At 37.2% G+C, this 72,089-nt stretch overlaps 1 protein-coding gene across 1 annotated transcript; it reads left to right on the forward strand.

Annotated features, from left to right (window-relative positions):
• Nucleotides 1-15,514: 15,514 nt before the first annotated feature.
• On the forward strand, nt 15,515-16,105 carry LOC149257773 (ethylene-responsive transcription factor ERF104-like). The gene has a single exon (XM_089387773.1). It carries the CDS (start codon nt 15,515-15,517, stop codon nt 16,103-16,105), a length of 591 nt encoding a protein of 196 aa, XP_089243899.1.
• The last annotated feature ends 55,984 nt before the right edge of the window (nt 16,106-72,089 follow it).

The raw sequence follows: 72,089 nt of genomic DNA on the forward strand, positions 1-72,089 counted from the left end.
TCTATTATTAGCTTGACTCATTCATGAGTTTTCCCTCTAATCACCCCAACCCTGGTTATTGTCCACAATTAACAAACCGAACCTCTGTTCCTATCGGAATGGTAAATCCATAGGATTTACACAACACATTATCGATGGCCTTTTAAAATGGGATTAATGCAATACACTATCGACGCATTTAAACATGAGAAAATTGCATTTTCATGCAAAATACAGAACCCGCGAAGATTTTGTTCTAAAGGAACAAAATACACTATCGATGCTTTTCAACACTATCGCGATTTTCAAATTGGCTTGGTGTAATTCCAAATGAATTACACTACTGGCACTTAATTTCCAAGAATTTGCATTAATAAAAAATAACACTATCAACGACGATTCTGGAATGCTGGCTGAGGAGGGTGGGAATGAGGGTTTCATAGGAAGAGAAGGTCTGAGCAGACTTTCTGTATGCAACTTTAGAGCAATTAAGGAACGCAGGGAGCTCAGTTTTACCAGCGGAAGTTCAAACCAGGGATTTGCAAACCGTAGCAAAAGAGGGAATGCATGAAGAAGAAAGCACTGAAGGGCTTAATGGAAGCAAATGCGGGGAGGGGAGAGATCCCCTCCTACAAGAGCATGGAAATGGGGGAGGCAAGGAAGGATCGAATGCGGAATGGGATGAAGTCAAATAACGGAGAGAACCCATCAAATGGAACAAACTGGCAGATGGGTCTGAGGGGTAAATGCCTCCCTAGGGCATCGAAGAAACCCAGGTTCGTAATACCAAGCAAAAAACTTGAAGAGTATAGGAGTTACATGAAAGATTATGCCTTGATATGTAAATTTGTAGGGTTTTGGCCATAAGAGAAAGATCTGTCCAAATGGATACAACAAAGATGGAAACCTAAGGGGCATGTGGAATTGACACTGGGTGTGAATGGTTTTTTTACAGTAATATTCTCTAACATAGAAGACAAAGAAAGGATTTTTGAGGGAGGCCCATACTTTATGAATAATGCAGGCCTATTTATTCAGCACTGGGAAGACTGCTACAATCCAGACAAAGAGAAAATGCTAGTAGCCCCGGTCTAGATAAGACTCTTCGGGCTTCCAATGGAGTTTTGGGACCCGAAGATTTTAGAAGGGATAGGGAATGCTATAGGGTCGTTCGTGAAAGTAGCCGAATCTACAAAAAGAGGAAGATACACGTCCTATGCCAGAATATGCACGTATATGAATATAACTGAACCTCTCCCAGATTACATTGAACTAGAATATCATGATGAGATCTGGAAACAACCAGTGGATTACGAGCATATACCGTTTCGGTGCAGACAATGTCATGAATACGGTCATATTTTTAGACAATGCCCATTAAATAGAACAGAGGAAGCAAAGGATAAGAGAGAAGAAGAGAGAGCAACAACAGAGGGACCAGGACGGGAGGAGGAGGGTTTTAAAGAAGTACAACACAAAAGGAAATCAGGGATCAGTAAACCCCAACGACAAATACCAAAGGAAAATATACCCGTGGAAACGCAGAACAAATTCAAAGTCCTCTAGGAAGAAGAGGTCGAGATGGAAAAAGAAGCTAGTGACGAAGAGACAATGGAAAATTCAAAAGAATCAGGAAAACGGGTATCAGGACAGAAGAATATAGAACACGGGGAGGCAGAAGAGAAAGGGGAACAGACAAATGAACAAACGCAAATGGAGATAGACCCACAAAAGGATAAAGGAGGAGAAGAGGAGCGAATAATGAGGAAAATGCTACAGGAATGGAGGCTATCAGATGAAAGATTCATTCTGGAGGAGCAGAAGAAAATATATAAAGAAGCATTTCAAAAATATAAGGAAAAAGCAGGGGTAACAATAGCAAATAAATTGGAACAGATAGAAACGCAGGGGAATCAGAACATGGGAATGAGCAGCTCTGGCAAAGGAGGAAGAAAAAGGGGTAGGTGCACGATGAGCGAGACAATCCAGGAGGTAGGAGAGATGCTGGTGAACTCAGGAAGAGTCAGACCTCTATTAGAGGTATTTCAATTACCCCCAAAACTATTAAAATGATTATTACAAGTTGGAGCATCAGAGGTCTTAATAGCAGAGGTAAACAGAAATATTTGAGAGACAGACTAAAAAGAGACAAACCAAGTATAATGATAGTCCAAGAAGCAAAAATTAGTATGGGAAAATTGGAAGAAATAATGAGCAGGGGTAATACTAGGTATGAGATAATGGGGTAGGACACGATAGGCAGTGCAGGAGGATTGGCAATCCTATGGAACCCGGAGGAAATACAATTTGAAAATTGGATAAGCCTCCCTCGGATCCTCTCAGGCACTTTTAAGGTGATAGGTTCATCTCAATGGGTAATCTTATCAGGAGTGTATGGACCACACTCTCCAATAGAATGAAAAGGATTCCTACAAAACCTGAAAGCAATACGAAGAATTATTCCAGAGAAGGCATGGATTATAGGTGGTGACTTTAATATGATCACGACCTTAGAAGAAAAGAGGGGGGGGGGGGTTGAGAAGGATAGATTCAGATATGGAAGCATTCATATATATGATATTAGAACAAAGAATGGGGGATATTCAAACAATAAATGGTACCCATACATGGAATAATCGTAGAGGAGGTACAAATCAAATAGCCTCAAGATTGGAAAGATTCCTTATCTCTGAACAAATCATGATGAAAGATGTGTACATAGAGGCCATGATTCTACCAGTAGTAGGCTCAGGCCACTCGCAAATAAAGTTAGAAATTGACCTCAAGCAGAGCCCCAAAAGAAGACCGTTCAGGTTTGAATCATTTTGGCTCAGAAACCAGAAGTTTCTACCGAAAGTAGAAGAATGGTGGACTTCGAGCAGAGAATGTGAGAGAAATATAATGCACACATTCCAACTAAATTGAAAGAACTTAGGGGGAAAATAAAAAAATGGAATAAAGAGGAATTTGGGGATATCTTCAAAGAGAAACAACGATTAGAACAGAGAATGAGTGAGTTGCAACAGAAGAATATACTAGAAGGAAGAACTGAAGAGAGAAGCAGAGAAGAAGGAACAATAATAGGCCAACTAGAGGAGCGAAGAAATCACGAAGAGATCTTATGGAAACAAAAGTCCCGAATTTAGTGGCTCAGAGAAGGAAAAAGGAACACGAAGTTCTTTCATAAAGCCATGATCCAGCACAGGCAGAGAAATAGGATCTTCTCAATCAAAAATACGGAAGGCCAACGCATAATTTAGCATGAGGAAATGGAACAGGAGTTGGTAGGCCACTTTAAAGGTATATTCATCGAACCCCAAAGGAGCAGAACAGAGGCCGTAGGCAGGATCAACAATGAAATCCCAAAGCTAGTAACCAGGGACCAAAATTTAGCCTTGATGAGGGCAGCAACCTTGGACGAGGTGGAGGAAATAGTGAAGGACCTGAAAAGAAACAAAGCCCCAGGTCCTGATCGTTACATAGCAGAGTTCTACCAAGCTTGTTGGTAGTTCATAGGAGAAAAAATCCTAGAGGTTGTGCAGGAAATGCGCAGACAAAAAAAGGTGTGGCCGAGTCTAAACTCTACTCTGTTAACTCTCATCCCTAAAACGGCCCATTCAGAATCAGCAGAGGGCTTCCGGTCAATTGCCCTCTGTAACGTTATCTATAAGATTATAGCCACCTTAATGGTCAAAAGACTAAAACCAATCCTCTCTAGCATAATATCTCCAGAACAAACAGGGTTCGTGGAAGGGAGGCAAATCTTAGATGGTCTTGTAGTTTCTCAAGAAGTTATACATACTTTAAAACAAAAAAAGGAACCAGGCATGATGATCAAGCTAGACTTGTCAAAAGCCTACGATCGCCTAAATTGGAAATATTTAGAATCAATTCTTTAGACCTATGGGTTTTTTAATAGATAGGTGAAATGGATGCTTAGCATGATCTCCATGCCTAACTTTTCCATACTCCTGAATGGTACACCAACAAAAACTTTTAACACTTCAAGAGGACTGTGCCAAGGAGACCCCTTGTCTCCATTCTTGTTTATAATAGCGGCTAAAGGATTGGTAATGTACATCAAAAAAGAGTTGAGGGAAAGGAAAATTAAAGGACTGGGTGCATGGGGAAACAACATCCCTGTCACACACTAACAGTTCGTAGACGATATCATGATATTCTGTAAGGTCTCACTAAGAGAGGTCAATAAGGTAAAGGAGATCCTAGAATTATTCATGGAAGCTTCAGGTATTGAAATTAATAAGGACAAATCAAACACCTTTATTTTAAATTCACCTGAAATGGTCAAATCCCATATGAAAAGAACGTTGGGGTTCAGAAAGGGAGATCTACCTACAAAATACCTGGGCACCATGCTTGATGTAAGCCCGCTAACGATAGCTAACTGGCAGCCCACCTTAGAGAAACTTAAGAACATATTAGATAACTAGTCCTTTAGGACTCGTAATATAGCAGCTAGATTGGTGCTTCTTAAATTGACTCTCCAATATTCCAATCCATCCCCTATCAGTAATGGCAGTACCGAAAGGAGTTTGTACCAAAATGATTGAAAGATTCAGGAAATTCTTATGGGGAGGGCCAAAACAACAGAATAAATGGGCCTCAATTTCATGGAACAACCTAACAAAAGCAAAGGAGGCAGGGGGGCTAGGGTTAAGAGATCCATTCATATTAAACCAAGTCCTAGCGGCGAAACTTTGGTGGCGTTGGATGAATGGAGGCAAATACTTATGGAAAGAAATATGGACACTAAAATATAGCATGCCCATTGCAACAGAGGAAATCATGAGAAAGGAAGTGATGCCAAAAGGATCTACGATATGGGAGTTGGCGTGCCAGAACAGAGACATCATAAATAGGCATGTTTTTTTGGAAATAATAAATGAAAGGACAGAAAAATTCTAGGAGGAAGCATGGAAGCATAGGGGAAGAATGGTGGAAATTCAAGATTTGCAAAACATTTATAGGGAAGCCAAGGCCAAAGGCTTGAATTATGTCAAAGACTACTAGAAGGAAGGAAGAGAAAATGAGATGTGGAGGGAATGGAAAAAACCCAAAGAATGGGATAATAACATCGATGAGGATCTAAAAGCTAGGATAATAAAAGAGATGGATTCAATAAGGATTAAAAATAGAACTGGACCAGATATCGTCAGATGGGGCGGAACTACAAAAGGCACCTTTACAATCAAAGAAGAATACACCATAAAGTCTGAGCAAGCACAGGAAGATCAGGCACAAGAATGGAAACAATTATGGAATAACAGGTGGTGGCCAAAGGTCACTATGTTTGCCTGGTTAGTCGGAAGAAGACGCATACTGACATGGGATCAAATCCAGAAAAGAGGGTTCCTAGGACCACCAAGATGTAGTTTATGTAAAAAAAATGTAGAAACTCAGGAGCATATCTTAAATTCTTGTCTGGTAGCTCAACATCAATGGGAAGAGACCAAAAGTCTCTTTGGAAAGACAAATTGAAACCCCCAGGAGAAAGTACTAACTCTATTCCAATGGGAGAAGGGGCAATTTCAAAGCTCGATAGTGAGAAGAGCATGGAACCTGGTAGTGGGATTCAATATATGGACCATCTGGAAAGAGAGAAATAGAAGGATTTTCCAAGGTAAGACCACTTCCCCGGAGGAGTTATGGAAAAGAACTCAAAACCTAATAAGAGAAACAATACTAACGGAAGCTTGGGATCAGGAAGATTGGAAAACTACGGATGAGGAGAACTGTATTTTAAGGAGGCTAAACCTGGAACAAGGGATGGTTTACCCTCAGCAGCAAAAAACACAGGGTATAAAGAACCAAAGCCCAGCTGTGTTCATTCGCCCTCAGGACGGCTTCATCAAACTTAATTTTGACGGAGCGTCAAAAGGAAATCCAGGGCCTGCTGGATATGGCGGGATCTTCAGAGACAGCCAAGGTCAAACCAGGTGGATTTATGCAGACAGAGGAGGTATAATGAGTAACAATGAAGTCGAGTTCATGGCTACCTATCAAGGAATTAGGATTGCAATAAGAAATGGATACATGAAACTAGAAATAGAAGGCGATTCAAATTTGGTAATAGAGACAATCAGAAAACTAAATCATGGCAAGTCATGGGAACAGGTGGCTAAGAGCTGGAGGACGGCGGGCCTTATCTCGGACCTAGAAGAATCAATTAAGCGTAATGAGTATAAGGTTATTCATCATGTCAGGAGAGAAGGCAACAGGCCAGCAGACTACATGGCTAATTGGGGATGCAACGAACTGGACAGAAAAGTAGATACCATATGGACAACTCAGCTGGCAGTGACAAGATGGGAGAACCTAAATCGAATCACCAGACAGGATAATAATGAAACAACACAGTTATGATCATGTTAACATACATACCTCGATCGTGGTGGAGAAAGGTGAACAACACAAGGATATGATGGGGTGCAGTAGACGACAGCATATGCCACACCTCAGAGTAATCATTTTAAGGATTGCAATGACGGCATGCAGAGGAGACAGAAAACCAAGACAAGGAACTGGGAGAATTATGGAAATGGCAGGGGAGAAGAACGACGGCGATCAGTCGGTGCAGCAAAGGATAGGTGGCGGTATATCTACAAGAGCAGGAGCAGGTAGGGAGACTGACAATCCGAAGACTGGAAAGGTGGCGAAGAGTGAAGCAGGGTGGCAGAGAGACCCTGGGTATCGTCTCAGAAGAAGGCAAGAAGTTATGGCGGAGGGAGGCAGGAAGGAAAGGCTGTCAAAGGATGGAGAGGTGAGGAACATACGAAGGGAGCAGGAGTGAAAGGAGGAAGAAGAAGGAAACTGCAGGGAAGGGGAAATGAAGACTGAGAAGGAGGAGTGCATGGTGAAGGTGACTTTCGAGGTGGGGCAAAGCAACAGAGGTAACAATAGGGGCAGAACACCCAGAAGAGGTAAATTCAGGAGGCGCAGGGGTCGTGGGAGAACGTGGCAAGCGAACCGTAATGAAACTAAGACACCGATTCCAAACCAAAAAAAAATAGGTCGACTATCCATAGAGCAGGTCGCTGAGGAAGCAGAAAGAGCATACATCAAAGGAACCAAAGAGGAGATCATAAGGACTATAGATGCCTTGGAAATTAAAGTCCTGGAGGAGGTCTTTGATCCAGAAATGGAGGAATGGAGCATTCTCATCTCGGACCCTGGGAATACAAGAGGACGCCTATCATTATATAAGCAGGCATTGCACATGTATTGGGTTGTGAAACATTTGTTAGCTAAAGCCATGGAGCAGGTCACCAAAGAGATGACAGAGATAGCTCAAGGTTTTTCGAATTTGAAAAAGGGGATGAATAATATGCAGCTCATGATCCGGAAGCAGGACAACAGAATGGAGGAAATCCGCGGAATGCTGAAGGAGATAACCAATGCGCAGCACGAGGAGGAAATCAAGAAAGAACTCATGGTTGATTGACTGTATTGCTCTACTTTCATTTTATTTCTCTTCTAGGAATAAGAGAATCAGCTTTTGTAGGCAAGTTTTTGAACTGTAATCGCTAATAGGCATATAGAAATAGCATGTAGATAGGGTGTTTCTTTGGTTTCAAACATGTTGATGCACCAACTTAGTTGGCAAGTTGATAATCTCAGACTCTGGGTGACCAACAGACTCGGTTTCCTTCCTGGGTGGGTTGAGGTCACCAACGAATGTATATTTTATTTTGGTTGTATATAATAGAAAAGATCATACCGTAGCTTACAAAATAAAGAAAATAACACTATCAACGCTTTAATAATTGGTCGTTTCAAAACCCTTTTTTCGAATGCGATAATTGACAATCGCTATTGGTGATTCCACAGTTCCAAAGGCTCAGCTCCTCCTGCTCCAACTTCGCGATGCGATAAGAAACGCGGACCCGACAACTTATCCACTCCACTTTATGGCATTTCTGTTCCAAGCTATTAGAGTTCCAACTTCTGCAATTCCAATGGTCTTCCACTCCATTTGTGGTTCTGTGACATGATATTGGTTCGGACCCAATATGGGTATGAACCAAATCTAATAAATTTTCAGGTCTGGAATTATTTCCCTGCTAAAGAAATTTCGCGATTTTTCTGTGTAAACAGAGTTTGGCCACAGAACTCTATAAAATGATTTAAGAAGCCTGCGCTCACCGATATGAAGCGAAAACTCCACAATAGGTCTAATATTAAGAGTTAATTGAAAAACAAAGGTTGAATCACCATTTATAAACTCAGAAAATAATAGAACCACACTGATATATGAATAAAATACCAATTTACATCAAACCATAAAATCAGATGAACAGAGAGAGATTTTTTTAGATGATAATGCTTTCGAGCTCTCCTCCTTGAGAGTCTTGTTGTCTCTTATTTATAGATAGTAGATAAGCCCTCTCGGTCCTTATCCACATAAAAGCATGCCTCTTACATAGAGTGATTTAAATCCATAAAGCTACTACATCTTACCATAAAGTGACTATTACAACATGGTTTTATTCTTAAGTATATCTTTATCTTAAACTAGAAAAGAATGAAAGTTGTTGGCTAAAGGACCCCACTCCCTTCCCTATAGATTTTTTTGGATTTTTAGAATATGATTGAAGATTTTTTCCCTCTAAGTCAAATGCTCGTGCATCAAAGTGACATCCAACCATGGTACTCATCCACCCATGGTATTTATCCACCAATGGAATTTACCAATGATATTGTAAGTGTTATCCACCCATGTTATTTACTCGTAGTATTGTAAGTGGTATCGACCCTTGGTATTCATTCTCCAATGGTATTTATCTAGTCATGGAATTTACGTATCGTATTGTAAGTGATATCCACCCATGGTATTTACCCACCCATGGAATTTAGCTATGGTATTGTGACCAAAAATGGTTATAAGTAACAAGTCACATTTTGTAAAAGCACAAATTGTCCACCACAATGTAGTCTTTATAGTTATTATAAGTTTTAATAATAAAAAAATTATTAGTGGTTTTGTTATATTGTATTCTCCTCTTTTCTTCTCACATTTAAATTTTTCATACCTTGGGGCGTCCCCCAAGATCTTAATCAATGGGCTTGTGTCAATGTCACTCGCTTGCTTGATGTGCTTTATGTGTTCATTCAACCATGAGAAATTATTCTAGAATGCACCTCTTTTACATCACCTTCGTCATTGCATCATGTTTCATCGATGTACATGTTCCTACAATCACTCATGACCAGATGACATCAAATCCAAAAATCTTTCAATCTACCATGATGCATTATTTTCCATTTTGTTGCACGTGACTAGGAGAGGGACAAGGCACTCAGACTGCCAGAGTACAGCGCATGCGAAGATGCAGTACTACGGAGCACTGTTAGGGAAAATTGTGCAGATGTCACTAGCAAACGTATTTTTGCAATTCAAGATAATAGTGATAGCTGTAGGGAAATACATAGTTAGGAGGCATAATTGTCTAACTTTTGGGAGGAAGCTCAGACAGGGTGTGGAGAAGCTACTCAGCCAATCTGTGCAGTTTTACAGGCGAGCACTAGGCAGGTCACCCAGCTGGGATCTGTGCAATTTATTCAGGGAGGACAGTGTAGGCAACAGGAAGCACTAGCAGAATAATCTCTGCAGTTTCCTAGAGGAGCACAAAGTCGGGCTACAGGAGTTGCTGGTCAAAACTGTACAACCCTAAGAGAGAGTCTGGGCTCGGACAGTTCTATGCAGTTTCTGAGCTGGTTGCAGAGTAGGGAATAAGGGTTGGACATAATTTGCGCAATTCCTGAGCTACTTGTAGAGCGAGGAAGAAGGGTTGCAAGGACATGCCATCTCTGCACAATTCCTAGTTTGGTTATAGAGCGGTGAAGAAGGGCACGACAAGATAGCTCTGCAAAGTTTCTGACCTAGTTGCATAGTAAGAAGGATGGGTAGGGCATGACAACTCTCTGCAATTTTGGAGCTCAGTAAAACCTAGGGTCACAACTCAAGTACTTTCTCTAGTTAAACAACGAGAGGCATGATGGAAGGTCTTGCGGGAAGTGTAAAGCGGATCGGCTTCAAGGACAACTTCTTCAATCAACTGGCTCATTTCCAAAATTATGTAGAGTAGGCTGCCTAGAGGAAACCTTCAAGCTCTATGCAGTTCTTGGCAGCAGTACAAGGTCACTGAGATCGGGTCCTGCTGATGGAAGGTTGTCGAGTCGATAGATTTTCAGGAAAAATGACTAATTGTGAAAAAAATTGTACTCGTGTAGGCACGACAATGTGATCACAAAATTAGCACGACTCGACAAAAAGACACCTCAAACCAACGAGACAACATGTGTTCAGTGAGACTGACTTGAAAGTTGAGAGTGACAAGTGCGACAATTGAAATATATCTTCGAACGACTATAACAACACTTGTGCGACCATGCTTAAAACTTAGTATGTGAGTGCAACTGATGTCGACATACCGGAACTAATAACTAAGACAAAATACATTAAAAAGAACTAACATTTTTGTCGTTAATTTAATTTTATAAATTATCATGTAAACCATACATATTTTTTTTACAAACTCAAGGTAGATTCCATACAATAGCTTTTGAAGTTAAACTTTATGGTAATATGCATCATCCCTCTCATACTTGCATCTCAAGCCAAGTTGTGTGATCCGAATAGACATACCAGGCATAATACAAGAAATATCTCGTTGATTTCAGCTTCCCAGTAGGAAAGATCGAATAATAGTTCTAATCCACTGAGATTTTCTTCTAACTTTCGAATAAATTGATGCCAGTATATCATTGACCCAATTTTTTGTTGTGAGAAAGAGAAAAATAGTCGTTTAGAATAAATTGAGGCCAATATATCATTGACCCAAATTTTTGTTGCGAGAAAGAGAAAAATAGACGGCAGAGTACAGCCAAAAAATGCATTGAAAAGTCTATCGTGACTTATACAGATAAATTTGAACAGTCTCGTCCCTCTCTTGTGAAGCTAGTACTGTAAAGAGAGGTAAGGTTCCAAGCCCTCTGCATTTTATCAAAAGGCTAATCTTTAGGTTTATATCAAAGTTTTTATGGCTTTTTATAATGATAATGATAGTGGTTAACATCTATTGAGATCAAACTTTGATCTATAAGACATAAAGAAATGAATTATTTAGTTTGATTTAAAATTTTACTTTTATGCTCAAAAAGCTCAAAGAGAAGCTTACTATAATTTTGACATCGTAATGAATTATTTAGTTTGATTTAAGATTTTATTCTTATACTCAAAAAACTTGGAGAGAAGCTTCCTTAACTGACTATAATTTTGACATCGTGAGAGGCTCAGAAAATAAGTATTACAACAAAGATTATGAAACTAAGAACTAATGTGCTTGTACCAAAAACACTCTAAAAAATGTAATTTATAATGTTATTTGAAAAAATATATATTCTATTTATTATTATTTAACAATAATAATAATGTATTTAAAAATTATAACCTATTTAGATATTTAATTGAGATAAAAATAAAATAAAAATTATATTTAAGTGCAATTCCATTAAAAAAACTATTTAATAATTTCATATTTTTCCATCAGACCATTTCTTTTTATGTCATAATTTCAAATATAAATAAAAGAACCGACCATGTTGGTATTGCATTTATATGATTGTGTCTCTTAATTGTATTATTTTATTTATCTCTGATTTCTTTTAATGTCATAATTTAAATTATATTATTTTACTTATCATGATTATGATTACCAGAGTTTGTTTGTTTGGTTATATTTGTAAAATTATATACATTATGCAATATATTTTGTATTTTCATTTTCCTGAGTTTTACATGATTTGTTAAAATAGATTATAAATCTAAAATTATTTATTAGTACTTTATATTATTAATTAATTTTAACTATTTTCCTCACACATAATAAAATTAGTCATGAAATCTATATCTTATTTCATTGATGATATTTGAAAATAGATGGGAATTAGTAAGTTTTCCCTAGAAAATACAAACAATATCATTGTTATGTGAGTTTTACATGATCTGTTAAAATAGATTATAAATCTAAAATTATTTATTAGTACTTTATATTATTAATTAATGTTAACTATTTTCCTCTCACAGAATAGAATTAGTTATGAAATCTATATCTTATTTCATTGATGATATCTGAAAACAGATGGGAATTAGTAAGCTTTCCCTACAAAATACAAACAATGATTCAGATGGGAATTAGTATGTTTTCCCTAGAAAATACAAACAATAGTAAGTTTTCCCTAGAAAATACAAACAATATCATTGTTATCTGAGTTTTACATAATCTGCTAAAATAGATTATAAATCTAAAATTGTTTATTAGTACCTTATATTATTAATTAATGTTAACTATTTTCCTCACACAGAATAGAATTAGTCATGAAATCTATATCTTATTTCATTGATGATATCTGAAAACAGATGGGAATTAGTAAGTTTTCCCTACAAAATACAAACAATATCATTGTTATTTTTGTCTTCTAAATATGTGATACATTGATTGTCGTAAGAAGCTGTAACAGAGAAGTGATTTACTCCTCAAATATATAAGGGTTCGTTAATTTTCAAATCATTTTGTTATGTGTCAAACATTTTAAAGAAATGAAAATGTATGTGTAATAGTTTGAAAAATCTTATTCAAAGAAAACCAAGGTCAAATTGAATAACATTATCAAAAAAAAATCCAATGAGAAATTTCGAGGGCACACTGGGCAGGTGTAACAATTGAATAATGTTTACTCACTTCCACGAAATTAAAATATTATTTTATTTATTTTAAATATAAATAATATATTTAATAATAATATATTTATTTATTAAATATTATATAAATTGAAATATTATATGTTTAATATATTTAATGTTGAATATTTCAATTTATATGTGATGTAATGATTTGAAATGTATGTCTAATAGTTTTATAAATTCTCAGTCAAATAAACACGAAAACATTATTCAAATAAAACTTTCCAATGTTATTTTATGAAAAGTTCTTATAGCATGTACAAGTTTATGCTTTAGGCATTATTTCGAGTACACACTCAGCAGGTGTAACAATTAAATAACGTTTACTCACTATGAAGGAAAAAAAGTTGGATTTATTTTAAAGGTAAATAATATATATTTTATAATAGATTTATTTATTAAATATTATATGAATTGAAATTATATTATCAGATTTAAATATTATAAGTTCTATATATTTAAGTGTATATTTTATTTATAAGTCTTTATTAATATTTGGGGAGATGATATTGATTTAATTTTTAAAAATATTATTAGTAGTGAAAATAAAGATTTGAGATTTATTTCAAAAAAGGTTTTGTTTTTGTTTTTTTGTTTTTTTTTTAATTTATTTATTATTTTATTATTTATATATTTATATATCTATCCATTTATATATGTGTATATTTGTTCAATTTAAGATTCTGTGATTTATATCAATATTTTTGAGAAAAGTTTTCGGTCAAAATCACATCATAATTTATTTGTCGATGCGTTCAAGTTGAAGAACCAGATCGTGGCATAATTCATTTGTCTATGAATTTCAAACCAACTAGTGTGGTTCATCGTCACAAGTTGAAGAACCACATCATGGTTGTAGAATAAATAAAGAGAACAGGTTATCTAATGGCTATATTTGACCAAGAATGAATATATTTGACCAGGAAATAACTACATTAGACTGGGTAACCATACAAGATCAAGAGATATGGAAAGTGGCCTATAATAAGTTAATAATTAATTAGTTAGTTTTAATTATTTTGTGATTAAATGAAAATGGCTTGCATTCAACTAAGAATAACTAATGGAATTTTTTATTTAAATTTTCAAAGACTTATATTAATATTATTTATAAGAAATAATAGGAAGAAATAATAAATGAGTAATAATCAAATAACATAATTAGTTAGGTAGTTCTCCGACCCAAATCTTAGTTTAATAAAAAAAATTAAATATATTGGGAACTTGTTTATCTAAGTTAATTAATTATTTACTTATTATAGCTCCCTTTCCATATCTCTTGGTCCTGTAAAGTTACCCTATCTAATGTAGTTGTTTGATGGTGAAATATAACTGTTGGATAACTTACTCTCTCTATTTATTCTGCAACCATGATCATGTTCTTCAACTTATCCTGATGATGAACAACACAGTTGGTACAACACAGTTGGTTCTAAACGCGTCCACAAATAAATTATGATGTAATTTCTATCGAAAACTCTTCTCAACAATAAATTTTTCTTATCACATTTTATATATATATATATATAACTCATATATTTATAATAATAATAATAATTTAAAATAACAATGTAATTTAATTAATTTATATATTTTTAATGCTAAAAATGTAAAATATTTTATAAAAAAATATTTTATTATTTACTATGAATTAATATCTAATAATATTATTAATAGTTTAATTTATAAAACTGTTTAATATAATAACTTCTTATAAAATCCTCATTATCATTATATCATTGATAATAAATAAAAATTCTCCGTATCGATCACATCATTGATAATCAATGAAATGTTGATGCAGCTTATTTAGTGAATAAGATTTTTTTAGAAACATTAAAGCTAGCCTTGCCCAAGATTTTTATATAACTTATTTTGTGAACAAAATTGAATGTGGACAAAATAACCATGTTGACAGTTGTCGTGTAGAAACTGGAATTTATGGCTACGGAATGTTGCTCAATGTGACTTTTCCCATTTTGTTCGTGCTTGTCATTGTTCGTGGTTGGCATTTCCTTTTCCTAGTCAAATGTGCCCCATTTCTCAACAATCTCACAAAGAAATTAGAATATGTGGTCACGATGTCTTTCATTTGATTAAACCCTAAACATCTTATTCACGATATGCACTTTATTGTCACCTTTTAGTCCCACGATGTACTTTATTGTGACGTATATCGGAACACGTCCTATTAAATTTTCATAGGCAATCACCTTGTCTTAATATAAGAAGACGCACGCATGACGACCGATGGAATGATGCAACTTCATGTAAATTATCTATGACGACTTAGTAAAATGATGTTTCAATTGATTAAACCCTAAACTTTTGCGTGACAATATGCATTTTATTGTTAAGTATATCTGGAAGGGGATTTAGACAGTTTGGTAAATTATCTATGAAGACTTAGTAAAATGATGTTTAAATTGATTAAACCCTAAACTTTTGCGTGACAATATGCACTTTATTGTTACGTATATCTGGAAGGGGATTTAGACAGTTTGGTAAAGTGAAAGGAAGTATTTAGATTGAATGGTGGATAAATATTAAACATAATATTAACTTTTTATCTTTACATAAATTTCCTCGAATATTACTTTATTTTCATTCACCGAACGAAAATAAACCGACAATAATGAGCCTTCAGGCATGGTGCTTAATATTGCCTTTGAACAGCATACATTATATTAGCACCTAGCACACCACACAACTCTGCATGCCTGCCTACAGCAGAAATCAATCTCAGTATCAGCCGATTGTTTCGAGACCGCCATGGATGTTGCAGGGGTGAGCTCGAGCATAAACATGTTGGAGTTGATTCGCCAACATTTGCTGGAAGTGGAGGACGATATTGATATTGACCATAATGGTATAAACCTTTACAACCAGCTGGCCAATGCCACCGTCCCTAGGGCCTCATGCGAAGAGAACAGCGGCAGATCAACATCCGAAATTGAAGGGAACGAAATTACGGAGCAAAACTACTCTACTTCTTCTGTATGCACAGGTAGAAGAAAGCCACAGCCAGAGGAGAGGGAGATTAGAGACATAAAGCGAAGCTGCCACAGAAACTTCAGAGGAGTCACGCAGCGCCCGTGGGGAAAGTTTGCTGCACAAATCAGAGACCCCACCAGGAAGCGCTCTCGTGTTTGGCTGGGTACTTTCAACACTGCCGAAGAGGCTGCGGTCGCATACGACCGCGCTGCGTTCAAGATCAGAGGAGCCAGGGCCCTGGTTAATTTCCCCCTGGCCCTCGCTTCCAACTCAGACAACGGATCGGTCGTAGGTCACTTGGGGCACGAGAAAAATAGAGAGACAAGAGATGCGGCAGGGAATTGGAGTGGAGGAGTCCGGGACTTCTGATCGCAGGATCTGCCAATGCATCTCACAATAAGTTATAACATGACAAGCAAAGGGGTTTCTTCTTGGCTGTTCTCTTTTACCAGGATGATGAAAAAGCGTTCGCGTGCTGGTAACGCATTGTTGTTTGGCAAACAATTGCTTTGGAAAACATGCTTAAATGAGACGATTTCACAATGGAGAGTTGTCTTGGTAAATTTTGAAAAGAATATTTATCACAGAAAACACAAATTTTTCTAGGGTTGGAGTTTATTGATGTGTAGTATAAAACCCTTTGTCTAGTGTAATACCCTTCGGCCTTTGTTCTGGTAGATTTTTTCTTTTATGTAGGAGGCAGCATCTTGGGTTGAATAACAATGAAGATATATATATATATATATATATATATGTGTTTTCTTCAATGTTTAATGGAGTCTCAGATCATTTATGATTTGAGCTAGATTCATGTTTCGACTTGGTGTCAAAGTGCTTGCGCTTTACCCTGTTCTCTTGTGTGAGAGACCATTTAGCCCAAGTTTAACGTTGAAGATCAATTTATTTTATTTCCTTCGATCTTTACAAAATTTTTATTTGCAAATTTTGATTGATATGCTTGAGTGGTTTTGATCTTCTTGAAATTGCGGGAGGGTGAGAACTTAGAAGGCCAGCGTTGCTCCTCCACATCACCTGGATTGCGCACTAGGATCGCTTAGATACTGTGTTCTTACCCTTTGACTCTATGTACCTTGTGACTGTAGACATTACAATTAGTCTGCGAGGACTGGATTCATGGTCGTACATTGCAGTCGGACCCTCGGATGGTATATGGGTTTGTATTTTTACCTGCTATTTTTATTCTTTGAATAAAGAGATCTGGTTATCATGTTTAATTAATTAAACAACTTGTATTTAAATGACTATTTTATTGCAGTTTTAAATGTTATAAATGGATGGTATATGGGTTTGTATTTTAACGTGCTATTTTTATTCTTTGAATAAAGAGATCTGGTTATCATGTTTAATTAATTAAACAACTTGTATTTAAATGACTATTTTATTGCAGTTTTAAATGTTATAAATGGTATTTGTATTTAGGAGATTTATGGTCTAATTGTTTGTTATTGTATTGCATTTTTAAATGTTATCATAATTTTTTGATGATATCTCAATTGGTCGTAAAAAAACCATTACATTCTCTTTCCAATGATCTGTTGCACACCATATTTGATGCCTTTATGAGATTGTTATGGGTTCTCTAATATAAGAGAACTTACGTATGGCTTTGTTTGGCCTCATTCATATTGATGATTGTTGTTTACGATGGATTTTATGTTTAGGTGTCTCTTTTCTTGCACATTTCCTAGTGGATTATATGTTATCGGAGCGTTATGAAGGTTTATCTTCATAATCAACCTTGTTTTGCATGACTTGGAGTTAGTTATTTTGGAGCGATTTTGGTTACTTCGAATTATTATTACCATGTTCCAAGTAGCACCTCGATACCTTTTCATCCTTGTAACATGGATTGCCAACATCTATACTTCAACATTATGGGGATTATGGGGATGGTGTGTTATATGTGTGATTAAATCAAATCAAAATTATATATAATTATATATATAGATATATATTTATTATTTTAAAATGTCAAATAAAAATTATATATATATATATATATGAATACTTTTATTTTTCTAAAATTTTATGGGAGTAAAATAATTAATGGTTTTTTAGAAACATAGTATCATAACAAAACTTATTTAAAAGCTACAAATTCTCAATGATGAAATTATGTGTTGTGTGTGAGTGACTTCAGTGTATGAATTTTCATGTGTTAAATAAATATATTATTTCCTGATTCTTTTTTCTCCTTGTCCTGTTTTCAACATAAATATGATGTACTATTGGCAAATTTTATCATTAGCTTCCTTTGCTATTCTTACTTTTAACATGGTATGCAATACTTCCTTGGGTGATTCTTTTGTGCTTCGTCATTTTATTGTATGACATCAATCATTTGTTATGATTAAGCCTCTTATCTAACATTGATTTCTATTTAATGACAACAATTATTTTTTAATATGAGCCTCCTATTGAGCATTAATTCTTATTTAAGGTTTGTAGTGCTCGAGGCCCCTTGAACACCACACTAAATTGTTATATCATTAATTTGAAATAATTCAACATTTATATAAATAGAGGTTAATTACCAGATGACTCGTACTTTTGCTAACTATAAAAAAAGATAACTAAGCTAATTTTAAACTAATAATGTACAATAGCCCCAAGGATTAGTTAAGATTCCCCCCTTAATGCGAAGGGACTTCTCACATGCCAAGTAACATTCTAAACTTTTCAAATTTTTCTAGTACTACTGCTTTGGTGAATATATATGCTATTTTTCCTGAAGTAGGACAATGTGTCAACTAAATAAATTTGTTCTCTACATAATGTCGAATCAAGTGACACTTCATGTTAATGTGTTTTCTTTGGTCATGAAACTTTGGATTCTTGGCCAAGTGAATTATAAAAGAATTATGAACAAATAAAGGAGTTCAATGTTTCTTCTTCTCATGCAAGTATTCAAATATCTTGCGAAGCCAAATGATTTATTTTGTGGGTTAAGTTATTGTAACATATTTAGCTTCAGTGGTAGAAACAACAATTACATATTGCTTGCATGACGTTCAACTAATGGTTGTTGATCCAAGATTCATCAAATAACCAGAAGTAGAGATTGAATTCTCTTTATCACCATCAAAGTCGAGATTCTAAATATCGAGTGAGATGGAAATATGCAACTTTGGATTATTTGATGCCAAATGTTTGGGTGCCCTTCAAGTATTTCAACACTCTTTTTGTCGCATTCCAATGAACTTCACGGGGTTGATGTGGGAACCTGGAAAGTATCCTAGAGCAAAGGTAATGACAAGTCTAGTAGCGGTTAAAAATATGAAACTTCCAACAATTTATTTGTACTTTGTTGGATCATCAAATGTACTTCCTCTAGTGGAAGTAAGTTTCAAATGTTGGTCAATAGGATTAGAAACAGGGTTACAATCTTGCATTCCAAATCTATTTAATAGTTGTCCCACAAACTTCTTCTGAGAAATAAAAATACATTTGGCTTGTTGATAAACCTCAATTCCTAAATAATAATGTAGCAAACCCAACTCTGTCATATGAGAAGTTCTATGTGAATCCCTTTTAATAGACGCTATATAATTATCATTGTTCCCTGTAATGATTAGATCATCAAGATAGACAACTAGATATACAACATATTTTCCAATCCTTTTGACAAATAAAGTTGCATCATCTAGGTCAAAAAATTTGTAATTCAACTTAAGGAGGTTTTAAGTTAATTGTTCATACTAAACACGAGATGCTTATTTAAGTCCATATAATGATTTGACCAATTTTCATACCTTATTTTCTTTGCCTTTTATAGCAAAACCCTCAGGTTGAAACATGTAGACATCATGTTTCAAATCTCCATTCAAAAATGTTGTTTTGACATCCATATGATGTATCTTCCATCCTTTCTGTCCTACAAGAGAAAACATAGTTCTGTTTGTGCTCCATTTTATTATAGGAGCAAAAGTATATATATAATCAACACCTTCCTTCTAAGCATAGCCTTTAGCTACAAGTATGACCTTGTATTTTTCAAGTGAACCATCTTCTTTATACTTGACTTTATAGACCTATTTACAACCAATAGATCTATCTCTATATAGTCAACACCTTCCTTCTGAGCTTAGACTTTAGCTACAATTCTAGCCTTGTATTTGTCAAGCGAACCATCTCCTTTATACTTGGATTTATATAATATAGACCAATATAAAACCAATAGGTTTGATGCTAGTAGGAGGATCCACCAACCTCCATGTGCCATTTTTATAAGAACATCATATTATTTTTTTATTGGATCCTTCCATTCATCACAGGTAGAAGCCTCTTCAAAACAACTAGGATCACTAATTGTGGAATAATTATGTTAACAATCATGAGAAAAACTACTTGTAGAAGATCTGTCTGTCTCTTATTCATCATATTTGTTTGGAGATTTGTGAATACGAGTGGATCTTATCAAATAGTGTTGAAGAGGTTATGAGGGTTTCTCATCCTGAAGTATAGGTTCTTCAGGAACAATTTCTAACTCTACAAAAGCAACATTATCGTCCAAATTTTCCTCACGTGAAACATCTTCATGAATGAAATATGGAAAAACCACAAACTGATCCAAAATAAGAACCCCCCCTTCAGTATGTGGTACTGTATTTTCATTTTCAAAATAATAAAAAAAAAAAATTTGCTGAAAATTTCTTGAAATGAGAAAGTTGCAATAAAAAATGGAGTAATCTTTTGCATATTCTAAAAAAATGACATCTCTAGAAAGAATAAATTTTATGTTTTCTTCATCATATAATCTGTACGCTTTTGATGTACTCAAATAACCCAGAAAAATAAACTTTCGACTTCTCACATTCAATTTGTTTCTTTGATGCTTAGGAATAAGTGCATAACAAGTAGATCCAAAAACTTCCAAATGTTGAATTTCTGGTAACCTGTTATACCAAAGTTCATATGGTGATTTGTTCTTGATGACAGAAGAATGACATCTATTTTTAATTTGTGTTTCACAAAGTACTGCTTCTCCCCAAACCATTAATTTGAAATTTTTGAAAAACATCATTGATCTAACTATGTTAAACAAAGTCATATTCATACTTTCTGCAACACCATATTATTGTGGATTATATGGGATAGTATTTTGGTGTTTGATGTTGCTATCCCTTAAATATTTTTCAAAGGCTTTAGAAGAATATTCACCTCCATTATCTATCGGTAATATACAAATATTCTATTGAATTTTATATTTAACCATAGCCTAAAATGTTTTAAACATATCAAAAACTTGTGAATTTAACTTCAAAAGATAAACCCAACAAATCCTCAAATAATCATCAATAAAGGTGAGTATATATTTCTTTCCATTGGTAGTTGGTACAAACATAGATCCACATAAATTTGAATGTATGAGACCCAATTTTCTAGAATATCTACAAACAAAATTATGAAATGGTTGTTTACAGTGTTTTCCCAAAATGTAAGCATCACATGGTGTGAGATTTCGTGGAATAGTTGGAAGACTTAACAAATTATCTTTCATAATTCTAATGTTGTTATAGTTGATGTGGCCAAACATTGCACACCATAATAAATTGGAAGGAAAAATATTATTCTATAGCACTAATAAAAATATATTTGTAGAAGACTATGTAGTAGATAAATTACTATTTAATTTCAACTTTGTAACTTATTCAATACTAGTCATAATTACTTAATTATCAGTTGCTCTACAGATTTTAATAATTGCATCAAAACTATGGATTGAATGTCCTTGTTTTCTGATATGAATGAGGGACATTAAGTCCCTCTAAAATTGTGATATATAAGGAACACCCTTTAAAACATAATTTTATAAATGTGGAATATTTAATCTAATTGATCTAATTCATGATGGTTTAACTTCAGACTTATGAGCAAAATATACAACACCATCAACATTATCAATGAAACTTTCAAAAATATGTTTGTACAATGTCATATGACATGTAGCACCTGAATCTAAAATCCAACTGCCCTCCTATGAAGAAAATGCAGTATTAAAAACATTATCTATATTGAAATTATAGTGAGAAACTATATAACGAGTATATTCATTTGTTTTACATTTTTGAGAAGGTGGTTGTTATATCTTGTCATTAATTCGTTGTTTATTTTCATTATTAATCTTCTCCCAAGGAATCCTACAACTAACTAAACTCTGACCAATTTTTCCACATCTATAACATCTAATATTTGGTTTAGTAGATAGAAAAATCTTCTATGTTTCTTCATTTTGTTGTCTATCACCCTGATTGTTTTTAATGTTGCCCTCATTCCTCTAAAGTTTCTTCTACCTCGACCTTTGAGATTCTTGCCATGTCTAGAAGATTCACCATGTGATTTATGTTCCTTTTGTGCATGGCACAAGGTTTCTATATTTGAATTAGAAACATACACTTTCTTCCAAAAATCCTTTTGTCTTTCTGCAATTTTATTCACTAATTTATCAAAAGTAATTTCCTTTCACTGCCCACTAGCTTGGAGAGATTCCAAGTAGTGAGAGTATGCAGGGTGTAGGGCATTGAGGAAGGCAGTTAATTGTGAGTCTACTTTAACAGCTTTGGCTTCAATATCATGGGAAATAACCTTAATTTTAGAAGTAAATCTCATTTGATCATTGTCCTTCATTTCAAATTTCAATAACTTAAATAAGAAATAAATAATCTTTAATTCTAAATGTGAAACATACAGTTCCTTCAAAATGTCTAATGTTGTGCATGCTTTGTTATAGGAATAAATGCATATGCTTACCTCTTCTGAGACTGTTGTTGTCATCATAACATAGGCTTTATTGTTCTTAACTTCCTGGATAGCACGTTATTTTTCATCTTCTGAAGCTTCTGGTCCAATTTCTTTATTGTCTTTGTGTTTCTTCCCTTGGCAAACATCTTGCCAAAAATCATTAAAAATCAATGAAATATTGAGTTTTCTTATCCATTCCAGCTAATTTTATTTCCCGCAAAGGACAATTCCAACCTTTTGTAGGGACTACAATCACCCTCCAAAATTTTGGCTCGCATGCAAATTTCGAAGCCTACCTTGGATTCTGCAATTGATCATCCTTGGTTTCTTGTTGGTAACCTAATGATTTTAAGCCCCCTTAATCTTAAGAGCTATCTGTGTTCTCATATTTATGTATCATGTGTCATATTTCAGCGTAAGGGTCGTTGTTCATCATGCAAAGTGAATTTTGTTTTTCTTCAAGGGAAAGCATGTGCGCATGGGTGGTTTTCATCACATTAACATGTTTCAAACTCACTTCATGCACATTTGTCATGAAGGTTTTTTCATCAAGAAAATCATGTCTTATGAATTCTATATGGTCTATGTTGTGTCACTAAGTGTCTGTGTGCAATCACAATTGAGTTTGATTGATGTTTACATCTATGTCACTGATCTCACACATAGTCATTTCAAAGAAAACTAGCCTCATTCAGTTTCCTAGAACTTTGCACTTTGCATCTGCAACCATCAACCAACCTCCCTTGTCTGTTGAAACCCCATAGTCCATAAATACCCCATCGAGCACTGCTCTCCAAAAATGTACAGAACACTCCAACTAAACTGCACTCAACAATTGCGCAAAGGTGTCCTCCGAGGACCCCCATCCCGCAGCAGTAACTTGTGCCTCAAAAATATGCAATGTTGTCCAAGCTTCCCTATCTGTCTTGCATGCATAAACTACATAGACGGGCCTCCCAGGGCCTCACTCTGGCAGTAGTCACTGTCCACTGAATTTGCACAAATCTACCTCTCATCAACTACAGGAAAATGTGACATGCTGAAATCGCTTCCAAGGAGTTGAGGAGAAGGACCAAGGAACCAAGTAATGGAAAAGATTAGGACCCCATGCAAACTTCATCGGATGCATGATCATCTTGAGGGTAAGTATGGTAATTAAATAACATATTTCAAAGTACACCTCTTAGTTGAGTTTGTAGGACTGCTTGTCATTGTCATGTCATCTTGTGCTCAATAACGTGCATGTGCACAAATTTGAAAAGTCATTTTATGTGTTTCTTCTACATGTCTTGCTTCCTTTTCACTTGTTTGACCAACTATCATCTTCGACATGTTGATTTCTATGTCATGTTTGCGGACTCGTTATAGTGATGTTGAAGATTTTGTTTGAGTTGTGCTCACTATGTAACATCTATCGCACTCACACACAATGTTGTAATCATTGTCGCACCAGTGTCATCATGGTTGTTCAATGCTCTATCACAACTGTCGCACTTTTCGCTTGCACCTGTCGATAAGTCACTATGATTGTATTTTTTCGTGAAGGTTTTAGGTCTTTTGTTGTCAAGTCATGTTAAGTGTGTGTTCACGAGGTCATGCATGTATGAAGTCACACATTCACACACTCAGTCTTGTTGAAACTTTATCGATCGAACCACCCTCTAGTAGTGGGACCCTTGCTGAGCTACACTGCGCAATCTTAGCTCTCATTGATCACATACTACTACCCAGAATTGTGTAAAGTGTGAGGCTATCTCCCACGCAGCCTGCATTACACAATATTGGAGTCAACCCGACTGAATTTATTTGAGAATAGCACAGAAGTTTCTTAGCAAGCCATCTCTGTTTGTGTTGCCCACAGGCAAAGGCATCACGTCTCCAGCTGGTCAGCCAGTGACCCTGGGCCTGACTCCTCCAAAAAATTGCATAGAGTCTGCCAAGAATTCCTGCCTCTGCTGATTGAAGAAATTGTACAGACATGACAGATAGACACCCATTGTCTGTCTCTACACTATCAAAATTTGTGCAGTTCAGTTAGCTAACCACCCTAACAGCCGGCCCGTTGCTCCTCCTAAAAACTGCACAGTTTTCATAGGATGCCTCCCTGGTGCCCAGTATCCTGCTTAGCCCAGAAACTACAGGGATGTCTTGGAGGCATGCCTCCTAGCTCTGCATAGTTTTGGAAAGAAGCGTCATGCAACGTGCTTCTAGCCTCCTCAAATAATTTGCTTAGTTTTCACTGCTAGTGTTCCCTTACTGCTTGCACTATTTCCCTGGAAAAATTGTGTAGATTTTCCCTCCAATCAAGCCAGATCCCAGAGACACTCACTGTTGATCCACAATGCTCATCCCAACATCCTAGTTACCTCTGCACAATTCTCATTGACAGTGCCCAAAGCTTGTATCCCAACCAGAAATGTGCTCCATGTCGTTTTAGAGCCTTTTCCTCTTTGTTGGTCACTTGCATCCGAAAATTAAAGATAATGCATCATGGTGGACTAGGAGATTTCTAGATTTTATTTCATCTCATCATGAGTGATTGCAGATATAGGTACATGGATGAGATATGGCATGGTGATAGATGGGATGAACAAGGAGCACATCCAAGGAGACATGGTCATGAATGGATGAACACATGGAGCATGCTAGTTACAAGCAAAGTAGATACATACACATGCAACATCAAGCAAACACCAAGACAATCGAGGACTCCACACACCTTGCCATGCATAGATGAAGCTATGATACCTCAAGAGCACATTCATCACTCAATAGCACTGTAGCTCAACATGGACGCCACCACTAGCATGAACATACTAGCCTTGTCTTGTCGAGTCATGTCATGAGTCATCTCGGCCACATAACTACTGTGGGCCATATTGTTGTAATAAATGTAATGTAACGTGGAAGTCCAAGAGATGCACATGTAAATTTTAATACTCATGTAAGTCAAGCAGTCATGAGGGAGTTCAAAAATTCACAAGGATCATTTTCACCCTTGGCTACATATACCCCTGATTTGTACATGCAAAAGACTTTTTCACCTTGGCTCCTCCCACATATCCTTGAGAGTATGTAATCTTTTCTTTGAGGAGCGAGCAGTGGCTCCAACACCCCACTATCGGGGTTAGTGATTTAATGGTGTACATATGTGTCTTAGAAATTTTTCTTGATTTAGAAGCCTATTAACAGAACAACACATTTTCACACATGTTTTGTATTTGTTTGTAAGACTATTCTTTGGAGACTTGTAATTCATGTTACTTTGATATTTATTAAGACAGTTAAACAATTTTAGTTGTTTTAGTACATATGCTATTGGAAATGTGTTGTACTACTTGTTAATGATGTCTTGCCCATGTGGATTATCCTGTTGGAAACTCGACAAATTCATTCATGTAAGCTTGTTATAACACCTGTTACACTCGTGTCGACTATTCTGCTCGATGTTGTACGTGTTATTTGTTCACCTTGTGGTTTTTACTACTGTATCCATGTGGACTACTCTGCCAAAATTTACGCATGTCCTGATGTGTTGTGTGTCTTTAACAGAGTTGGGACTATAGCTCTTCAACTTGAGACTCACTTCCACCCTCTCCCTCTACAGTGAAAGAATTTGACACAAGAAACATTAACCTCATTGTTTGAAGACAAAGTAAACCACTCTCATGCGCTGACAAGAAAGATCTAAGTAAAATATTTAAGATAATGGCAACCATGCCATTGTACCAGATTGGACTCCTACACCAAATGGTGTGAGGTCTAGTTAGGACGTCATATCATTTAGATCCCCTGAATGTTGGCGAGTCCAACATCATCAACATTTATGGTACTAGAAGGAGGGCCAGATGACAAGCTGAGTCATCACAATATATTTTGAATCTTCACACATCTATCATGGATTTTGTTATAGTTCACCCTCCAAAATGTCTGTCCAACATAAATATCTTTCATGCCGAGAGGGAGTTCTGGGATGACTTGTAAGAAATCATGTATGATGGTGAAGGTGAAGTGGCCTGGCCTGAGCACATTGATGACTTACACACGGTCATGGAGAATTTGGAAGGTTTTAATGAAACAGAGGTATGTTCGTTGCTTCCACACACACTTCTTGACTACCCATTGCTATGGTGTCACATACTGCCTCATAAATCGGTGCCCTCATTCAAATAGTTTAGTGATATGATAGAATATGTTTTTCAGCATTTTGATCTTGAAGCACTTGATAAAAAAACGTTACAACAACAGAAGGCCTCGTATGAATCTATAGAGTAATTTTGGGCGTGCTTCCGTCTGCTCATGTTTGAAGCTCCGAAAAGTTAGATGAAATTCCAATATCAAATGGACTTATTTGAATATTGCCTTCACAAAGCAATCTATCCCAATGAGAAGAAAAAGTTCAAACCTCTCTCAACATACTTCGATGATGGAGCTCTGTAATTACAAGCGAACGCAATCATTGTCACAAGTGACTGTCTGCCTTCCCCTCATCAAATAACTTCAACACTGCAGAGTGATGTGGGAGAAGGTGCACACACATCTATTCAACTGTCACATCATCCCACCCTCACTACTCTTAATATCTATGTAACTTTGGCTTGCAAGCCTACTGGTTGTCATGTGGACTTGTTACCTCAACCTTTGTCCCCGCATTCTACTAATGCTCTGGATTGCAATGTATTGTGTTCTTCCATTTTGTACTCCACACTTGTTGTGAACGAGGATTAAGTTGTCGATGGAGTTGGTGTTGTGCAACCAACCTGTGCTATCATTCATGATGAGTGTGTGCTGGAATCTGAACATGAACTCGCAGTAAAGGATGAACTCCTTCTGTCTGCGCCTCCTCCTCTTTTTTCTTGATACCTCTGGTGATTCTGCTATCATTCGCAAAACACACCCGATGTCAATCTATCATTTGATAAGAGAGAGGAAAAATCTTTCATTGAGAAACCCCTTGAATTTTCATCTACCTTTTCCGGAAATGTAGAGGGTAAACATTTTTCCTTCTCATCTACCCCTCTGTATGATTCATCAAATCATGAGGATGTCGAAAAACATCCTGAATTTTTTCATCTTGGTTGTCGTGATGTCTGTATTTTTTCACATGATGACGATGTTGATTCACTTATTGTTCTAAGCCACTGGTCTTCGATGATCTGTCTATTGACGAAGTGCAAACCCCACAAGCTATTGAGGCACTTCAGCCTAAGCTGTTGGTTATGTCAAGCTCTCATTTTCCTAAGGTTAGTTCCACTTCCAATCATAAAATTTGTGAAACACCCAAGGCTCCTCACCACTCTCTGCTTCGCATCGAAAATCAATCAAACATACACATTTAGCTTCCTCCACTGGAATCACACGATCCCAATGCTTATGCACTCGAGGAATCATTCACAGCAAGCACACTTGCAACGCGTAAGTTGTATCTTTTTTCTCATGTTTGTTTGTCTGTCACAGTCAAGAGAGGGCATATCCTTATCATCTGTACACAGTGTGTAAAAACACCATGCTATGTCCACAAAGTTTTTGTCTTATGCTTTCACTCTTTTCTTTTCTATAGATGTGTTTAAACTCAGAGTGTGTTGGTCTTCATTGTTATGTATTTAATGTCTCATGGTTCGCTTGACTATGATTTTCACAAACCATGCCTTCACCAACATGGGCCAACCAATGTGTCGGTGGCTACATTGGAAATATCACTTCACCTGCATAGGCCCATGCACTTTTTAGCGTAGTTGTAGGAGTAGTGTTTGCTTCTTTTCTTTGATTTACTTTCTGGTTTGCATGCTTGTTTTCTTTCTTACTTGGTTTGGTTCGCTTTCCCACACCCTTTACTTGTTTTTCTTTCTCTTTACTTCTGGTTTCTTCTTTTTTCTTTATTTTCTTGCTTGTACCCATAGGTTAGCCTCTCGTGAAAATGTGTTTGTCTCTCGCGACAAGCTAGGACAATCTAAGAGGACTTGTACAACTATCAACATATGGCTATATGTTGTCCTATCTCTTTATGAAGAACTTGTTTCCTTCAATCGATGATGCCTTTATGGAAAATACATTTTGTTTAGAGTGAGTCTTGGTGAAAACACAAAGTTATCAGTTTTAACTAGTATGACCTACTCTAATTAGTTCTTTTGGCTTAACCCTTGTTAGCTTAGTCAAGTAGAGTGAGGTGAGGTGGGAACCTTAACAAGTATGTCAGAGGTATAAATAACACACTTATGTGAAGGAACAACCTCTTGTGCTCTCAATAATTTGGGACCCCTCTTGCGCCTCTAAAATAAATAGGTGACTATGCAGATTTTTTTCAAAGATACAAAATAAGTAAATAAATAAGTAAATAAAAATGAAAAATGAAAAATGAATATGGCGAGAGAAGATAAAGGATTTTTGCATAGGGAGGTGATTCAAGTAACTCCACCAGGGTACTGACCAGGCTTGCTGGTAGCGGAGCGATGATTGTGTTCCTGCGTGACTTCGCCAGGGTACTACCTAGGCCTACTCGTAGCGGAGCAACACCATAGATGAAACTTAAACTCTAACAGCTATATTAATTGTGCATCAATATACCCCTCATCCCAAATCGAAACAACTCAGTGGAATTATCTTGGAATGTGTGCTGATCGATCAAGAGCATGGTAGGTGCTAAATCTTTCAATCAAGCTAGTGTGGAAACCACGATGATCAAAGAATCAAACAATACTTTCAGAGGATTTAGACTCACTTTTCATGAAACAAGGTCCATTCGGAGAGCTGGATTTATACTAGTTTGTCACGAGGTGTTGTAGCAGCTACAACCACCCTCGTAAATTTTGGCTCACATGCAAATTTTGGAGCATACCTTGGATCGTGCGATCAATCATCCTTAGTCAATTATTGGTAAGCTTATGATTTTAAGCCCCCTACTTGATCTTAGGAGTTTTATGTGTTATCATCTTTATGAAGAATGTGTCATCTTTGGACTTAAGGGTTATTGCTCGTCATTGAAAGTTAATGTTGTTTTTCTTCAAAGGAAAGCATGTGCACATGAGTGGTTGTCATTACATAGACATGTTTCAAACTAACTTCACGCACTCTTTTCATGAAGGTTGTTGCATCAAGAAAATTATGTCTTATGCATTATGGATGGTCTACGTTGTGTCACTAAGTGTCCATGTGTTATCACAATCTAGTCCGATCACGTTTACATTTGTGTCACTAATCTCACACTTAGCCATTTCCTCAGCAACCTAGCCTCATTCATCTTCTCAAAACATTTCACTTTGCATCTACAACCATCAACCAAAATCCCTTTCATGTTGAAACCCCACAGCCCATAGAGAGACCAACCTCCCTTGCCTACTGAAACCTTGCAGACCGAAAAGACCCCAACCAACACTACTCTGCAGAAATGAACAGAGCAGTCCATTTGCACTGCACTAAGCAATTGCGTAGAGGATTCCTCTTAGGACACCCTTCCCGCAACATTGTACTACACCTTAAAACTGCATAATGTTGTGCAAGATGCCCTGTTTGTCTTGCATGCAGAAACTATGCAGACAAGCCTCCAAAGACCTCATTCTGGCAACAGTCACTGTCCACAGAAACTGTGAAAATCTACTTCTCAGTGACTACAAAAAAAGTTAACATGTTGAAATAGTTTCCAAGGAGTTGAGGAGAAGGACAAAGGAACCAAGTAATGGAAAAGGTCAGGAACACATGCAAACTTCGTCAGATGCATGATTATCTTAAGGGTAAGTATAGTAAGTAAAGAAAACCTTTCGAAGTATACCCCTTAGTTGAGTTTGTAGGACTAGTTATCATTGTCATATTGTCATGTCCTCAGTAACATGCATGTGTGCAAACTCGAAAAGTCATTTTATGTGTTTCTTCTAGATGTCTTGCTTCCTTTTGATTGTTTGACCAATTGTCATCTTCGATATGTTAATTGTTGTGTCTTGCTTGCGATATCATTTTGGTGATGTTGAAGGCTGTGTTTGAGTTGTGCTTGCTATGTAAACATCTATTGCACTCACACACAATGTTGTAAGCGCTATTGCACAAGTTTTGACGTGGTCATTGAATGATCTATCACAAGCGTTGCGCTTTCTGCTCGCACATGTTGGTCAATCACACTAAGTGTCTGTTGTCTTCATCTTTTGAGGTGTCCTATCAGCAAGTCATGTTGAGTGTGTGTTAGCAAGGCCATGCATGTACAAAGTCACTCGTTCAAACACATAGTCATTTTGTTGAACCTTTATCGACCAGACCACCCTCCAACATATGAACCCCTGTTGAGATGCACTGCACACTCTTAGCTCCCATTGATCATGTACTGCGGCCTAGAATTACGCCAACCTTGAGGTTGCCTCCTAGGATGTCTGCATTGCACAATCCTGGAGTCGACCAAAATAACTGTCACTCAGAATAACGTAGAAGTTTCTCAGCAACCCATCTCAATCCACGTTGTTTTCAAGCAAAGACATGAAGCCTCCATCTAGTCAACCAGAGAGTTTGACAAGGTAGTGATGCCATGCCTCAAGCTTCAAAAAAATTGCACAAAAGCTGCCTAGCATGCCCGCCTCTGCTGAGTGAAGAAATTGCGCAGACATGGTGGAAAAAGGCCTGCTGCCTATCACTGCACTGTCCTCAAAGTTTACCCAGTTCTGTCAGCCAGCGACCTTGACAACCAACCTCCTATTCCCCATCAAAGCTAAATAGTTTTCATGGGCTACCTCCAAGCTTCCCAGTATCCTGCTCAACCCAGAAACTATGAGGGGATGTCCTACAGGCCTACCTCCCATTTCTGCACATTTTTGGCCCATAGCCCACTGCCATCCTCCCCGAAGAATCTACACAGTTTTCACTTCCAGTGTCCCCTTGCTGCTTGCACTGTCTCCCTAGAAAAATTGCGCAGATCTACCCTCGTGCAGACCCAGATCCTACAGATAGTCACTGTTGATCCGTACTGCTCATCCCAGCCTCGCAGTGACCTCTGCGTCATTCACAATGCCTAGAGCCACATCCCAACCTGAAATGTGCTCAGCGAGGTTTCAAAGCCTTGTCCTCTCTCCCGGTCACTTGCATCTAAAAATGAAAGATAATGCATCATGGTAGACTAGGATATTTATGGATTTGATATCATCTCATCATGAGTGATTGCAGATACAGGTACATGGATGAGACATAGCGTGACAACAAATAAGCTGAACAAGAAGCACATGCAAGGAGACATGTTCATGAACATATGAACACATGGAGCATGCCAATTACAAGTGAAGGGAGGCATGCACGTCAAACATCAAGCAAACACCAAGACCTTTGAAGACTCCCCACACCTTGCCATGCAGAGATGAAGCTATGATACACCAAGAGCACATCCGTCACTCAACAACACTATAGCTCGACATGGACACCACCAACAACATGAACATACTAGCTTTTTCATGTCAATTCATGTCATGAGTCAACTCAGCCACATCACTACTATGGGCCATACAGTTGTAATCAGTTTAATGTAATGTGGGAGTCTAAGAGACCCACATGTAAATTTGAATAGTCATGTAAGTCAAACAATCATGAGGGAAGTCAAACAGTCACAAGGGTCAGTTTCACCCTTGGCTATATATTACGCTCATTTGTACATGAAAAATACTTTTTCACCTTGGCTCCTCCCACATAGCCTTAAGAGTTTGTAATATTTTCATTGAGGAGCGAGCAGAGGATCCAATGCCCCGCTATCAGGGTTAGTGATGTAATGGTGTATGAATGTGTCTTGGAACTTTTTCTTGATTTAGAAGCCTGTTAACAAGCTAGCATGCTTTCACACATGTATTGTATTCGTTTGTAAGACTATTCTTTGGACGCTTGTAATGCATGTTACTTTGACATGTATTAAGACAGTTAAACTATTTCGGTTGTTTTAGTACATATGCTATTGGAAATGTGTCGTATTAGTTGTTAACGTTGTCTCACCTGTGTGGGCTATCCCAGCGGACACTCGATAGATTCATTCTTGTAAACTTGTTATAATGCTCGTTGCACTCATGTGGACTATTTCATTAGGTGTTTTACGTTCTATATGCTCACCTTGTGTTTTTGACTACCATATCCGTTTGGACTACTCCGACAAAAGTTGTGCATGTCTTGATGTTATGTGTGTCTCATGTAGAGTTTGGACTATTCCCTTTAACCTGAGACTCACTTCCAGCCTCTCCCTCTGCAGTGAAATAACTTTGACACAAGAGACACTAAGCACTCACTAGGAACGTGAACCTCATTGTTCGATGACAAAGTAAACCACTCTCATGTACTGATAAGAAAGAGATAAGGTAAATATTTAAGATAGTGGAAACTGGGCCATCATACCGAATGGGACTCCTACACCAAACAGTGTGAGGTCTAGTTGGGACTTCATACCAGGGAGATCCGTTGAATATTGGCAGGTCCAGCACCATCAACACAACCAAAAAAATTATCGGTGTCATGAAATAAAAAAAAAAACTTTTAAGGATGTTGATGAACTACAAAAATATGTCACCGTCTGTAAAAAAAAATTTGAAAGTATCCTGGTATACAATCAACAGTCTCATGAGAAAGTATTCGTAATAAATAACAATTTAACAAATATTAACCAAATCCAACTGAAGTTAATTAACAACAAAGAAATCTTCGTCAGTTAACGATTTTCTAGACATTAATTGACAGCGAAAAAACATTAAAAATTATTACATATAACAAATTGCACAATTTTACGAAGGCCTAAGATCGATGGGGACAACAAATGAGATGCTTTCATGTGAAAAATCCAATCAATGGTTTAGATTGGCTCTATTGGATCTAATGTCTTATAGCGGCACAAAACTTGCCGAACTTTAGCGATATGAGTAGTCCTGGGGGTTGGTTTCAAGAAAATAGTCGATTGGTTAATGAACGTCTCTAACTTATTACGGGGGGACATAGGTGGGTTTCAAAAACCACTAGTAGGTGCGTCATAAACCATCTGATGCATGGTCAAATCATGCACTAATTCTGATTCTGTTGTACCATATGTGTCTTCCACTACACCATCCACGTCACAGAGTCACACGTCAATGACATGTCGATGTAGTTCAACTGTACATGCTAAATGGATCATTACTCCAACGCCTAAACTTCGTCACTCTGATATCACTGCTACATGCCCATTAAACTCCACAATAAATCATTATACCATTAATTTGAAATCATTCATCATTTATACAAACAAAGCTTAGTTACGAGATGACAACTTACTGACTGGTAGTTTTACTAACTGTAAGAAAAGATAAGTAATCTAATTCTAAGCTCATACTGTACAATATCTCGAAGGACCAATTAACATGTAGTTGTAGTGATAGTGACCTAGACACTCTAGTGATATGGATTCCCCTGCATAAGAACACTTATTTTATGTCTTATTTTATTCTACATGAGTAATTAATCCATCTTTTTTAGTCAAGATATATTTAAAGTGATTAGTCTCTTTAGATAAGAAATTTAAAATTTGTTTTCTTTGGCTTTTACAAGAACCTTTGATGGTATTGTTAAGTTAAGGTTATTTTCCAATATTTATAGATTTTTTAGTACTCCTTGTTTGGTCCTTTTACTATATATATACATCATTGTTCATCTGATGGTTAATGGTGATTGTTTGTTATGAAACCGGCTCAATAAAAAGATAGAAAAGATAGATCAACGCCTTAGAATTCAGCCTCTTCAAGGTGGAAACCTTCTTTACATTACATAAATGAACAATTATTGTATGATTCAAATGACAAAACCTCCCTTCTATATATAGGAGTCTAAGGAGTCACAATATAACCCAGCTGACCTAAAAATATTAATATAAAGCCACAAAAATAACAATAGAGGGATTTTATGGGGCACAATAATAACAATATGGGGAGAATAGGAGCACAACAATTTAATAAATCATACAACTACAACAGTAATGGGGTAATCACTAGTATTATAGGGAGCCAACATGCCCCTCTCCTTCAAAAAAGTGTTGTCCTCAACACATGAGTAGTTCTGGATGCTTCTGTATAAAATTATCATCCTCCCATGTGGAATCTTCAGAGGATAAGTTCTTCCACCTGATAAGATACTCTGAAATTGATCGATTTCATAGCTGTCAAGTTCTTGTTTCTGTGACTGCTTCTGGTTCCAATATAATTTTTCCTTCCTCGTCAAGTTCTGGTAATATTGTTTGAACTGGGAGCTTTTCACCTATAACCTTCTTTAAACATGAAACATGGAATGTTGGGTGTAATTGAGAAGCTACAGGAAGCTCCAATTTGTATGCCATAGTACCAATCTTTTGCAACACCTTGTACGGACCATAATACTTTGGTGATAATTTATTATCCTTCTTAGCTTGCTTGAGGGACATTTGCTTATATGGTTGTAGCTGTAGGAATACCCAATCACCTACATCAAAACTTATTTCACTGTGATTTTGATCTGCCTATTGTTACATTCTATTATGTGCCAACACGAGGTTATCCTTTAAGAGTTGGATGAATTGTTGTTGATGTTCGATGTGATGTTCCACTGCTTGAACCTTAGAATTTTCTCTTAAATATGATGTGATGGATGGTGGTAGATATCCATAAAGTGCCATAAATGGGGTCATTTTTCTTGCTGTATGGAAGGAAGTGTTATACCACCATTTAGCCAGGGGCAACCATTTGACCAATTGTGTCTATTTATCAGATACAAAGAAATGAAGATATCCTTCAAAACATTTGTTTACTATCTCAGTTTGCCCATCAGATTGAGGATGATAAGATGAACTATGAGCTAACTGAGTACCAAGACAAGAAAATAATTATGTCCAAAAATTTCCAGTGAAAATGGGATCTCTGTCACTTACAATAATCTTTGGGTTTCCATGTATCTTTTAAATTGTTTCCATAAATGCAGTAGAAATAGTGCAGGCTTTAAATGGATGTGATAATGCACAAAAGTGTGCATACTTGGTAAGTTTGTCAACTACCACCATGATGACACTGTTTCCCTCAAACTTGGGTAAACCAATGATAAAATCCATTGAAACCTGCTCCCAACGTTGGCTTGGAATGGATAAAGGTTGTAATAGACCCAGTGTCTTAATTGTTTCAACTTTATTTTGTTGGTAAACCAAACATTCCACCAGAAAATTTTGAATATCTGATTTAAGTCCATCCCAAAAAAGTTCCTTCTTAACCCTGTGGTAAGCTTTTAAAAATCCTGAGTGCCCTCCTAAGGGAGAAGTGCACAATTCCATAAGAATCTTTTGTTTTAGCATAAAATTCTTACAGAGGTATAAGCGATCTTTGTACCATAACGAATCATTTTTCCAGCTAAATGTATCAAACGTATTGGAATCTTGTTGTAACTTTCGAATGATTGCCCACACTTCTTCATCATTCTTCCATTCCTCCCTTGCTTCATTTATCCAATCCGGTTGGATGATAGAAATGGCACACAACAATGCTTCCACATCCTCATCCTTTCTTGAGAGTGCATTTGCCACCACATTTTGCTTCCCTTTTTTGTAGATGATTTCAAAGTCATAACCCAACATCTTTGTGACCCACTTTTGTTGCTCTTCAGAAGATAATCTTTGTTCTAAAAAGTATTTAAGGCTGTCATGATCAGTTTTTACCTTGAAGTGTCTTCCCATAGGTAGGGTTGCCATTTCTTAAGTGCATGGAGTATTGCCAACATTTCCTTCTCATAAATAGCTTTGTGTAAAAACTTTCCCTTGATTGGATGACTTTCAAAAGCAATGGCTCTTTCATCTTGCATTAAAACAACACCAATTCCATTTCTTGAAGCATCACATTCCCTAATAAAGGTTTTTGTGAAGTCTGGTGTAGCTAAGACCGATGCTTGGCACATTGCCTCTTTAAGATGTTCTAAGGCCTTTGTTTCTTCTGGAGTCCATGAAAATGCATCTTTCTTCAATAATGTTGTTAGAGGTGTTGCTATTCTCCCATAATTCTTAACAAACATTCGATAATACCCTGTCAACCCGAGAAATCTTTGCAGATGCTTTATGGATGTGGGGACTTTCCATTCCTTAATGGCTTTAATTTTTCTAGGGTCTACGTTAACTCCTTCATGAGATACAATATGACCCAGGTATTCCACCTCTTTTACTCCAAAGAAACATTTGGATATTTTTGCATATAATTGTTTCTCCTCCAATAGTTGTAGTACTCTAGCAACATGTTCAACATGATCCTTCCAAGACTTGTTGTAGATTAGTATATCATCAAAAAATACTAACACAAATTTTCTAAGGAATGGTTTGAAAATGGAATTCATCAAAACTTGAAATGTTGAAGGTGCATTGGTAAGGCCAAAAGGCATGACCAAAAATTCATAATGACCCTCATGAGTTCTGATGTTGTTTTCGGAATTTCTTCAGTCTTCATTTTGATTTGATGATATCCTGAATGAAGATCCAACTTGGTGAAGTAAATTGATCCATGCAATTCATCCAGTAATTCATCAATGACAAGAATGGGAAACTTATCTTTAATAGTGAGCTTGTTGAGCTCCCTATAATCCAGACACATGTGCCATGATTCATCCTTCTTTTGCTCCAATACTACTAGAGCAGAGAAAGAACTTTGACTAGGTTGAATTATACCAGCCTGTGCATTTCTGCAACCATACGTTCAATTTCACTCTTTTGGGCATAGGGATATCTTTGCGGCCTGATGTTTGGAGGAACACTTCCTGGAATGAGATGAATAGCATGATCATGATCACGAATAGGTGGGAGACCTTTGGGAGTCTCAAATACCTTGGAATGATTGTCCAAGACTTTTTGGAGATCTGGAGAAATAGATGATTCCAATGTGGAAACATCTAGTGAACATAATTGTGAAATTACACCTCTTTGTTCTTTTTTTAGAAGCTTTGTCATACCATTAGAGCTGATTATCTTTTCCGGTTTCCCTACAATACCCCTTAATTCAACTTCCTTTCCTTCCATAGAAAATTTCATGAAAAGTTCTTGAAAATTAAAAGCTATTGTACCCAAGGATTGTAGCGATTGGACTCCTAGTACAACATCAGCACCTCCCATTGGAATGGAAAACATTGGGCTAGTCAATACATATTCTCCCATGGATAGCTTGATATTATAGCACTTTCCTGAGCAATTTATTGTTCCTCCATTTGCAACCATCACTTGACACTTTGGTGTTGGATACAAGAAACAATTCGTTTCTTTTGCTACCTTACAATGATTAAAATTGTGGGTACTTCCTGAATCAATCAACACTATTAACTTTTTCTTCTTAATTTGTCCTTCTATCATGATGGTTTGAGGAGTGGTAATTCATGCCAATGCATTACAAGATATGGTCGGATTCATTTCTTCTTTATCTAGGCTTTTTTCCTAGAGTATATCCTCTTCTTTTGACCTTTCTTGCTCCTTTTCTTCTTCCTCTTCACAATCTATGTAGAATAATTTCTTCTTAGCACACTGATGACCTTTAGTGTATTTGCTATCACAACTGTAACAAAGCCCTTTTGCTCTCTTTTCTTCCAATTTTTATGGTGTCAACCTTATAGGTTGTGGAAGACTAGGGGCAACAACACTTCCATCCTTATAGTTTTGAGTGGTGTGCTTCCTTGTTGCCATAATTTTTCTTTCCATTTTTCTTTCTAACCTGAATGCCTTCTCTAATGAATCAGGTTCTCAAAGGCAAACATCATGTTGGATATTATCCGTTAAAGTCCCTATGAACACATCAATCCTATGCTCCTCTATAATATTTTTTACCCTTATGTTCAATTTTTGGAACTCCTCAATGTGCTCCATTATTGAACCCTTTTGTTTGATACTTATCAATCGGCTAAAAAAAGTGTTGCTTTTTGTATCCTCATAATGTGTTGTTAATACTTCCGTAAAAATTGCCCAAGTGATAATTTCTTTACGAGAGCAAAGCCATTGATACCATACAAACTGATTTGGTTCCAAATATAAAGTTGCAATACATACCTTTTATGTGTTTTGCACATTATTGAGATCGAAAAATTGCTCCATCTATAATATCCATGTTGCGGGATCCTTTCCATCAAACTTCCTCATATCGATTTTTGTAATACGGTCAGTCTTCGATCCCACATTAGATTCTATGAAATCATGATTAACATTTCTTTTGTTCGCATCATGAGTTTCCTTTACTACCTTTTCACCATTAGTAAGTATTTCTTGTAGAAAATTTGTCAAATCTCTCTTCAAATTTGCCACGTCTCTCTTCAAATCTATTTTCAAATCTATATTCAAATCGTCCATCTTAGCTTCCACGCCCTTTTATCTTAGCTTCTATTAGCTTTTGTGAGAGTGAAATTTGTTGCACTTGGTCTTGTAATTTTGATACATCATGTAGCATTTCTTCCTCTTCTTCATGAGTCATGCTAGAGCTTTCAGGTTTCTTACTAGGTGTTTGCATTTTCTTTTCTCGGGGCATCAGTTACCGATAATAATGCTCTATTATGCCCTTTGAATTCCTTAAAAATAAATTTTCAAACCAAGCTTAAGCAAAAATCTAAAAAAATCTACACACCTTTTTTCACTTTGTAGGAGCTCGATATTGCCTCTGACGTATATCTGTACTTTCAGACCATCCAATTCTGAAATTATGACCTACAATATCCCTCTATGTCCTCTTTCCAATGCCACCAGTGTGATCCAAATTGGATTCTCCAAGGAAAAGTTATGCGAAATCTCCCACTGTTTCTTGATTATAGACTGGTTCAGTACAACGAACTTGTATGACATGTCAGAAGTCACTGTTTCAACCTTTGGCTCTGAAAAAGATATACAAGAAGCTATAGTCCGTACTACTTTTGTACCTTCTTATGAAATTTAAATCCAATGCTGAGAGAGAAAGTTATGACGATTTTCCCTAGGTAACCTGTTTGGAATGTAATTCAGGAGTTTGAAAAAAAACCAACTTCCTCAGATCATATCTCCACAAATATAGCACGAAAAGCTCTAAAATTTGGACCTGATATTCAACGCGATTTTTTCTCAAACGGGTTTATTTTTTAGCTTCTGAAACATCGCAGAACAAACGTTATAGAGAAAATTCCACAATGACCTATTTGGAGCAGTGAAACCCTAGAATCCAAAGCTCTAATACCAAATGTTATGAAACCAGCTCAAGAAAAAGATAGAAAAGATAGATCAACGCCCTTTAATTCAGCCTCTTCGAGGGGGCAACCTCCTTTACATTGCATAAATGAACAATTCTTGGATGATTCAAATGACAAAACCTCGCTTCTATATATAGGAGTCTAAGGAGTCGCAATATAACCGAGCCGACCTAACAATAATAATATAAAGCCACAAAAATAACAATAGAGGGATTCTATGGGGCATAGTAATAACAATATGAGTACAATAGGGGCACAAAAATATTAATAAGGGATACAAATACAATAGTAATGGGGTAATCATTAGTATTATAGGGACCCAACATTGTTTATATTCAAAGCCTCTATCCTCATAACTCACGAGCACCTATTTTTATAAATAATATATGTAGAGGTTTTTAATGTTTTCCTATCTCATGCCTCTACATTAAAACCTCTCCTACTTTTGAATTCATGTAAGCTTGTTCAAATTCTTTGACACTCTTTTTAAATGTTTTGGTAATACTTCATGATTGAAACTTTTATCATTCTTATGTGTTTTTCTCTTTCTGTTCAATGCATCATTGTGAGATCTTCAATTTAAACTGTAATGTTCTTTTCAACATTGATATCTTTCTATCTTTTGGAGAGGAGATTTTTCCTATAAGTCTATATGATTTTCTTTGTCTGTGAAAATTTATTTTGTATTTGGGTACCTAATAAGTCCTTGTTATATGAACCCCAATACAATTTTTTATTTGTTTGATATATGTCTATCTTAATGAGGTTGTCATTGTTTTTTTCCAATGCATTTGTTTTGTGATTTTCTCATGCATCCTTATCTAATGCAATATTAGTTGTAAGATTAAATAGATACACTTTATCTATCTCTCTCTTTGGTAACACTAAGCCTCTTTCATTACTATATACAAGAGACGTCCTCTTTTATTGAATAATTTACAAAAAATTATATAGATCTATTTTGTTCAATGTTTAATGGAGTCTCCCCTCCTCATGCATAATTCAAGTTTAAGGCCAAATTTTTGACATGGACTAATTTATGAAAAATGAAAAATTCATATAAAATAAAATTATTTTAAGATTCTTATAAATTTGAATATTTTGACTAAGTATTTCCAAATTTTTTATAATTTGTATTCTAAAAATTAGTAAAACTCAACAAGTTTTTTACACTTCCAAATAACTTTTCCTTCTTAAAATTTGAACTATTTTACTCAAACTTAAATTTCCACATTAATTAAAATTGATCAAAAATACTTATTTGAATTATTGATTTTGTAATATGTACTTTATTTATTAATTTTATAATATATTTTTTTCAAACCTATTTTGAATTAAATTTAGGAATCAATTTTCCTTTTAACGAATTTTGTAATGTAAACTTTATTTATTAATTTTATAATATATTCTTTTCTAACCTACATTGAACTAAATTCAGGAATCAATTTTCGTTTTAACTTAGTGTAAACGTTATCTTATGTTTTCTTAATTGATAGAATGCATTTTAACATAATCTAAATATTAACTTATGTTTTTCAATTTATAGAAAGATAGTTGTGTATTTTGGGTTTAGTTATAAATTTCGCTGAAATTACTAAACCGAAATTGTAAAAGAGTTGTAATTTCTCATCTATAAGGTTGAAGAAGAGCTTATTTTAATTTCTCTTCTGGACGTGGGGAAATAATAATTTGGTATTTGGAAAAGAAATGTCATAAATGTCATAATGTCTTGGTGAACAATATACTCAAATGTAATATAGTATCAACCTATCCAAAAAAATATGTTCTCGACCAAGTGGTTCAAGCAGCCTTCGGGTAGGTTTATTAAGAGGCGTTTTTCAAAGCCTCTGTCTCACATAAATGAGAATATTCACTGCAATTAGCCCAACCACTATAATATCTCTATGATATAAGATATAATTTAATAAATTTATTTGTGAATATATTAATTTTTAATTATTATTTTTATTTTTATGTTTTTAAAGATTTTATAAGTAATCTATTTTGATAAAAAAAAATATAAATGTTTTTTTTATTCATTAATTAAATATGATATTATATATATACAAGAGTAATGTTTCAAGATATGAAACTATTTTGGATACACAATAATATGTTAGTTGATAGAATATTTCAATCACACATAAGTTTAGGAGACTCCTCTAGATAGAAACAATCACAACTGAGACAATAGGAATTATATATTCCAATACGACACTCCTTAATGAGACTTGTCTTCCTCGTCATCTCACTTTTAAAGTTTATAAATAAAATTAAGGATAGAAAGTTATCATATATATATATATATATATATATATATATATAATTTTAAATGTTATCTATATAGTTTTATGGAATAGAAATATACATATATTTTAAATAAATTTATTGTTATTGTGTGGGATGCCTTTTACGATTCAATATAAAGAGAAATATCTAGCTCTAAATATTTATAAAATTTAACATAAAAAGATAATACCAATTAAATATATTTCTAATAATCAAAACAATATTAACTTAATATATTTAAAATAATCAAATCAATAATGTCAAGCTAACTAGTACAATAGATAGGCTTTTTAGCAAGGCTACTTAAGGTCAAACCTCACAGAGGCTGTTGCACCAATACACACTAAAATCCAATAAAATTACTACTAACGTGACTCACACCTCCCTCGGTGACAAATTCCATTAAATATTAATTTCCCAAACCACAAATCAAACCACAAATCAAGGTTGAATAAAATACAAACAAACAAATCAAGCTTTAAAAAACGGTGACAACTTCATAAACAAAAAAAACCAATCAATTCAATAACATTTCAGCAACTCAATCTTAATGAGTGACAATATGAGCACAAGAATCTATCGACGACTCATAAAAGAAGTGGCCTAAATATAACGACCACACGGATCTTCGATAGCTATCGGCTCTGCCTTCGATCTTGATTCCACCATAGTGGCAGACACGATAGCAGAACAAGTTTATACGAGAAAAAATTGTACAGTCCCTTCACTTGATTTTGACTCTACCATGGAGCAGATACCAGAAAAGAACATCTTAAGGAGCTCTTCTCTTGACCCTAACTTGCTTAAAGGGGGCAGACACGACCAAAAACAAGGTTTGTCCGACAAAATATAATGATGTTCGCCATGGTGCTCTCTATTTTCAAAGCTAGAAAATAGCATGTTGATGGGAGAAAATCTGATCTAAGTACGAGGATTATGCTTTTTCATTTCAAAGCCTAAAACCTCAGAGCTATGAGCTTATTAGCAGCTTCCAGATTTACTTACGAGTGACTGTATTAATATGTAAAAATAAAATTTGTTGATGTGTACCTGTATTATCATGTAAAAATAGAGTTGAATTATCGATAATAAATTTTCATGGTTAAAAAGAAAATTTTCATTTTTTTTACCATTTTTAAATAAAATGATTAATTATATATATATATATATATATATATATATATTAAATATTTGAAATATAAATAATTGGATTTAATTTATTGTAATTAATTAATTTAGACATTTAATATTTGGAAAATATAATCTTTATTTGTCTTAGTTGTGATGGTTTATAAGTAAAAAAAACTTGTTCTTATTCTTTAATAGTTGCTTAAATGATTCTTAGTTTATTTTTTGGTTGAGATATTTTTTTCAATTAATTGATTGTATGGTTTAGATAAAATTTCTATCTTGAACTAATACTTGTATATTTATATGTGATGTTTAATAAAATGCAATGTAATTTTTCATGTGCAAAATGGTTTCTCAAATTAATATCAAAACCTATATAAACTCCTTGAATTTATTTTCATTGACAATCAGACGAAGGTGGACTTGGTCAAATAATTAAACCTGTGCCTTGTCCCTTTACTTAAGGGAAATGGACATGTGTACCGTCTCTTTACCTAAGGGAAATGGAAAGTAGATATTTTTGCTATGAATGACACAGTTTGAGAGCATAAAGGAATGGAAGAATCATGATGTATGTGACATAAATATGAGGAGAAAAGTGTAGTTTTGGGTCATGGAATAGGAGAACGCTTTGTAGCTGAGTGCGTGGACTGCTGCAGTTGAGTGCGCAGGGTGAGTCGAGTGTGTAACCGTTTGATGTATTAATAAAGAGAAGTTTCCTATCATTTCTACATATTTATTAACTGTTTTATGCATCTGTTACATTGGATATAAATTGCACTTTTAATGCTTATATGATGCGCAAATGTGTATAACTATGTTGATTAAATGAACACAAGATAGAATAACTACTTATGCGAAGATAAGTAAGGTTTGTTAAGAAGATAAGTAAGATATGCAATGTAGTTTGGGAAAATAGCGCAAGTCGCCGCCATAGTAGCGCAAAAGCATCTCAACCCCTAGTTAGGGTTGCGCGAAAGATGATTATAATAGATCGCGAATGTATTGGAGGTTAGAACACTGCACGAAATGACCTGTGCAAAGGCAGTCATAGTTGGACTAAACCAACATCACATACATCTCAAGGGTGCAGAAACTTGGTTCCAACATCTCCCCATACTGCTTCGGGTGAGACTTCATTCTGCACTCCACGAGGTGATGCCGAAAGGGCCAGTAGAATACGAATTTGTTTGGCTAAATAACTTTGAACCTGGGTTAGGCCCCCATAAACCAACATGCTTAAAACTTCAAGAGAGTGAGGTGAGTGCATAATGTAACTCCATGTCTTGGTTCTTGTACTATCAAAAGGGGGAGGTAAAAATGAGCCTCTTAATGAGAGGGGATAGTCCCAACCCATGAAGAAACACACGCGAACAATAGGAAGGGTTTGTCGAGCATCCAGTGGAAAAGTCCACAACAGATGCGACAGTCATGAAAACCAAAGATCAAGGGAAAGAACCCACACCGTCCAGCTGACAGTCAACGCAAAGAAATACACAAAGATGGTCTATCTAATTTCAAGCGCAGTAGTCCACATGGACGGGACAATAGTGATAAACAATACAACACATCTTCAACAATATGAGTACTAAAATAAATGAAGTATTTCAACTCTCTTAGTATAGATTAAACAAACGCACATTACAAACATTTAAAGAATAGTATTACAAACAGATACAAAAAATGCATAAAAATTTGCTAACCTGAGACATGCTTCTAAATTAAAAAAAATATCCAAGACAGATATGTACACCATACATCACTAGTCATAGTAGTGCGACATTGGAGAAACTCCTTGCTCCTCAAAGAACAAGTTATAAACACTCAACGCTATGTGGGAGGAGCCAAGATGAAAGTCCTTTGCTCATAAAATGACGAGGTATATATAGCCAAGGGGGTATAACTAACCCTTGTGACTCTTCGACTTCCCTCATGAATGTTTGAATTCCTATGAATTTTCAACTTTACATGACTCTTCGATTTCATATGTGGGTCTCTTGGACTTCCACTTTAGATTACATTAATTATAACAAGTATGGACCATAGTAGTGATGTGTCCAAGATAACTCATGACACAGCTCGACATGACACTACTGACATGTACTCATTAACTGTGATGTCTGTGTCGAGCTTCTTTGTTACTGAGTAATGATATGCTCTCGATGTAACATGTCTTCGTCTTCGCATGGAAAAGTGTCCAGAGTCTTTGATGGTCTTGGTCTTCCTTGATGATGTATGTGTGATCTGAATGGAAAATGACATCCACCCATGGTATTCATCCACCCATAGTATTCATTCACCCATGGAATTTACCCATGGTATTGTAAGTGGCTTCCACCCATGGTATTTATCCACCCATGAAAATTACCCATGATATTGTAAGCGACATCCATCCATGGTATTCATTCACCCATGGTATTTTCCCATGGTATTGTAGGTGCCATTAACCCTTGGTATTCATTCTCCCATGGTATTTATCTACTCATGGAATTTACCCATGCTATTGTAACTGACATTCGCCCATGGTATATACCCACCCATGGTATGTACCTGTGGTATTGTGATCAAGAAAGGTTATAAGTAACAAGTCAAATTTTGTAGAAGGACAAATTATCCACTACAATGTAGTTTTTACCTTTATTATATTTTAAATAAAAAAAAATTCTTTGTGGTTTTGTTATTGTGTATTCTCCTCTTTTCTTTTGGCATTTCAGTTGTTAAGATCTTGGGGTCCTCCCTCAATATCTGGATCAGTGGTATCAGATTTATGTTACAATTCCATGAGAATGAAGGTTTGATGCATATTTTAGTTTCAAAATTTTGCAGCAATATTCAACAAAGTTCAAGCATGTGCTACCACAAATCACTTTCTTGGGAAAAACGTGGAAAAAAAATCAATTTTTTTCAGGAATTATTTTGGACGACAAGTTTGCAGATCAGGTCTCAACATTTTGGTGCAAAAAAAAAAAAAATAACATATCAGGATTATTTGTGAGAAAATACCCAAATTCAAAAGAAAAGCAGCCGAATCAAAGTCTAGATGAAGGAGATATCGCCGATTTAAAATCAGTTATGTTGTAGAAAGTTTTCTAACGACAATTTGTGGACGAGGACTCTCCTGACATTTTTTGTAGTGTTTGTGAAATTTTTCCAGAACAAGATTGTAGATCTAAGTTCCTCTTGAAACATCACCCAATTTAAAAAAAATAAAATTAGTTGAATTGGAGTACGAATGAGGGAGATATCACTGATTTAAAATCAATTATTTTTTTAGAACTTTTGTGATAGTGGGACAGTTGCAGCACAAATTTGAGTTCCCAATATGTCGAGATAGGTATTTCAATCACATGGGAATATGCATAATGGTTATTCTATTTCCAAAAACTAATAAATATTTTGAGTTATATTCACTGAGTTATGCCCATTTTAAATCTAGAGAGGGTCCCCTTTGGAGATGTGTTCTCTCACTTGACTTTAGTAGGCACTTGCTTCACATTCATCAAGCATAGGAGCATCCATCTTGTCTTATTTGGAGATGTGCCCTCCCACCCCAGGCCATGTAGACACCTGCTACCTCATCAGCAATCAACATCACAGTTATGGGTCAACCACACAAAATCATTGTCATAGAAGTCTATTTGCTAGGCCACACACTGTTAGTATCACAATTAGTCACAAGCATTACAGGGTATCTCTATCCTCAGATCTTCATTTTTCATGGTTATGGATCATCCACAAACCTACACTTCATCGAAGTCCATTTTCTAGGCCACACATTGTCAGTATCACAGTTGATTAGGAGCATTACAGGGTATCTTTATCCTCGGATCTTCATTTTCCATGGTTATGTGTCGTCGATAAAGCCATAATTTATTGAAGTCCATTTTCTAGGCCAAAACTGTCGATATCATAGTTGGTCACAAGCATTACACAGTATCTCTATTCCTGGATCTTCGTTCATCATGATTATGGGTTAACCACACAAAGTCCTTCTCTTCAATGGCTCTTCATATTCAGCAAAGGCTTCTGAGAAGGGAACTTCACGCAATGCAGACCATTTCTTCATTAGGAGGGAAGAAATATCCAAATGGGAAATGGCATCTACCCATGGTATTCATACACCGATAATATTCACTCACCCATGGAATTTACCCATGGTATTGTAAGTGTGGTGGCCTGGTTGCAAGAAATATAGAAAAGCTCTCAAATCTGGCTACAATTTCTTCAATATCTGGCTAAATTCTTCTTTCTCTTTCTACAGGTGTATCAGTGATTTATTATTAGCCTGACTGCTTCATGTGTTTTATCTCTAATCATCCCAACCCTAGTTATTGTCCATAATTAACAGACCGAGCCTCTGTTCCTATCGAAACTGTAAATCCATAGGATTTACACAACACACTATCGGCGGGGTTTTAAAATGGGATCAATGCAATACACTATCGACGCATTTAAACATGAGAAAACTGCATTTTCACGCAAAATACACAACTCGCGAAGATTTCTTTACAAATAAACAAAATACACTATCAACGCTTTTCAACACTGTCGCGGTTTTCAAATGGTATTGGTGTAATTCCAAAGGAATTACATTATCGACACTTAATTTCCAATACTTTGCATTAATCAAAAAATAACACTATCGGTGCTTTAATAATCGGCCCTTTCAACACCCTTTTTCTCGATGCGATAATCGGAAATCACTATTGGTGATTCCACAGTTCCAAAGGCTTGGCTCCTTCCGCTCCGATTTTGCGATGCGATAACAAATGCAGACTCGACAACTTATCCACTCCACTTTATGGAATTTTGGGTCCGAGCTATCGGAGTTCGGACTTCGGCGATTCCAATGGTCTTCCACTCCACTTGTGGTTATGCAACACGATATTGGTTCAGACCCGATATGGGTATGAACCAAATCTAATAAATTTTTAGGTTTGGAATTATGCTATGGCTATGTAAATTTCATGATTTCTCTGTGTAAACAAATTTTGGCCACGAAACTCTATGAAATGATTTAAGAGGCCTGCGCTCGCTGATATGAAGGGAAAACTCACCAACAGGTCTAATATTAAGAGTTAATTGAAAAACAAATGCTAAATCACCATTTATAAACTCAAAAAATAACAGAACCACACTGATATATGCATAAAATACCAATTTACATGAAACCATAAAATCAGATGAACAGAGAGAGGTTTTTGCAGATGATAATGCATCAAGGCTCTCCTCCCTGAGAATCATGTTGTTTCTTATTTATAAATAATAGATAAGCCCTCTCAGTCCTTATCCACACAAAAGAATTCCTTTTACATAGAGTGATTTAAAGCCATAAATCTACTACAACTTACCATAAAGTGACTATTACAACATGGTTTTATGCTTAATTCTATCTTTATCTTAAACTAGAAAAGCATGAAACTTGCTGGCTAAAAGACCCCACTCCGTTGCCTGTAGATATTTTTGGATTTTTGGAATATGTTTGAAGATTTTTTCCCTCTAAGTCACATGCTCCTACATCAGACTCCTTAGGACAAATTCTTCATGGGCTCCTATCCATGAGTTCATCTACAGAACTGCCCCGTTTCTATAGCATGTCTTTTATAACCCAAGTAGCTTTAACAGTTGGTTGTCCCTTCCATTTTACCAAATACTGGAGGTACTCTCATCCCCTTGCCTTCTTAAACACCTTCTTTTCCAGAATTCCTTCTGGCTGCAACTCCTTTGTTGTGGGTAACTGTTTCACCGAGTCAATCTCTTAGGTCTCCTGATCTTGTGTTGTATTATTTGCAGTTTCACCTTCATATTTGTATAGGTCTGCAATGTTAAAAGTGGGTGATATCCAAACATCAGGGGGTAACTCAATTTCCTAGGCATTGGCAGAGAATTTCCTCAGTACTTTGCACGGTCCAATTTTCTTGAACGTTAATTTATTATACTCCCTCTTTGGAAACCTCTCATTTCTGAGATGTGATAAAACCAAATCCCCAACTTCAAAGTTCACCTCTCTTCTCCTCATATTTGTTGTGGTTTTGTACTTGATGTTGCTATCCTGCAGCTATCGTTTCACTTGTTGATGTATTGCTTGCATTTCTTAAGCAAAATCTTCACCCTTTGCACTTCTCATCTTTTCTTTTCCCAAATTTTTTAATTCAAATATTCCTCCTGGATGCCTTCCATAAACAATATGGAATGGACTCTGTCATGTACTCTTGTTAGGTGAGTCATTATATGCATACTCACCTTGTGCTAACACTTGATCCCATTTCTTTAGATGTTTTGCAATAAGGATCCTTAAAAGATTGCCTAAAATCATGTTCACCACTTCAGTCTGTCCATTAGTTTGTGGATGATAGGCAAAACTGGTACTTAATTTAGTTCCCGACATCTTCCATAGTGTCCTCCAGAACCAACAAATTTGGAATCCCTGTCTGAGACAATACTTTTGGGCAACCCATGCGATCTTACAATCTCCTTAAAAAACAAATTAGCAATGGGAGAAGCACCACTGGCTTTATAACATGGAATAAAGTGTGCCATTTTTGAAAATATGTCCACTACAACAAAAAATTGAATCATTACCTCTTTGAGTCTTTGGTAAGCCCAAAACAAAATCCATACTTACCATATCCCAAGGCCTATCTAGAATTGGTAATGGGATATACAAACCTGTGTTTTGGCTTCTGCCTTTTGCATATTGACAAACTTTGCAAGTTTCCACATACTTCTCCACTTCAGATTTCATTTTCGACTAGAAATAAAATCTATTCAACTGTTCAAAAGTCTTCTCTATGCCAAAATGTCCTACAAGTCCTCCACTATGTTTTTCTTTGATTAAATTCTCCCTCATATAATAGTTTGGTATGCACAACTAATTTTTCTTAAATAACAACGCATCTTGTAAGAAGTAATCCAACCATTTACTCCCATCCACCAAAACAATATTTTGACAAGGCTCGAATGCCTATTCAAAATCTGAATCGGTCTCATATAATTCCTTAAGAAAATAAAAAACCAACACTTTGATTTGACTCTCTTCAAGCAATACATTTCTCCTACTTAAGGCATCCACAAATTTATTTGATTGGCCATTTATATGTTTCAAAACAAAATGGAAACATTGAAGATATTCCACCCATTTGGCATGTTTATGGCTGAGTTTTGGCTGCTGCATCATAAATTGTGGTGCATGGTTATCTAAATAAAGGATGAATTCCTTTGACATTAGATAATGCCTCCATTTCTTCATTGACTACACAACTACATAGAACTCCTTATCATAAGAATAATACTTGTTTTTGGAATCATTTAGGTTTTCACTAAAATAAGCTATTGGTCAATCTTCCTCACTTAAAACACCTCCAATTGCTTCTTTTCTACCATCACACTTCACTTGAAAAGGTTTGTTAAAATCAGGCAGAACCAAAATAGGCTTTTTAGTGATTTTTTCCTTTAACAGCTGAAAATTCTTTTCTGCTTCAGCAATCCATCTAAATGGTTGTTTATCTTTCTTTATGGTCTCAATAATAGGTGCATTAATCTTACTAAAATTCTTGATGAATTTTCTATAAAAGCTGGCAAGACCATGAAAACTCCTTACCTCAAAAACACTCTTGGGTAAAGGCCACTCCACAATTGCCCTGATCTTCTCTAGATCCATCTTTAGCCCTTCAGCATAAGTAATAGAACCCAAGTACACTAGCTCTTCTTTCATGAATGAACACTTCTTCAAATTCAACAATAATTTCACTTGCTACAGCCTTTGTAAGACAGAATTTAGATGTCTCACGTGCTCCTCCTTAGACCTGCTTTAAACTAATATATCGTCCAGATATACTGTTACAAACTTAGTAATGAACTCTTCAAGAACTTCATTCATGAGTCTCATAAATGTACTTGGTGCATTTGACAACCCAAAAGGCTTTACTCTCCACTCATACAGTCCTTCATTTGTCTTAAAAATAGTTTTCCACTCATCCCCTTCTCTTCTTCTTATCTAATGATACCCACTTTTAAGATCTAGTTTTGAAAAATACTTTGCTCCACTCAAGCAATCCATTAAATATTCAATTCTAGGCAAAGGAAATCTATACCTGATTGTGATTTTATTGATGGCTCTTGAATATGTATACATTCTCCATCCTCCATCTTTCTTTGGACACAACACTATTGGCATTGCACAAGGACTCAAACTTTCTTTGATTAGCCCTTTGTCAAGCAATTCTTGCACCTGCTTCCTAACCTCTTCATTTTTTGTAGGAGTCATTCTGTAAGCTGCTTTGTTAGGTAGATTTTCTTAAGGTATAAAATCTATATGATGGTTGATTCTTCTAATGGGTGGTAATTCATTAGGAAAATCATCAACAATAATATCACAATATTTCTCCAACATTTCTTGAATTTCAATGGGTAAATCAGAAACTTTAGTATAAGTCATTATTACCTTGGGCTTGCAAATTACAGCAAAATTTACCTCATTTTCTTCAATCTACTTCAAGTATTCCTTTCATCCAAGTAACAGAGTTTTTGGATCAGTCTTCTTTCCTGGTACATCTTGTTCTTGTAGAGGCATCAACATATGATTGACACCATCCTTTTCAAACTTGTAGGTGTTTCTTTTTCCATCATACATGTCTCCTCTATAATATTGCCAAGGTCTCCCAAGAAATATGTGACACACATCCATTGGCATCACATCACAATCAATTTTATCTTTATACTTGCCCACCTAAAATTCCACTTCACATTGTTCATTCACTAACAGTTGATGTCCCTTTTGTAACCATGACACCTTGTAAGGTGTTGGATGTTTCATTGTCTTCAACTTCAATTTATCCACCACTTCTGTAGAGACCAAAGTATCAGTTCGGCCACTATCAATGATCATCTGACAGCATTTACCTTGGACTTTACACATTGTCCTGAATAAAGTCTTTCTTTGTGATGGTTCCACTATCTCATTTGCTGGCTTGAGAAAACATTTATTAACTACTAAAGGTTCTCCTCTCTCTTGTATATTTTCTTCTTCTCTCACTGCTGCTACTGTTCTTTGTCCCTCAGCTTGAGAAACAATGGCATTCCTCTGATTTGTTTATGCATTCTCTGGGCACTCAAAAGCTCTGTGTCCCACCTTGTTACATTGTAACATCTTATTTCTCTGCCTCTTCCTCTGCCTCCTCTTCCTCTAGAAAAACACCCTCTGCCTCTTGCATCACTTCCTATGGGTGCATGTTGGGCTGAGCTACTTCTAGCTCCATCTTTAGGTGTTGTAGATCTTCCTCTACCACCTTGACTCCGCCCTCCTCAGAAAGTACCTCTCCCTCTGGCAGACTGCTTCCTCATGAGTTTTTCTTTAGCTTTTAGTGCTATCTGATAAGCTTCCTCTACTGTTTTAGGAGACAGTAGACTTATCTAATCTTGAATTTCCATATTTGGACCATTCATATATCTAGCCACCTCCTCATTTGTATCATGGGATTCTCCAACACTTATGCTTACATTGTAGAATTCCTCTGTGTATTCTTTCATTGTCATAGACCTCTATCTAAGATTCTGCATCTGTCTAAACAAGGTTTGTTGATAATTACTTGGCAGAAACTTAACTCTTAGCTTTGCTACCATCCTACTCCAATTCTTGATTGGTTGCTTGCCAAGTATCTTCCTTTCTACTTGCACACCCTCCCACCAAAGCATTGCATGGCCTTTTAGCTTAGTGACAGCAAACTTCACTTTCTTCTCATTTTTTTTTCTTCATAGTCAAATAATTTCTCCATACCATTAATCCAGTCTATTAATTATTCTAGATTCAGTCCTCCTTCATATATTGATACCTCGGTCTTTGGATTGGCCATGGATCTCAACACTAACTGGAAGAACCTCATCTTAGGAGTAACTGCTACAGCTTCCTCCTCTGCAACTTCAATCTCAGGTTCACTAAAATCTCCATCATTTATATTTCTTCCTATGGCTAATGCATATAATATGGCTTGCATCTATTGCACAAATTCCATCACTTCATCATATGCAACATGTTGTCCTCTTCCACCACATCCTCGTCATCTTGCAACTCTGAAATCCATAGTAACTTTCCTTCTCCTGCTTCTGAGATTCAATCCAATGTTAGTTGGCTGCTCTGGTACCACTAATGGTGGCCTGGTTGCAAGAAATATAGATAACCTCGCAAATATAGCTACAATTTCTTCAATATTTGGCTGAATTCTTCTTTCTCTTTCTATAGGTGTATTAGTCATCTATTATTAGCCTGACTGCTTCATGAGTTTTCCCTCTGATCACTGCAACCTTGGTTATTGTCCACAATTAACAAACCGAACCTCTTTTCCTTTCAGCATTGGAAATCCATAGGATTTACACAACACACTATCAGTGAGCTTTTAAAATGGGATTAATGCAATACACTATCGGCGCATTTAAACATGAGAAAATTGCATTTTCATGCAAAATACACAACCCGCGAAGATTTCGTTCAAAAGGAACAAAATACACTATCGACGCTCTTCAACACTGTCGAGGTTTTCAAATGGTCTTGGTGTAATTCCAAATGAATTACACTCTCGGCACTTAATTTCCAAGACTTTGCATTAATAGAAAATAACACTATCAATGCTTTAATAATCAGCCATTTCAACAACCTTTTTCCCGATGCAATAATCGACAATAGCTATCGGTGATTCAACAGTTCCAAAGGCCTGGCTCCTCCTACTCCAACTTTGCGATGCGATAACAAATGCGGACCCGACAACTTATCCACTCCACTTTATTGCATTTCCGGTCCAAGCTATCAAAGTTTGGACTTCGGAAATTCCAATGGTCTTCCACTCCATTTGTGGTTCTATGACAAGATATTGGTTAAGATCCGATATGGGTATGAACCAAATGTAATAAAATTTCAGGTCTGGAACTATGCCCCGGCTAAAGAAATTTCGCGATTTCTCTGTGTAAACAAAGTTTGGCCACGAAACTCTGTAAAATGATTTAAGAAGCTTGCGCTCGGCGATATGAAGGGAAAACTTCCCAATAGGTCTAATATTAAGAGTTAATTAGAAAAAAAATGTTGAATCACCATTTATAAACTCATAAAATAATAGAACCAATTTACATGGAACCATAAAATCAGATGAAAAGAGAGAGGTTTTCGCAGATGATAATGCTTCTGAGCTCTCCTCCCTGAGAGTCTCATTGTTTCTTATTTATAAATAATAGATAAGCCCTCTCAGTCCTTATCCACATAAAAGCATGCCTTTTACATAGAGTGATTTAAAGCCATAAAGCTAGTACAACTTACCATAAAGTGACTATTACAGCATGGTTTTATTCTTAATTTTATCTTTATCTTAAACTAAAAAAGCATGAAAGTTGTTGGCTAAAGGACCCCACTCCCTTCCCTGTAGATTTTTTTGGACTTTTAGAATATGTTTGAAGATTTTTTCCCTCTAAGTCAAATGCTTGTGCATCAAAGTGACATCCACCCATGGTATTTATCCACCAATGGAATTTACCAATGACATTGTAAGTGTTATCCACCCATGCTATTTACTCGTATTATTGTAAGTGGTATCGACCCTTGGTATTCATTCTCCCATGGTATTTATCTAGTCATGGAATTTACCTATCGTATTGTAAGTGACATCCACCCATGGTATTTACCTACCAATGGAATTTACCTATGGTATTGTGACAAAAAAATGTTATAAGTAACAAGTCGCATTTTGTAAAAGCATAGATTGTCCACCACAATGTAGTCCTTATAGTTATTATAAGTTTTAATAAAAAAAAATTATTTGTGGTTTTGTGGTTTTGTTATTTTGTATTCTCTTATTTTCTTCTGACATTTCAATTTTTCATACCTTGGGGCCTCCCCAAGATGTTAATTAATGGGCTTGTGTCACTTTCACTCGCTTGCTTGATGTGCTTTATGTGTTCATTCAACCACGAGAAAGTCTTCTAGAATGCACCTCTTTTACATCACCTTCGTCATCGCACCATGTTTCATCGATGTACATGTTCTTGCAATCGCTCATGATGAGATGACATCAAAGCCAAAAATCTTTCAATCTACCATGAAGCATTGTTTTCCATTTCGGTGCATGTGACTAGGAGAGGGACAAGGCACTCAGACTATCGGAGTACAGCGCATGCCAGGATATAGTACTATGGAGCACTGTCAGGGAAAATTTTTGCAGATGTCACTGGGAGACATATTTTTGCAATTCAAGACAATAGTGATAGATGTAGGGAAATACATAGTTATGAGGCATAACTGTGCAACTTCTAGGAGGAAGCTCAAGCAGGGTGTCGAGAATCTGCTCAGCCAATCTATGCAGTTTTACAGGCGAGCACTAGGCAGGTCACCCAGCTGGGATCTGCGTAATATGTTCAGGGAGGACAGTGTAGGCAACAGGAGGCACTAGTAGAATAATCTTTGTAGTTTTCCAGAGGATCACAAAGTCGGGCTACGGGAGTTGCTGGTCAAAATTGCACAATCCTAAGAGAGAGACTGGGCTCGGACAGTTCTGCGCAGTTTCTAAGCTGGTTGTAGAATAGGGAATAAGGGTTGGACATAATAGCTTTGCACAATTCCTGAGCTGCTTGTAGAGCGAGGAAGAAGGGCTGCAAGGACATGCTATCTCTGCACCATTCCTAGGTTGGTTATAGAGTGATGAAGAAGGGAATTGTTGTTGGGAAAAGTATCTATTCAGAACGCCCCTATCCCACTCTAAGGTGTGATAGTGCCTTAGCAACAAACAAGAAAAACTACTTGAGTATTATTCTTTATGAGATGTAAATGAGGAGAAAGGATGTAACTAACCTGTGTCTTTCGCTAGTTTGTTGATCCAATCGCTCCTCTCTTCGATAGCTCCCAGCTCCCTGCTCCCTTACCGGCCCAGCTTCACCGAATTCCTGCAAGATCACAAGAGAGAGAAACTACACGAAGATATAGATATACATTCATAAAAAGCTCAGGATCAGATTAAGCTAAACATGCAAATATAACAAAACATCATTGATACACAACATGTACGAGAAACTCAAATAATTTTATTGATATCATAAGAAAGTCCAAGAGGAGATACAACCAAGTGAGTCCCGATCCAACATCTACCTCCCAGCAAAGGAATCCCTTCCTCTCCTCCAACAAAGCATAAATCACCCAATGTACTAATCTCAATCTCAAACCAACAGCAATTCTCTGCAAAGTACAAAATTCTAGCCTCTGGATCTCTGGGATGAGGGATCCATATATAGATGTAAGCAGAGAGGATGAGTCAGCTTATGTTTTGACTTGTGGCTTCTCTCTGTCAGTTCTTGCTTCCACTTGGAGACTGAGAGCCTCTTACTCATCACTTGGTTGAATTCAGTGAGGCAAGTGTCATTGGAGAAGATTCTGGAAGCTTCCATGGTCTTTCCACCTAGTTGAATGACTCTGCCACTTGTCATTTCTCGCTCAACACACCTGGGTAGTGCATTCAAGTGCGTTGCAACGCACCTAGCCAGTGTATTTGGGTGCTTTGCAACGCAGGCAGCTAGTGGAGCTTCTAAATTGATCCTGATTTGACAAGTTTTGAGCAGTTTCTGGTGGAGAACTTCTGGGAGGAGCTGTCATTGGTTGACCTTATTCCATTAGGAGCTGTAACAACATCTTTAGGGACTTTGGATCCCTTGGATTATGGACATTTCATGCTTATAGCTGTAAGGCACAAAAATGTCTATAACAGTTGCCCCCTAAAGTATGAGGTCGTTTATCGGGTGAAATGCTTTATTAGGAGGATCCGAAGTTCTTTCAATGCTGGGAGGAGACCTGTAATAAGATACAATACAATACATTATTTTTCACACTGTTTTCATGATCTAGCTGAGGCAGGCATTCCCATGCTCAGCTTTATAAATTCATTTTTGTGTACATAGGACAGACAATCGTCTGATGGTAGACTGATGATTCTGATGAAATCATCATCCTTTTGGTAGGATGATTATCTGTTCTGTAGTGCTGTACATGTCAATGTCTTTATTTTCCTGAATATATATCGCAACCCGGATGGATGAAACTAGATCTGGGGTCTTCAATCTCGTCCGATCTTCACTTTAAGTACAAGTTGATCCATGTGAGAAATGTTTTGAAGTCGAACATGGAAATACATCGCTTGATTACCAGTCAATGATGTAAACTGTTAACAAGCGCGAGAGGAATCACCTATAATGATAATGACCCTCAAGGTACTGCAGTACAATTCACGTGGTGTGAATAAAGGACTTGGCGTCGAACACCACGCAAAATCTTTCGGTCGAAGGTCATTGATGTATACCTGTCGCCAGAAGTGAGAAACTTGCCATTGAGGCATGCAAGCTTCAAATTACTGAATGGGGTGTTCCTAGATCAACTTCTTGGATAATGAGCTGACGTTGACAAGAAGCGATCCATCAAAGTAGGGCCTTAATGAATCCCACATCAATGACACGGAACGGAGCAAATGATTTTGATGGAGGTGAAAACGATCTGATGATATATGGTTCAGGGTGGCGATCATGAAAGAATGAAGTATAATGTATGGTAGTGGATGGGACACGGTTGACTTCTCTGGATGACTTCTCTTGAACATATCGACGACACTTATATGATTGATTGGTAGCATTTACCCCAAAGGTGGATGGTATGGCGAGACCATGGTGATGTGACCGGTCAATGAAACAACCCAACCCGACTCAGGCATGGAGTGGAAGTGTCATCTTCAAGAGCGACTTGCTACCAATAAAGGTTCTTTGAGTTTCTTCCCAATTTTTCCCCAGTCATTGCTGACCAGTACCTCTTTATTTTTGTCAAGCTTGAGGAGGATAACATATGCTTGTTCTATAATTTGCCCTTCGGGCAAACCTATCGCTATGTTTTAATGAGCCTAGCGATAGTGAAACTCGTTCTCGTCTAAAGACAAGTTTGTCGCTATTAATATTTTTAACGAGTCTAACGACAAAGATAACTCAGTCCTTTTCATATTTAGAGAGTCTGAAAAGGTACGTAAAGTTAACTCCGAAAGTCCTTTTCTGTCATCTAATCCCTTAGGTCCGAAAAAGTATAAAACAATACAGAAGGGATGAATTTTCGATAGTTTTAATGAGCCGAACAAAACAAGCGCTCGATCGTTTTGTGCAATAATCCTCAGGTCCAAAAAGATTAAAATCTAGAGGAGGGATAGCTCTTCCTGTCGCTTTAACGAGCTGGAAGGCCAAAACTCGGCAATCTTTTCATATTTTACGAGTCAAATGAAAAGAGCTTAAAGAAGACTCGTCTTTTGAGGAACGAGTGATAAAATGGGTAGCAGCTGATTCCAAGTAAGGGTTGGAATTTTCCAAGCACGGCAGTGTCACAAGGATGGCTAGTGAAATCACTCTTTGCATCTGTTCCTCAAAATGGGTAAACAATCATATGGAGGTGAATGATCGGCCAATGGAAAAGTGGAGGTGACGGTGCAAACAGGACCAAGGCTTTAATGGCTGATAATGTTACATTCACGGTGGTTATTTACCGGAGGATAGTTCATTTTTTAACAAGCTTAAACGCGGGTTGAAACACTTGCTCGATCTTATGTTTATTTTTTAACGAGCATGAACTATGTGCTAAAATTGCTCGATAATCTAGTCATATGATAAGAATGTCTCATGTAATATGCCATTTTTTATGGAGCTTGCACCTTACAAAGCTATGCCCCGCATCCTTTCGTTACGCAAGTTCGGAAATGACTAATCCTACGAGTTTAAAGGGTTAGACCTACGGGTTTAAAGGGAGGACCTAAAAATTTAAAAATAAATAGCCACCCCTTGCTTGCACTCCAAAAGGTTTGCATGCCCCCAGGTATAAAACAGAGTTTCAAGGTTACCTCTACTTCACTTCCGCCAAAACAAATGTTTTACCGAGAGAGGCCTACCTCTTTCAGGTCACCCAAAGATTGCTCTATTAATCTTTCAAACAAAACATTCTTCGGCGATGTCTACCGAGATAAACAAAGGTGAGAGACGATGCCCGCCAACTCACATGACTTTGACAAAAGAATCTTATTCTAGAATAACCCCTATCTCAATCACGGACGGGGTACAGACTAGTCATATTCTCCCGCGGAAACCTACCCTATACCTGAATTTTTCCTGCTGAAGCAGACCAGGATGCATGCCCCCTGGGTTCCAGTCATATCCCTTTGAATTACTCGCGCTCATCGCGAGGACGGACCATGGGTTGAGACATTTCTTGCGTGAACAGACCATTTAGGGATGGTATATGACTATTTGCGATGTGTGATCCGGGAAATGAAAGCTGGTCCATGAGATTGACCACTCTTCCTTCGTGCGGAAAACACATTACTCTAAAGAGTGAGGAGATGATGGCTCCCATGCAATATATATAGTCTCGTCCAAGGAGTAAGTTATAATCCAAGGGTCCTTGAATGACCATCACGTTCATTTGAACGGTCTTCCCTTTTAATGTGATGGGCACATTGGGGAGGATCCCTAAAGGTCGACTGGTTCCTTTATCAAAGCCTGTCAGATTTCTCATTTCAGGAAAAAGCGATGGCGAACCAAGCGCTTCCCAAGAAATAGAGGAAAGGATACTCACAGATGCCCCCTCATCAATGATGCTGCCAGCCATGACCATTCTGTATATTTTGACGATAATTCGGAATGGTATGCTTGCTGGCAAATGGGGTCTGCCTAGTTGATTCCAGTCGAAGGAGACAACTAGGTTGCTTGGTGGTGGGACCGAGTAGACGGCCGGGTATCGCTCTGACGAACTTCCTTCCTGCAATAAAGGAATGGATGGATTACCCTCATGCTCGTCGGAGTCTGTGTTGATGAAGAGAATTTGGATGGTGTCATCTTCATCCTCTTCAGTGACTGTATCATTCAAAGATAAAACCTCTGAAGGCAAGACCGGGTCAACTACCGCCTCAACCTTTTGACTTTCGTCGGGTATGGATTCAGCTGGTTCATCTTCAATGACCGGCGCTTCAGCTGACCACTTGAGCGGGCCAGCTGGATTTTCAACTAACGAAGGACTCGGCAAGAGTTTTTTATATCCAGGAGGAAGTTGTAACGGTGAAACCGGACGATCATCCAAAACTCTTTTGGCTTCGTCTAAGAAGGGACAATGGTGGATGGCGTGATCGCCTTTGCACAGTTTACAAGGAGATCTAGCTCTCCCTTTTTGTCCTATGACTTCACTTTCGCTAGTTCACAGTGTGCTTTCAACATGGCTATTAGAGGTTGATGCCACCGAATTATGAAAACAGGGAGACCAGTCACTTAGTATCCGAGGGATGCAGGGACAATCTCTGTGAAAGTGGTCTCCCTTGCAAACGACACATGGCGATTTAGGCCTGGTGGTGGGCCCCAGTATTGTAGCAATAATGCTACAACTCCTGGGGCTCCCTATCTCTAATTTTAACAACCCGGTAGTTCGTAACAAACTTGGAAGCGACGGTGCTATATGCACAAGTACTAGCTCTTGCCGCAGCTGTCACTTGGTCAGCTGGCACAAGTCCGCTAGGAGCTTAAGCCAACTTCTATGAGCTCTTAGAAGAAGCTTTTTAACTGATGGACGAAATCTAACTCGAAGGAAGCTAATCTACTTGCGGAAAGAAAGTGAAAGCCAAAAAGAAATACAAACCCTAGCAAACCCTAGCAAACCCTAATTCTACCAACTAGTCCTACTGATGCAAAAATGAGAATGCAAACTATGAGAAGAGATGCCATTACTTCTAGGAAGGTAAAATGCATGTGTCTAAGTTATCACTATCTGAAGAAAACATCTTTTTGTATTTTTCATTAAGTTATTAGAATTATCATGCATGTGCTTTTAACTAGTTTTCCACTGTGCAGGGATTGATCAAGGGATGAAATGCTTTGGGAAAGGTTGGGATGGTACAGAGAGGGTATAAGGGAACCCTAACATTCTTTCTGAGAGTTTCACAAAGTGTGGGTGCCATGCAACCGTGTTTATGAACTTCTACAGGAAGTCTGCAGGGGTTTCTACAGGATGTTAAGAGATTTCTACAGGATGTTCTGAAAAGAGGATTTTGGAGCATGGATGGAGGGAAAAAGATGATGGAATGAGTATGGGGGTGAAATAGGGGTGTGAAGAGGTGTAGGACTTGGAGGATGGAGTTGAGGAGAAGGTGTGGATGGCTGGACTTGTTCCAAGAAGGCTAAAGCAATGTTGCACAAAAAGATGAGAATCATGGCAAAGTAAGCAAATGAGATAAATGCAAGGTAAGGGTTCTGAGTGAAGGATGAAACGGGTCGGTTGGATGGGGTATGTGCAGGTAAGGAAGGGTAATAGGTACTCTGCAAGTGGCTTTCCAAACTGAACGAACACACACATACAAAACCTATGACCTAGTTACTTTAATCTAATCTGACCTAACAACAAAAGGAAATGAATAGAAGTTTATTCGAAATTAAATACGTGAAATGACTCTACAACTAAGCAATCATAAATTGAAGCATGCAATCAAAACTGATATCAAGTTCAACAACTAAAAATCCAACACTATTAATTGCATGGTGAAGCAAAGAATGTGTTTTTGTGGGCAGCAAGGTTACGTTGGTCGCAGCTCATGATTCCACTAAAGGGGAGGTGAGATCCAAAGTACTTGGTAGCCTTTTTCTGAATATATTCCCTGTGATTAACATATCAAGTAAATTTGAACATGAAGAACCTTTTTAATCATCAAAAGCAACCTAAATAACACAACAAGTTTTAAATCTAAATAGCAGATTTTACTCTAAGAATGCAGCAAAAACACATAAAGATAATCAAAGGAGGTATTGGGCGCTTGAGATGGGCCCAACCCCAAGAGCTACAACCTCCTAAGAGAGATTTACAGCTGGTGCAAAGCTGGATTCATCTTTATTGATCAAGAAATGAATAGTTGCATCAAAACTGTCCACAAAAAGGACTTGAAAATGAGCTGAAAGCAAAGCTAATCTATTGCATAAAAATCGAACTACAAACTAGCTAACTAATGGCTAACAAATTGACTAACTGGCTAACCAAATTGACTAACTAGCTACAAAAATGACTAACCACTAGCTAACCAAAATGAGGCCCTAAGCCTTCTTATTTATAAAACTTGAGGACCCAATAGTCCTCCTAAAATTTAGGGACTTGGCTGCCCAAGACTTGTAGTTAACAGCAATCCTACTTGACTTGCTTGGCTGCCCTTGTGCTCATTGATTTGGTGGCCTTTGAATTCCGAGCTGATGGTGGAGAATTTGAGGTAAGGGCCCATAAATGAGGGGGACACCTTCCTACAAATCCTCTAGCTTGTTCTCCCACGAATTTGGCTGCCAAGTGCTCATTAAGACCTTCATTTTTGTCTCCAAGTTGACCAAAAAAGCTACACAAAGCACCCATTAGACTTGTTGGCATAATGACTAACCAAATTCACTCTATTAACATAAATATAATAAAAAACATGCAATAAACTAATGAGAATGGTGGATTAAGTCAAATTAGAAGGTTAAATGAGCCCAAATAATTGCCCATTTTTGGGGCTCATCATCACCCCCCTACTGAAAGTGTTGCTCATCCTCTGAGCAACCAATCTCTCTCCTCATCTTTGATGGCCCTGGTGGCTTCTTTGGCTAACATCTCGGCTGATTTCTCCTTTGGCTTTCCTCTTTTCAAACTTCCTGTAGAAACAGTTCTCTGTCTTCCTGTAGAAACAGTCTGCTAACAGTTCTCTGTCTTCCTGTAGAAACAGTCAGCACCACTGTATCCTGTAGAAACAGTCTGCTAACTTCCTCTGATTTGGCTTTCTTGGCTGGGGCGCCTTCTCCTTGACCTGTGTTGTGGTTGCCTTGGGTGTGTCCCTACTTGTTTGGCCTTTTTCAATATTTTCTGCTCTCTTCTGCAATCCTTTTCCAAGGTGTTGGTGCCATTGTTCCTCCCACAGTTTTAGGCTTAGCAATTTGGCCCATTTCTCCTTTTCCTCTCTGTTTCTTCCTTCTTTTTCTTTCTTGCTTGTCGTCTTGCTTTCCTTGTGGCTTCTTTGTCATGCCAAGCTTCTGAAGTGATGTCCTCTTTTCTGTCATGAAACCATGCTTCTTTGCTTCTTCCCACTGCATGTTCCTTTTCCTAGTGAATTCTCAGCCTTGGTATGATTGTGCAAGCGTATTCAATCTGATGGCGGCAATGGTGGTGAAAGGATATGAAATGAGTGGAGGATGGAAGAAAATAGTGGTTGCATGCCTCCTCAACGGACTTCAAGCTTCCAATCCCTCTCCATAATTGATTCTGGCCTGCCGAAAGGCTTCTACAGGATGTTTCTGTTAAAAATACAGAACTTCCTGTAGAAAGTCCTGTAGCTTCCTCTAGAACTGTCTCAGCTTCCTGTAGACTGTCTTTGAGTCCATCATCTTGATTTGCTCTGTCTAGGTGAAGGTTTTTAGCTTCCTCATTCACAGATGATGGATCTCTTTGAAGGAGACTCTTCCTTTTGTTTAGCTGTGGTGTCCTCAATTGTAATTGGCTCCTCTGACTGTGGCTAGGGTCTGCCAGCTTTTATCCACATGCTCCTTCTTGCCTTAAAGTACATGGAAGGCTCCTTTTTTTCTTCCCTTTTTGCTTTGGAGATGTGCTTAGGGCATCTAGCACTGCTACCGCCTCCCTGGCCAAAATCTCAGGCGATTTCTCCCTTTGCTGCTCCGTTTCCAGACTTCCTGTAGAAACTGTTTCGGTCTACTGTCACTGATCTCTCATGGTGTGTCTCTTCCTCCTTTTTTCCTCTTCTTTGGTCTTTTTTGCCTCTGTTAGCTTGCTTCCTCATGCTCTGTTCTGGCTTTCTTCTCATCTTGTTTAGCTTTTGCCTTCTCTACTGTAGCCTTTTTTCTCTGTTCTGCCTTTGTTTTGCCCTCTACTTGAATGATTTGCGCTCCCTCATCATTGGCTTTTTTGTTCACCTTCTTCAATGTGTTCTCCCATTATGAATCCTCATGGAATGGTGGGGGTGCTTTTTTATGTTTTAATTAGAAAAGAAAATGCTCAGGAAAACAATAATCAATCACTAAAATAGAAGACAACTGAATTTGGTGTTTTCTGAACCCAGGAAGGAGTTTCTCTTGTGTTCCTCAGAATACCAGATAGCAATAAGTCTCTTGTTTCTATCACCCAGAATTCAACTGTCGGTTTATTGAGAGTACAATATTGTTTTTGCATAACAGAGCATAAGGGCACACATTCTCTTCTCAATACATAGATACATATGTGAATTCAAGTTTTCGTGCATAGAGGGCGGCCTCTACTACAGCATATATCTTCTTTTCTTTTAAAGATGACGAGGAGATTTCAAAGTGCAGAGAAAGAACTTGGTAAAATACAGTGAAACATGCAGGCAATCTTTCATGTTTAGTTGAATACACAGGTAGAATGTTACTATCATTTTTTCAATTTCATGCCATGTTCCATTCACCATTTTGTACCAACAAATCATGCACAATGAAGTTTCCTTGATCCTACCTCATTTGGAGCTTGAAATTCGCCGAAAATCCCACATTTTCTTTCTGCATGGTTGTTTTCTGCATTTCCTGTAGAAGACTTCCTGTAGAAACGCCTGTAGGATGTCTCTGCACCTCTAAACAATATGATATGCGGGATAATTTTGAAAACAGGTAGAAAAACTTAGTGGAGGACGAAAGGTTAACCGATTGTGCACACTTCAGTTGAAAATGTTGCAAGTGCAAGTTGGCAACCATCTGTGAGTTTTAGTTGAGCGTTGATTAATTGTTGCGTGGTTTGTGGTGAAGGAGTGCAGTGGCCAAGCGTACGTGGCCACATGCAGACGGCAGTGCTGTGAAGCTGCATGTCCTCTTCCTGTTAATCAACTGCACTGGAGTTAAACTCTCTATCACTGTTTTTTTTCTTTTAATTTTTTTAATTTTTACGTGAGTCCACTGTCCACGTCCACTGCGTGACTGCCGGCTGAGTTCTAAAGAAGACAATCAACTTAACCTTGATAATTTGTGGCTTAATCCCACCATTCCATCAATTCATGCAGTTTTCAAATTAAATTTATGCAAATAGAAGAATGAGTTTGTCACATACCTCAAAGTTGAATGGCTGCCGTGAGCTGTTGTGGCCTGTCATTGCTGCATGCATTGGTTTTTCTGATTGCATGTGGCTTGGCTGCTAATATTTGATTGTTTTTCCTTGTGCAGGTGTCCTCTGGCCGGATCTGAGCTGCATGCCATTGTTTCCACATTCAGATCTGCACCTTCAAGCTGCTGCTGCTGCATGGTCACAAAACTAGAACTTGTTTTCGCCATTTCTCCCAAACGGTAAAGCGGATTGATCTGAAACTTGCTGGGAATGTTTCTATCATCATGATGCATCTCCCATAGCAAAATCGTGATCAATGGAAGCACGAATTTCGAGAAAAATGGAAAATGGCTGAACATTTCAGAGCTTGATTTCTCGGAAATCGTGCATCGGAATCGACTGAAATTGCTTGGGTAGGTTACCATCACTCATATTCATATCCCCATGAAACAGGTTTGGAAACAGATGCACGGTTATGGAGAAAATGCAAAAATGGCTGATGGTGATGGAGGCTGATTTCTTGGAAACCGTGCACCGGAATTGGCTGAAACTGCTTAGGCATGTTGTCATAAACCTTGTACAATTCCCCATAAAACGGTTTTTCAAATGGATGCATGGTTTTCAAGTTATGGAAAAAACAAATTTTGCTCTATGGATTTTTGGTTCAAGGCACTTTGCATGTGTTTGCATGGTATGACAAAATGAATTTTGGCTGTGATGCAGGTATGGAAATGATGGAGGAGGAGTTGGAAGATTGCATGAGGACTTCTGAACCCTTGAGGAAGCTACCATTTTCGCCAAACCACTTTTTGAAATGCATGCCTAGTTTCCCACAATTTCTACAGGAAGTTCCTGTAGAAGCACAATGAGAAGCACAAGGAGGTGGAAAAAATGATGGAGAAAGGCAAGGGATGGACACACAAGTGCTTGTAGGCCTAATCAACAGATTCCCACCATCATATTCACTTTTGAAATTGGATTTGGCTCGTCCAAAGGTTCTACAGGATGTTTCCTGTAGAAATACAGAGCTTCCTGTAGAAGGCAAGAAAATTCCTTTGACCTTGATTTGAGTGCTCCTCCTGTCATGAAACGTCCTTCTTGCAACCTGCAATGTCCCTGCTGCAACATGAAATTATTCAATGGAGATTAGCTTTATTTTTCTTTCTCTTTTTCTTTTTTTTTGAAAAACAACTAGGGCGCCTCATGGAGGTTTTCACCCTAATTGCCTGCCCTGGGTGCCTCCAAGAGAGGTTTTCACCCAGAGATCTTATTCTCTTTTCTCTTTTTTTTCAACCCATTGACTGCCTCATGGAGGTTTTCAATCAATGAGCCAATCTAAGGCGCCTCCGAGGAGGTTTTCACCTTAGATTTCTATTTTCCTCTATTTTCATTTTTTTTCTTTTTCTTTTTTTTCTTTTTTTTCTTTTTTTCTTTTCTTTTTTCTACCCTACCCTACTCGAAAAAAAAACTCATTTTCAAGTATAAGAATACTTCCAATGGAGCCATGTGCACATCGAGATTAGAGACAAGATGATGTGAAGGCTCAGAATGCATGCTTTGACAACTATCCAAATTTCAGAGACAAAATGATCTGACTTTGAAAGTACAAAACATAGCTGAGGAGGAGAGTACTGCTGCAACCTAGCGACTGTCTGGAACCATGTCTCAATATAGCTTTGATATCTTTGGTCCTTTTGCTGATCTGGATCATGTTTCATGTCACCTTCTAACATGACTTTCTCATCTTCCTCCTTTTGCTGATCTTTCTCTTGAGTACATGGAGGGTTTGATGGTAACCATGAGGGAACTCTCTCGATCTCTGATTCTGATCTCTTCTCTTCATCAAGTGCAGCCCATGGTTCTTTGATCTCCTCTTTGGAATCTTCTTTTTCTTTTGGTCCTTCAATGTTGTCAATATAATCTCTGCTTTGCAACACTCTTCCTGAGCTTTGGTGAAGATCATTGGGCTCAAGAGGAGTTGTTTGGATATGTTGTGCCTCAGATTTGCAATGGGGTTGAGCTGCTCCATTGTGTGGTTTTGGAAATGGTACGGGTAGTTGAGTGGAGGTGTGAGATTGAGATGGAGATGGATGGCATTGTGGTTGGGTAGGCATTTGGGTTTGCCTTGGTGGAGGAGGAGGCGATGGTTGTGGATGAGCAGGTGGTGGAGGAAAATGAACGGGATGAGAGTTGTACTGGGTCCTCCACTCCTGGTAAGGTGCATTCCACTGAGGCTGTGGCTGAGCATAAGAGTGAAATGAATGAGCAACTGGTTGGGCATAATATGGATCTGTGAAGGAACAAGGAGGAGGTGTGAACCAGGAAGGATGAGCAGGGGGGCCCCAAGAAGGCATGAAAGTGGCTTGATAGGGGTCATAATAGGTCTCGGGTGTCCCTTGCAGTTCCTGCTGGTAAGATCTAGGTCCATGCGACCAACTTTGGTTCATGTAATAGAGTGATTCAGTGGCTCCTTTGGCTCTCTGATATGCAGCTTTGAATCTGGGTAAGGAAGGGCACTGATTTGTAGGATGGTATTCTTCACAGACAAAACACACTTCTATGGAGCACAATGGACATTCATTCCTAGGATGCTTTCTAGTGCACCTAGGACAAAAAATGACCAAAGCCCTCTTGGCTTCCTCTTGCTTCTGTTGGATCCGCAAGGTATCCAGTTGCATGGCAAGAAACTGCCTCATATCACTCTTGAAATCTTTGATCTGATTTTCAAATTCATCTTTAGACAAGATGTTGCTCCCAACATCTCTGCTTGTAGCCATTTGCTCCAAAGGAATGTTTTCTTCTTCTTCTCCCCTAGAGGTTCTTCAAATATGTCTTGATGTCCACCCAGGGGTTCTTCAATCACAGCCATCGAAGAAGAGAGAAGGCTATGTGAAGCAGTGGGGGTGTTTTGCAATCATTTTTCTAACTTATCTCTACTCCTACAAGGCATGAAATGAAATCTTTTTGCTTGATTTTTCTTTTTTTTCTACTTCTACCTGCAAAACTGAAATAGATTGAACTACAACTAACTACCTTGCTAAAATGAAAATGCGGAATTGAAATGAAAGAAGGAAAGGACTAATCTATTTTGCTCAAATGAAATTGCAGGAATGAAATGCTAGTCTACGCTTGCAGAAATGAAATGGTAGAATTGAAATGCTAATCTATGAAAGCAGGAAATGCTAATCTATGAAAGCAGGAAATGCTAATCTATGAAAGCGGGAAATGCTAATTTACTTTTGCATAAACAAAATTGTATAATGGAAATGAAATAAACTACTTAGAAGAAGTTTGTAGTGGAAAATAGAAGAAAAGCGACAATCACCAATACTATGACGCTTCCCCGGCAACGGCGCCAAAAAGATGGTGGGCCCCAGTATTGTAGCAATAATTCTACAACTCCTGGGTCTCCCTATCTCTAATTTTATCAACCCGGTAGTTCGTAACAAACTTGGAAGCGACGGTGTTGTATGCACAAGTACTAGCTCTTGCCGCAGCTGTCACTTGGTCAGCTGGCACAAGTCCACCAGGGGCTTAAGCCAACTTCTATGAGCTCTTAGAAGAAGCTTTTTAACTAATGGACGAAAGCTAACTCGAAGGAAGCTAATCTACTTGCGGAAAGAAACTGAAAGCCAAAAAGAAATACAAACCCTAGCAAACCCTAGCAGCCCCTAATTCTACCAACTAGTCCTACTGATGCAAAAATGAGAATGCAAACTACGAGAAGAGATGCCATTACTTCTAGGAAGGTAAAATGCATGTGTCTAAGTTATCACTATCTGAAGAAAAAATCATTTTATATTTTTGATTAAGTTATTAGAATTATCATGCATGTGCTTTTAACTAGTTTTCCACTGTGCAGGGATGGATCAAGGGATGAAATGCTTTGGGAAAGGTTGGGATGGTACAGAGAGGGTCTAAGGGATCCCTAACATTCTTTCTGAGAGTTTCACAAAGTCTCGGTGCCATGCAACCGTGTTTATGAACTTCTATAGAAAGTCTGCAGGGGTTTCTACAGGATGTTCAGAGATTTCTACAGGATGTTCTGAAAAGAGGATTTTGGAGCATGGATGGAGGGAAAAAGATGATGGAATGAGTATGGGGGTGAAATAGGGGTGTGAAGAGGTCTAGGACTTGGAGGATGGAGTTGAGGAGAAGATGTGGATGGCTGGACTTGTTCCAAGAAGGCTGAAGCAATGTTGCACAAAAAGATGAGAATCATGGCAAAGTAAGCAAATGAGATAAATGCAAGGTAAGGGTTCTGAGTGAAGGATGAAACAGGTTGGTTGGATGGGGTATGTGCAGGTAAGGAAGGGTAATAGGTACTCTGCAAGTGGCTTTCCAAACTGAACGAACACACACATACAAAACATATGACCTAGTTACTTTAATCTATTTTGATCTAACAACAAAAGGAAATGAATAGAAGTTTATTCGAAATGAAATACGTGAAATGACTCTACAACTAAGAAATCATAAATTGAAGCATGCAATCAAAATTGATATCAAGTTCAACCACTAAAAATCCAACACTATTAATTGCATGGTGAAGCAAAGAATGTGCTTTTGTGGGCAGCAAGGTTACGTTGGTCCCAGCTCATGATTCCACTGAAGGGGAGGTGAGATCCAAAGTACTTGGTAGCCTTTTTCTGAATATATTCCCTGTGATTAACATATCAAGTAAATCTGAACATGAAGAACCTTTTTAATCATCAAAAGCAACCTAAATAACACAACAAGTTTTAAATCTAAATAGCAGATTTTACTCTAAGAATGCAGCAAAAACACATAAAGATAATCAAAGGAGGTATTGGGCACTTGAGATGTGCCCAACCCCAAGAGCTACAGCCTCCTAAGAGAGATTTAGAGCTGGTGCAAAGCTGGATTCATCTTTATTGATCAAGAAATGAAGAGTTACATCAAAACTATCCACAAAAAGGACTTGAAAATGAGCTGAAAGCAAAGCTAATCTATTGCATAAAAATCGAACTACAAACTAGCTAACTAATGGCTAACAAACTGAATAACTGGCTAACCAAATTGACTAACTAGCTACAAAAATGACTAACCACTAGCTAACCAAAATGAGGCCCTAAGCCTTCTTATTTATACAATTTGAGGACCTAATAGTCCTCCTAAAATTTAGGGACTTGGCTGCCCAAGACTTGTAGTTAACAGCAGTCCTACTTGACTTCCTTGGCTGCCCTTGTGCTCATTGATTTGGTGGCCTTTGAACTCCGAGCTGATGGTGGAGAATTCGAGGTAAGGGCCCATAAATGAGGGGGACACCTTCCTACAAATCCTCTAGCTTGTTCTCCCATGAATTTGGCTACCAAGTGCTCATTAAGACCTTCATTTTTGTCTCCAAGTTGACCAAAAAGGCTACACAAAGCACCCATTATACTTGTTGGCATAATGACTAACCAAATTCACTCTATTAACATAAATATAATAAAAAACATGCAATAAAGTAATGAGAATGGTGGATTAAGTCAAATTAGAAGGTTGAATGAGCCCAAATAATTGTCCATTTTTGGGGCTCATCACCTGGTCAGTGCAGTGTGTGGATTTTCATTAGACGACACTCATTTTCCCCAGTCATTTTTGGCTCCTTCTTCTTCTTATCTTTCTTATTCTTTTCCTTCTTCTCCTTAGGAACTTGGTTTTTGGTTTTACCATTTCCGTCAAGCGAAGAGGAAGGGAGAGAGGATGAATTAGAGGAAGTAGAAGGTTGGTGGGTAAATCTGGACTGGTCTAACTTCTTATTCGACTGTTCAGGAATAGTGGTGTTTTGAACGACATTGGTTGAGAAGAGCCAGACTGGCAAGCCAATTGTCAGTCCTAGAAGTGACAATGTGGCCATATGGGGCACACCAACATCTCCCCAAGAGGAAAAGGGACTAGGATTTCCACCAAGGGGAATTCCTTGGTTGGTAGGCTCCATTTTCTCAACCTAAATATCAACGCAGGAAAAAGGGTATGAATATTCCGTTTAAAATAAATTTTAACGACACTTGGAAAAAACTTGCTTTTTCAATTTTAAAGAGTCGAGAAAAAGCAAAAGATGACTCTAGTCTCCTTCGATTTTTAATGAACCTGAAGTGACAAGTGCTCAGATGGACCTTTTCCGTTAAGGAGTCTGAAAAGGAACGGAAGGGACTGCTCTGGAGTTATAGGTAGAGGCTGTGCCAAACCAATCCCAAAACTGCAGAATACTTTTTAAGGTACGGGCAGTCAATCTTCCTGAATGCTGTGTTCAGTGCATTGCGATCAGTAGGGCGGCCGACACGACTTGCTATGGATAATGGTTTTATGCCTATAGGGGTCTCCCAATATATACTCGATGGTATGTGGGAGCACAATCCGTACTGGTGCTTATCCTCTCTCAGGAGGAATCACCCAACCATCAGGGATGCCAACAATCACCTGGTTTTACGACGCTGGAACACGTCTCTAGCCTAGACCTCTATGTTGTGCGTTAAGTTACAAAGCGTTGTTAAATTCATTCAATTTATTTTAGGTTGATCTTTCTTAGAAGTTTACCTTTTTGGATCACCACGAGATGTAAATACAATTCCTAAATGCATTCTAAAGATGATAAGCAAGCTTTTATCTCTTTTCAACAATGAAAATACTAGCTACAAGGGGAAACGAAAGACACAATCGTTTCTCAAAGAGCATAGAGCACACTGTAAATGCACTTTTCCTAAATCAAACCATACAAACTATCAATATTCAAATGCACAAATACATGTATTTGTTTTCACTTTCTTAATATTGATGCCTAAAAAGAAAGTTGTTGTACAAATTTGAATTCGATTTCAAGTGAAAAACACAAACAAGCTTCTTTTCGAAATAAAAAAGACACCTTATGACTTTGAAGTAAACACTTGTTTCGACAGTAGAAATTCACAA

Source organism: Pinus tabuliformis, chromosome 6 (genome assembly GCF_031772625.1).
Source record: "Pinus tabuliformis cultivar Carrire ecotype Pingquan chromosome 6, CPIR1, whole genome shotgun sequence".
NCBI lineage: Eukaryota > Viridiplantae > Streptophyta > Pinopsida > Pinales > Pinaceae > Pinus > Pinus tabuliformis.

Excerpts from the sequence above, each read along its gene's own strand:
- LOC149257773 (XM_089387773.1), top strand. The coding sequence starts at position 15,515 with ATGGATGTTGCAGGGGTGAGCTCGAGCATAAACATGTTGGAGTTGATT.